Source organism: Lactuca virosa, chromosome 9 (assembly GCF_052849685.1).
Source record: "Lactuca virosa cultivar CGN04683 chromosome 9, Lactuca_virosa_CGN04683_v6, whole genome shotgun sequence".
Classification (NCBI taxonomy): Eukaryota; Viridiplantae; Streptophyta; class Magnoliopsida; order Asterales; family Asteraceae; genus Lactuca; species Lactuca virosa.
Genome location: NC_136434.1, coordinates 4780003 through 4852091, shown reverse-complemented (window position 1 = coordinate 4852091; position 72089 = coordinate 4780003). Strand labels below are relative to the sequence as shown.

Here is a 72089-nt window from a genome sequence, read left to right as displayed (position 1 = left end):
AATTTTCAAAACAAAACTTTCATTTAAAATTACTTAATCCTCGTAACACATTTTATAAAAATCTCATTAATTTAATTTACACTTTGCAAATCCACAATTATTCAGTTAAAATCCAGGATCCTCAAACACATAACTCTTCCACTGGGGTGTACAATCAAGCCGGTGTCTTCCCGTGATCCTGTGAAAAACCTGAAACACATAACACATAACACGGTAAGCACGAAGCTTAGTGAGTTCCCCAAAATACCACATACAGCATATTAGCCACTCGAGGCTATAATTCTATAATACCCTTTGGTTAATGTGTCTCAGTGGGACCCTCGAGTCCCACAACTCTGATGGACCCTCCGGTCCCAACTCTGTGGACCCTCTGGTCCTAACTCTTTGGACCCTCTGATCCTAACTCTGTAAACTCTGAATAATACATAGCAATAATCACATAGAAATAATGCAGTATATCACAGTGCACAAATAACATATAAAATACTCTATCACCCAACTCTGATTACCACTCTAGGTATGTATAGTGAGAAGACTCACCTGACAAGCAGCAAGTAAATAACCTCGCACCCGAATCTCGAGCTAGCCTCCGCCTAACATAAGGGATGAATATCTCTAATTAATACTCTTTTACACGACTCTAATAATTGAGGGCTATTCTTTCTCTCTCTAACTCTTGAATTGGGTAAAAGGCCATTTTACCCCTCCATGGTCTCCATTACTCATGTTGACCAAACCCCAGAGTCAACAGAAGTCAAACTCGAGTCAACAGTCCATGTTTGACCCGACTCGTCGAGTGCACTCATGCAACTCGTCGAGTCCACTCACATCCTCAGAAGTCTCGTGAAGGTCCAGCTCAGCTCGTCGAGTTGACCTCCAACTCCCCGAGCCATCACACGATTCATCTCTTCAGGACAAACCCTAACCAACTCGTCGAGTCGGCTCACCGACTCGGCGAGTTCATTCAGACCCAAAGCTCATTCAGACGATTTAAAACAGATCTATCACTCCAAACACTAGATCTGTCATCTCAAGGCTCAATAGTCACGTAAAGCTTCGATCTTTACGTTCATGCATGGTGTTATTGCTCCAAAAATGCTAATACATGCCCTTCATGAGTGATTAAGCCCAAATACTCTCCTATGGGTGAATAAAGCTGGGACACCTAGACTCTAAGGACCTCACAAGGTCCAGATCTGAGGTCTAGACTCTTTGATAACTCATGCTACTCAAAAACCCAAACAAAAGATGGCAAATTCTTCAAAGAGTTTATAAAGCTTCAAATTCTTAAGGTTTGAGCAAGAGGACCGCCATAGAGTTCTCTTAAGGTTAGATCAAGATTAGACTTATGACCTTGTAGCTCGTCAAATAGTTTATAAAGCTTCAAATTCTTCAAAGATTCATTACTCTGAAGACAACATGGTGGGATGACAAGTCCACCAAGAAAATTACACCCTTTGCTTGCAAATAAAACGAAATATAATGGTAAAAAGGGGTATCGATCCTCGAGGAAATGGTTGTATTCAATCACCAATGCAATCCAATAAAACTAGTGTAATAAAACTAACTAACTGCAATTAAACTAAAAGGGAGTTTTGTTATTGTTTGAAAGCTAAAAGACTTGAAGAACTAAAATACTTTCAATTAAGCAAGATGGTGAGATGCTCAAATATTGGAGAGAATTGATCAACTTAGGCAATTGAACACAATGAACATTTGTGTGTTTATCATTAGGATTCACTATGAAAGCTTGTCATTCATCCCAAATTGGTTATATCAATCATGAAGCATGATATGCCAAAATTCCTCTAAGGTAGTATGGAGGTTGGGGAAGCCCACAACACACCTTCTTTATCAAAATCAAGGACTCAGTTGAAGCAATTGAACCCAAGAAAATTGATTAACCTTAAGAATGAAGGAATTTACCATTCTTGGAGGATGTCAATGTTTACACATTCCATAAAGGAGTCATGATCCATAAGGTAGAGATGATTTCTACCATCATAAAGCTCTTATTCTAAGTATATTGATGCGTGCAAATAGCTACACCTAATTTTATATTTATAACTTAACTAACTTAACTAACTAAATTACACCTAGGCAGTGTACCTAGTCAAATTATAGAATAGTCGGGTAAGTAGGGTGTCGATCACAGGGAACGGTTTTGACTAATTAATCCATCTACTACTAAATTAACCTAATTACTAACAAAGAAATGGGATTTATCTAATTTTGCAAGTTTAGATAAACTAAATTCTTTAACACAAATTCAATCAGTAAACAAAACACTTCTGTTAGTTCGAATCCACTTTCCCTCAATGGTTTATAATTTAGCTATGACAATTACTGTTGGTTACCAATTAAGATAGTATTAGTAATTTAGTTCTAAATCTACTAACATTAATTAATTCATGTAAATCAAAGTATGTTCACACTTAAGTTAACACAGAATCAATTATTTAATGGATTGGAGCTATGTAAGATTGATTAACAAAACACAATTATATTCATAATTTGAGTTCTCTAGCACAGCCTAATTCAATAATTAATTGTTTAACTAAGATTGGTTTGATCCTATCTCTAATAATTTAATATTCACTAAATTACCAGGTATTCTAATTCATGCAAGTTAATGGTCATCAACTACACAGAGTAAGAAATCAAAGCAATCAAATACTAAATCAAACATACTAGGTTCAATCAATCTAACACGAGTCTCAACCAACAAGTAAATCAAAGCTAAAGTATTACTCCATGAGTTCCAGCTTCATCTAGCTAACAGAAGCAGCTAGATTTAGCTGGACATACTAGCTAACAAACACAAATAACTCATATTCAAAGACATGTTTAAAGTGTACCAAATTCTTAAACTAATATGAACTTCTCCTCTCCTTAGATGCTAATATCCAATTCCAGAACTTTTCTCCTTCTGAAAATCGTCTCCAGGAACCCTCAAGGCAGCCAAAAAGTCCCTTAAGTCGTAATGAGCAAGAGTATATATAGTTTCTGATTTTTCCGAACTCACGTCGTGAATAGATAAGTCTCACGACGTGAATAGTAGATTTCCGTGTTGGCTAAGGACTCTTCTTCGCGATGTCTATCTTCTGGAAGATTCATCTTGACGTCGTGAATCTATAAGCCTCACGACGTGAAGTCAGCAGATTACGTAAGCTTCTTTCTTCTTTTATTCTCCAAGCCTCCAAAGTTCCATGTTTTGTCATTTTTAGTCATTTTCTCAAAAAATGCGTCTACTTGGCTGCAAAGAACAATTTATCCTCATAAGTACCATTATTCAATGCAAATAACCAAAATATTAATAAAAATATAAGTAAATATTGCCTAAAAACATGTATAAATATGGAAATATCTAATATTCAATGACTTGTTGCTAAATAAAAGAAAGAAACCAACAATTGCTCATTCGAGTAAAAATATCATGATCAAAGTATTAAACAAACATAAGAATTATGAACCAAGGATCAATAACATGAGATAAATGACAATAAAGCATGAATCCTTAATAACCCACAAATATCCAAGGGTTTTAGCCCAAGTCAACCAAAATAAAGAGATTAGCCACTCATGGCAATAAGACAACAATCACAAAAGTATTCTAACATCAAGAAATTAGCAAGTACTAGAAGAATGAGAAGATGATAGCTCCAGATCTCCAAAAATTCCCTCAAGGTGCTCCAATGGTGGAAAAATCAAAGTATAGCTGCCAAACCTAACCTCCAAGGTAAGCGATGAGCCAAATGACAAAATATCACTAACTGTGCAGTTGTGTGGGTACCCTCGCAATCTTGCGTGGGTGAAACCCCACCCTCGCAAATGTGTAACGACCCAAATTTTCAAATAAATTTTTCATTTTTAAATGTAACACTCATAAAAATCATGCCAAATTTAAACTTTTTAAAACATTTGAAAACCCATGATTATTACAAAACTTGTTTTCAAAATAGTATAATGTCAGAGTATCCCAAAATCAAATCATAAAATCATGAAATATGAGGAGTTGTACGATCACGCCTTCGCCTTCCCGCGATCCTCAGAGGTACCTGAAACAATAATCGATAAATGTAAGCTCGAAGGCTTAGTGAGTTACCCCCAAAATACCAACGCCATAAAACATATCAATAACATATAAGCAAACAACATGCATAATGAGCCTTCAGCCTGACTGGACCGCCTCGCAGGCCTTCAGCCTATCTAGACCGCTCTCCGAGCCTTCGACACGTCTGGACCACCTCGCAGCCTATCCGGACCGCTCGTCGGGCCTTCGGTCTGACTAGCATGCCCTCCTGGGCCTGTAGTCTATCCGGACTGCCCTGGGTATGTTGCCCCAATTAAACAAACATGTGCACATAAATATCATACGCTAGCATATATAACAGTCAAACCGATCTAACAGATCACCAATCATAGCAACATCCTATAACCAGGATACAGACCTAACCGATCACTAACATAACATCATCCTACATACTAGGATACCAACCTAACCAGGTCACTAAGCATATCACCATCCTAACTACCACGATGTAAATCAATAAGAATATCATGCAATAACCCGGATACAAATCCGAAAAAGGGCCGACATTGGTGCCTTAGACCCTGTTGATATAGTGAGGAGAACTCACCTCACAAGTAGCTCGAATCGATAAAGTCAACTCAACCAAATGCAACTCTAAATCCAACACCTACATCCACCGATGACTCACTTCCATAAATTCCTAAATTACCAAAATACCCCAGAGGTCAAACTAGTCAACTGATATGGGCTTATTTAGTCATAGAAATCATTCATTATCTTATTAATTATTGTTGATTTTATATCATTTTATGGACAAAAGGTACTTAATTAGCTTAATATTTCAATTTCAGCAATAAAAGACATGCTCAGGTGAAAAAAGAAGAGGATTGAGTGATTGGAAGCTTGGAGATTGAAGACTGAAGAAAGAAGGATGTTGTTGACCCCTCGTCAGTGTTTTGGCCATATCTCATGAACCGTAATTCCGATTGACGAGATTCAAAATGTTCTGAAAACTAGACACAATTTCGGACGACTTTCGTGTTTTGAGAAAATGTTGATTCCAAGAGAACTCGAAGAGTTGACCCAAAACTCGACGAGTTGGTCAGAATGTTCCCGATTCGAAGATGCCTTGCCGTACACGCTGTATACGCGGATTATCGAAAAAACTCAACGAGTTGGTGGTGAAAACTCGTCGATTTGGCCCTGTTTTCATAATTTATATATAGAAATGCTTCTCTCTCAAACCCTAACACTTTCTGGAGGCTAGCTGCGATTATTGAAGACCAGAAGGGTTCTTGAAGCTCCAGTTTTCGAGATTGCAACATAAGAGACAATTTAGAAGAGAATCAAAGATATGAGCTAAAAGCTTTTTACTTCTGTTTGGATGAGATAATCTTATGAACATGGTTTGATTGAGTGGTTGGATTAATATTAATTTGGTTATTTATCTTGTTAAGCTTGTTAAAGATCCTCATGTATTGATGATAAATATTTTCTGTTAATAAGTGAGTTATTAAGTTGTATGAACATCTTCTTTATTACTTGATTCATATAATTTTGAGAATACAAGATTGTATGCCTAGGAATAGTGAACATGAAACTAGGGTTAACTAGAAAATTGTTAACTATATTTTGTTTGAGTGTTAATTGATTGTTTAAGTTTCTAGTCTTGCAAAACTAGAGAAACCCCCTTTTATATTGTTTTATTTAGATAATATTAGCATTTATTTTAATTGTTTACCGTTCCCTGTGTTCGATACCCTACTTACCTGAACTAAACTACTAATCGATAGGTACACTGCCTTTTGTGTGTTTGTTTTTTTTGGTTTAAGTTAGTAGGATTAAAACTAGTACGTTTCACACACATCATCAACCCTTGGTCCAAGTCAAAGTCAACGGTCAAAGTCAACTGTCCATGTTGACCCAACTCGTCGAGTGCAGCTAGCAACAAGTTGAGTTCCTTAAGAACTCAAAAAGTCATAAAACCCTCACTGACACATCGAATTTTCGACCAACTCGTCGAGTCCATGCGTGTCCAGAAGTCGGGGAAAACCCTAACTGACTTGTCGAGTCCTCTTACTGACTCGCCGAGTCCAAGCAGAAACCAAACAACGGGTAACGACTTGTTACCTTCAATGTGATGCTAAGATGGAGTAGAGTTCAGATCTACAACTTTTCCTTGTTCCAAGCTTCTTGAATTTCAAGTTCTTCTCACCAAGATCCACCTTCCAAGCTTAAAACACACAAATATGGAGAGTATACACGATTAGGGTTTATGGGCTCAAGGGGGGGGGCTGTAAGGGAGGCTAATGACCCTTTAAACAGGGTGCAAAACCCTGGAAATTAGGGTTTCATCCTCCAGCTCCAACTCGTCGAGTTGGTCACTTAAAATACGCGGCCAAATTCGTTCCTACTCGACGAGTCAGGGCATCCAACTCGTCGAGTAGACCTTCTAAAATGGAAATAAAGCTGTAAAGTTTATACCTGAGAGTCAGGGTGTTACATTAAATAACCAAAACATTTCCATAATCATAAAATCTCAGAGACAATTGTTTTCCAAAATTCATAACATCAACATTTTATTTCAAATATCAGAGTGTCCCCATATAAAATGCTGGAGAGTGCATGCCGCGCCATCAAGCCTTGCCCTTGCCCTTAGGCTCGGAAGTACCTAAAAAAATCAACAAACTGTAAGCTAATGCTTAGTGAGTTCCCCAGAGCATAGCCCACACAATCCACATAATCACATAATCCATATTAGCTATAAAAGCTACATAAACCACAATCCATGCATACAAACATATGAGGATGTCGTGGGCTCCTCCTAGGGTCTTACTCCAGGATGCAATGGGATCCTCCACATGGTCTTACACCTAGGTGTCATGGGCTCCCCCCATGGTCTTTAATCGGAAAGCCATGGGCTCCCCCACATGGTCTCACATCCAAGTGCCATGGGCTCCCCCATGGTCTTTACCTTAAAAGCCATGGGCTCCCCCACATGGTCTTACATCCAAGCGCCATGGGCTCCCCCATGGTCTTTCCTGAAAGTATCACATATATAACTAGCATACCACGTAGCATATAAGCAACTAACATACCACATATCACTACACCAACTAGTGTATCACATATCATAAAATGGGCCGGCCTTGGTGCTTTAGACCCATTGGTATGGTGAGGAGACTCACCTCTCTAGAACGCTGAACTGATAAGATATGATAAGTGTTGGATATAGTGTCTAAGTCCATAACTTTATTTGGTATGTACTTGACCCGACCCGGCATGGTCCATTTGGGTTGCATGGCATTGCAATACTTGGATAGACTAAATGAGAGAATAAGGCACTTATGATTATTAATATATTATAAGTTCTAATATATTAATAATAGTATTATTTAATTAGTATTGATCAAGTATTAATCTAGTATTAATCTAGTGATCAAAGTGAGACTAATTAAATATATAGGGTTGATTATGACAATCATCAATTCTTTTATGGTGGATTAATGATCCATGGTTTATGGGTTTGGTTATAACCATATGGAGCTCCATGGATAGTCCATGGGAGTTACAAACCCATGGGTCATGAGAAATCAAGAGTCATGACAATTAAGGGCATTCATGTGTAAACCCTAATTGTGACAACACTATAAAAGGAACCCTATGGCTAGCAAAATCGTGACCTAGTGTTACTAGAGAGGGCATAACCGATTTTGAGTGCTAGAAGTATTCTCTCAAGTTATTCCAAGTCTTGTGGTGTTGTGTGAAGCATTTGAGGCACAACATTTGGGGTGCTAGGCTCACAAAGTCTTGAAGGAATCCAAGCAACAACAAGGTATGTATTTCTACTAGTTTTATGTTCTATGTAATCCCCATGCCATGCTAGTTAGGAAATAACCTTGAAAAAGAAATTTGCATGTATATAGAGAAAACATAGATTCAAGGTTATTAGGGTTGCATGTACACTTAGGAAGTGTTAGAATGCTCAAAAACCCATCAGTGGTGTCAGAGCCTAGGATTGTTTTCTGTATACTTGATGCAAAACTGCTTAAAAATCGAAAATTCTGCACTCTGATGACTGGACTCGCCGAGTCCATGGGGAGGACTTGTCGAGTCCATGAACAAATTCATCCTACTCGACGAGTAGAATAATGCACTCGGCGAGTAGGAGCGTGCTGGGCAGTTTTTTTCGAGTTTTGTTGCTGGAAATGGATTAAGATCATTATCCCAATCTGTTTTGGACTTGTAAAATCTGTTTTTCAAAATGATAATGATTATGTTAACCCATTTTACATGACTTTTATCAATTTTCAAGTATTGTATATGTTTATATGATTTTCTTGAAATTGTTTGATATGAATATTTGTTCTTATGAGTTTTTTAGAAGATCATAGGAATTTTGTGTAACTTACATGCTTGTTTAATTCATGATCTTAATGCTAATGATGGTGTCCATAACTTGTCCTCAAGTTATGGATAACCAAAAGTCACTTCTTTTAATTATGATTAAAGAACTAAAGAGGTTTCATAAAATGAAGAGTCTTCATTTTATGAACCATTAAAACTCATAAGTTACAAATTGAAGAGACTTGGAATAGTTTCAATTCTTGCCCTCAAGTTTTGGAATTTGAAAAGCCTTACACTTTAATTCCAAATTGAACTCTTAGAATTTTTTAAAGGTAAAATTCAAGCTTTATGGACTTCATTAAATTAATTAAAGTGTTTAATTAAAAGAGTTAATAATTCCAAAAAGACATGGTTTAAGTTTAATTAAATTAAGTATAGTTTAATTAATAGATTAAACCACCAAGTATTTTAAATGTTTAAAATACACCCTTATACTATTATTATAATTTTAATTATATAGATATGTATAAGAATATGTCATTCTTACCGTTAGTAGGCCTCATTCACGAAGCCGGTCTATAAGGGGGGTATAAGGTTGTTGCCTATAAAATGGTGACTTAATGGGTGTCCACTCTCACCCACCGCTTCCTTGATCGGTGGAGGGTCGTTAGCCGAACGGGTAGGATACGACTTTAAATACTCGTTAAAAGTATAATGAATTATAAAGTAACTATACATTATAAATTCCCAATCTTAGTTACTTTAGGAAAATGTGAAATTGGTGCTAGCCCATAAAATTACACTTTGTACCTTACCAAGTCGTTAGTGGAGCGTGTGTGGTTAACCGGCACACTAACATGGACTAGTAAGAGTGGCAAAGGGTAACTTGACTTTATTATAGATCGGTGGAGCGTGTGTGGTTAACCGGCACATCGATTAGGTAATATTGTTGAGGGTACCAAGTCAATTTGTATGGTTATTCACACCTTGTTTGTGATCCTCGGCATCCCAGTCACAAACTTGAGAGGGCACAATCGAGATTTAAACATGCCATTGAAAGTTCAATGTATCTCAAAAGATCTAGGAGTTTCAAATCCAATTAAAAACTTAATTATATTTCGGTTTTATGGTAGGAAATTGGTAAATCGTCATTTACCTACCTTCAACTATTTTATAATTTGTATTACGGCATCCCTCTTCCAGTTATAAATAGGTTGTTGGGTCCTAGCCTTAATATTTCATATTGGGTGTTATATTAAGGACTTTAAATCAACTAACTTGAATTTCTCCCATTATAGATGTCTAGTTTAGACAGCTATGGTCTTCCCAAATCTTTAGGAACAAGCTTCCTCATGAAGATGATATCCCAAATGGCAACCAAGGTGAAAGATCAATCCCTTTGTTGTGCATTAGTGGGACTGAAAATCATACTTCACTTCCTCCACCTCCTCCAATAAATCTCCTTATCCCACAAGTTTCAAGACATGATAAGTTCTAAGTCACTTAATCCCTATTGGCAAACAAAGTCTATATGTGCTTAGGTCTTGGAGATTAAGTCACATATTGACAAGTCGGGAGAGTAGGGTGTCGAAGTCTCAAGGTAGCTGGCTGTTGACTTGGTCACTCCCTGATAATAGATCACGACATGACCCTTCATGATCTTACCTATTTGCTTGATGATGCTGAATCAGCAATGATTTGGAGCATTGGTAAAGCAAAATTTGATTGGAAGATCAACTTCCCAAACTTCCATGGACATTGACAACGGTAACATTGGAAGTCCAGAAAAACTTTCTCTTCCCAATTGAAAGGGATTGGCCATAGTCAACTCGGTTGACCAAATGGTAAAGAGAAAGGCTAAGTCTGTGATAGTCCCGTGTACCGTTTCCAAAGAGTCCATATGTTTCTATTGCCAAAGGAAGGGCATTGGTTGCGAAGCTGCCAAATTTACCTAAAAGTCCATAAGGATAGTAAAGTCAAATGTTTGACTCTACTTCAGGTAAAGTCCATTGTCTAACTCTATTAAGTTTCTATTCTGAGATTCTTATTGCATGATGTGACTGGGTCACATGTTGATGTTTTAAGAATCAAAGAAAAGTGAAGAAACTTAAAGGAAGTATATGCTGATTCTGATCGCGAAGAGGGATTTTGATCGCATGGTTCGGTGATCAGAATTTTGAGCTATTACTTAAGAGTTGAGACATATTGCTTAGGAATAGATAACAACGAGTTTTTCATATGGGTTGTAAGGATAAGTTTTCCGCAAAGTTTTAAAATAAAGAAAAGTTTTGATTTTATTTATTTTAAGTATCCTTACAATGGCATTTGTGAAAAATTGTTGATTATATGTTTCCATTAATAGCAATATTTGAAAATGGATTTGATTCTTTCATTTGTGGTAGTATCATAATTTACCAAATAAGGAAAGATTCTCATCGCCCAAGTTTCAGTTAGATAGAAACTTGGAATCATGCAACTTGAATTGTATGATGAATGAGAAGTTTTCGTCTTTGGGAAATTAAGACTAATTCCTTGTTCACATGTACATGTGAGTCAAGTGAAGGACTAAAAGATTGGGTACACTTGGTTGTGTGCTGGTCAGGTCGACCACAAAGATAGATAAGATTATTCGTTATGATTTACTAAAGTTTAGTAAATATGGTTATGCTTACGAGTTTAAGTGTAATTCTGAAACATTGGAAAAGTTTCAATGTATGGCAGAATGAATAAGAAGAATCAAATAAGGCAGAAAGATAAAAGTTTCTCCAATCTGAAGAGATGGGAGAGTACTTGTGTATTTTGTTTTATGATTATCTTAGTGATTATGGAACCATATCACAATTGATCCTCTAAAGACACCTTAGTGTGTCTGTTGCCTGAGGAGAGGAATCGTGAATTGTTGAAATGGTTAAATCAAAAGATAATTCATACTTCGTGCCAAAAACAAATCCTGGAGTTATACTCCAAGATTGTAACTTGAGTGACATAGTCTTTAGAAAGTTCATAACACTTGTCAAATGTAGAGTAAGATGTTTCCTATTCTTGTACATTTGATATTGGTAAGTTGTGATGTTTTGGATAAAACAAAGACCAGCTAAGACCAATAGTGAAAAGTGTTTAACTTGATAAGAATCCGCACTAGATCTTGAATATTTGTTTTGTCAAGGAATGGTTCTTGACAAAGAGAAGTCTTATATGTCAAGAGGATAGTGGGAGTCTAAATGATTCTGAAATAGTTTCAAGAACTAAATCAAGAGTTTTGTTAATCACTAGCCCACGACTTGAGGTTTGTAACCTATCGTGTTGACATATTCTTGTTTCTGTGTCTGTTCCAGTTGAAAGTTGATTATGCTTGTGAGTTCTATGAGTTCTCAATTGTTTGCATAACAACCCGGAAGCAATGGTGGGCATTGTGCTACCAGGTGGCAAGAAATTAAGATTGCACAAGTTCAGTCCCTATGAATTTGAAAGTGTCACTAACCTAGTCCTGTGATTATGGTTATGACAAATTCACATGGATAGGAACACATACACCACAAAATCTAAGTGTCATAAGGTTTCTCTTCGATTCATGAAAATGATGGTGAGGAAACGCTTCCACTAAGAAGATTTTAAGTAGATAGCGGTTGTGATATTTGCATTCTCATATAGTTAGTGGAGCGTGTGTGGTTAACCGGCACACTAACTAGTGAGAATTGCAAAAGGTCTAGACAAACATGTGAGCTATCTAAGGAAAGGTGTATGTTTTTGATAAAGTCTTATCAAAGCAATCTAGTATCAGAAATATGAACTTTGGTAAGAAAGTCAATAAGGTATTGATTTCTAGAAGTCCAGTAGATTTCTGAGTACATGTCAAAGCTAGTGGGAGCATAAAGTGTTATGCTGGTAATCATTATGCTAGTGGGAGCATGACGATTATGTTAAATATTGCAGGTTAGCAATGTTAATTATAGAAAACAAAAGTTTCAATTCGCCTTGAAAAAGTTGTTTTGCAATAATTAAGGGAGAGGATTTTATACTTCACTCCAATTCTACAAGCTTAGATTGAGAATTTAATCTACTTTAGTCAAGAATATATATGAATGTTATGTTGGAATGGTTTAACATAAGGAAATTCTATATATGTTGCGTTCTCAAAATTCGATTATGATTACGGCATTCCTCTTCATAGTTCGAATTATGAAAACATGGCAAATAAAAAATTTTATAGCATAAATCATGTCCCATATGCTTTGGGTATAGGTTTGATTACATGTGCTATAATATTCATCCATTCTAAATTTTCCAAATGCCTAGGGCATTAAGATGGAAAAAGGAATAGAACTGGAAATGACTAAAATGATTAAGCAAAGTTGTCGAGGACGATCTGAGGTTTACCAAAGATTGGTTGCTCATGGACAATTAGAAGTATAGAGTAAGGACCATATTGACATATTTTGAAAAGAGGCAACTCTTGTTCAGAAGTGATGGTCAAAATGGTAATATGGAATTGTCTCCATAGGTGGAAGTTATTCTTTGAATCTGTGTAAGATTAAAGAACTTAATGCTAAGAAGGATGTTCAAAGGAATGTACTTTGAATTTGAGACTTCATTTCCATGGAATTGTTTTCCATTGGAATACTTTGTAATTTCTGTTGCCAAGTCTTTGTGACTTCTGTGCATAGTCATTACAAGGGGATCATTGCATATAAGTTTAGAATCTAACAGATTACAGTAGATGGCAAGAGTTTGGTATTCTTTCATTTACAACGAGGATTGGAATTGTGAAATTAGCATCATTGGAATATTGTCAATTGATCTATTTCACAAAGAGAGGACCATATGTAAACATAGTATGTATACTTGGAGTATGACATAATTGTTGTTTGGAAAAACATAGTGTACATGCTTGGAGCATGGGACAACTAATGTTTTAATTCAAGCATAAAGTTGATTAATCGAAACATAAATAATGAGTAATCAATATGGTGCTTAAATAAAAGGTGTTTTTATTTACACTCAAAGTGTTGGGGCCATATAAGATTAGTATTATTCTTATGTTTCACTTTGCATGTTTTGACTTCCAAAATAATTATGTTATGGTATATATCATATTATTCAAACCATCCACAATCAGTCATATGTTGGAAGTAGATATGAATCAAGACTGTCATGAATTTGGCTTGTATGATTTGTCTAAAGTGCTTTAGACAATGCAATGGTTGCTACAACATTCATGAGTACTCATAAGGGCTGAGTATTGGATTCAACCCACGCTCACTTGCATCACTTCATGGAATTTATCTCGAGTGATCGTGAGACGGTAATATCATATAAATCTTCAAACCTAGAGATATGAGTTGTTGACTACGAGTTGGTTATTCATTGATTGTACGAAAACGCATTGGTAACTCGATGTTATAAAGCGTGCCTTTGTGAATAATTCAACAAGTAGTTAGTACAAGCATATCAGTCGAAGTTTATCTGTTCCTTCTAGAAATAGAAGCGATATCTGGGCCCCTCGATGATTTGGTTTTGACTTATGTACCGGGCCCGGTCAGAACCTAATTGATGTGTTCTATTTAGTTCTATGTCGAAACAAATCAGAGATCGAGAAACAAATGCTGGACAATAAGTAAGACCATGTTCCATGTGTTTGTCCGGCTGATATCATGAGAACAGAGGATTGTATGACCACTTATCTTAAATGGCGTATCATCATCATCTCAGTTCCGAGAGACTTTGAAAGAGCTACGATTGCTAGTCGGATTTTGAAGTCATATTTGCAAATATAGTTATTAGACTTATCCAAGTGGGAGACTGTTGGATATAGTGTCTAAGTCCATAACTTTATTTGGTATGTACTTGACCCGACCCGGCATGATCCATTTGGGTTGCATGGCATTGCAATACTTGGATAGACTAAATGAGAGAATAAGGCACTTATGATTATTAATATATTATAAGTTCTAATATATTAATAATAGTATTATTTAATTAGTATTGATCAAGTATTAATCTAGTATTAATCTAGTGATCAAAGTGAGACTAATTAAATATATAGGGTTGATTATGACAATCATCAATTCTTTTATGGTGGATTAATGATCCATGGTTTATGGGTTTGGTTATAACCATATGGAGCTCCATGGATAGTCCATGGGAGTTACAAACCCATGGGTCATGAGAAATCAAGAGTCATGACAATTAAGGGCATTCATGTGTAAACCCTAATTGTGACAACACTATAAAAGGAACCCTATGGCTAGCAAAATCGTGACCTAGTGTTACTAGAGAGGGCATAACCGATTTTGAGTGCTAGAAGTATTCTCTCAAGTTATTCCAAGTCTTGTGGTGTTGTGTGAAGCATTTGAGGCACAACATTTGGGGTGCTAGGCTCACAAAGTCTTGAAGGAATCCAAGCAACAACAAGGTATGTATTTCTACTAGTTTTATGTTCTATGTAATCCCCATGCCATGCTAGTTAGGAAATAACCTTGAAAAAGAAATTTGCATGTATATAGAGAAAACATAGATTCAAGGTTATTAGGGTTGCATGTACACTTAGGAAGTGTTAGAATGCTCAAAAACCCATCAATAAGTCCCAACACGCAACTCCAACTCAACTACCTACAATCATCATGTGGCTAGCTATGTCAAAATCCCGAAATACCAAAAATAGCCTCAAAGTCAAACTTGGTCAACCATGGTCAAAGTCAAGGTCAACAGTCCATGTTGACCCAACTCGTCGAGTGCATCTAGCAACTCGTCGAGTTCCTTCAGTGTTCAGAAAACCGGGAAAAACCCTAACCAACTCGCCGAGTCATCTTATCAACTCGTCGAGTTCTCGGTGTCGACAAAAAACGGGAAAACCCGATCCAACTCGCCTGGTTCTCAGTGTGGACCGAAAATGGGAAAATCCGATCCAACTCGCCGGGTTCTCGGTGCAGACCGAAAACAGGAAAACCCGCTCCAACTCGTCGAGTTCCCAGTGCAACTCGTCGAGTTTTCCCTTGTCTTAACATGTTCAATCCTTCCAGTCGAAACCAAAGCCCCAAACTGCAGATCCAGTCCCTTAGGACTAAAATACCACGTAAAGTTGCAAACTTTATGTGCATGCAAGGCTTCAAGAGGCTAAAACACTAAAAATAAGGCTCGTATTAGGTTTAGGACATGGAGAAGGGCCTAGACTAGATAAATGAGCAACTTTATGTCCATGTAGGCCTAGAGGTGTCCAGATCTGAAACCATATCCTCATGACAAGTTCAAATCCGAGAATGACACCATTATGCACCAAAAGTGACCATAAACTTTCTTATGATGAGATCTAAGCAAATAAAGGTCAAGGTAGCAACTTTATACCTCAAGAAGGTTGCCAAGACAGAGTAGATGTCGGATCTACTGCCTCTCTCTTTACTCCAAGCTCTTCAAGCTTCAAATTCCATCATAACCACACCAAAATCACTCTTCAAAGCTCTCTCACACACTCTAGATGGTATAAGGCTCGAACTAGGGTTTTCTCTGGCTGTAAGGACGATGAGGGAGGCTACAAATGAGCCATAAGTTCTTTAAATAGGGTACAAACCCTTGAATATTAGGGTTTTCTTTTACAGTGTCTACTCGTCGAGTTGGGGCCTTCCAACTCGTTGAGTAGACCCTAAGCCCCGTGTCCCAAAACGATCTCTACTTGTCGAGTTGGGGCTCCCCAACTCGTCGAGTCCTAGTGCAAAACCCTAAAAATATTGAAAAATAAATGCTACCTGAAACAAGCGTTACAAATCTCCCCCACTTGAACTAGACTTCGTCCTCGAAGTCTGCTGATGTAAACAAATTCAGGTAGTGGTATCGCATCTCATCTTCCATCTCCCATGTCCATTAGGAGCCTCTTCGATGCTGCCATTGCACCTTCACTAGCTTTACTTCCTTATTGTGAAGGACCTTAGTCTTCCTATCCATAACCGTAACGGGCCTCTCAATGTAGTTCATGCTCTCATCCACCTGAATGTCGTCCAAAGAAACAATCGCGGCCTCGTCTGTGACACACTTCTGAAGCTGGGACACACGGAATGTGTTTTGGATCTGGCTGAGCTCGTCCGACAGATCCAAGCAGTAAGCTACCTTGCCCACCCGGGCAGTAATCTTGAACGGACCAATATATCGGGGCCCTAACTTGCCCCTCTTCCGAAACCTAATGACACCCTTCCATGGTGACACCTTCAACAACATGAAATCTCCCACCTGGAACTCGAGATCCGATCGGCGCCGGGCAACATAGCTCTTCTGACGGCTCTGCGCAACTCACAGCCTGTCACGCACCTGCTGAATCAAATCAGTAGTCTTGAGCACCACCTCGGTGCTCCCCGTGACTCGATGCCCGACCTCACCCCATCACACAGGGGTCCTACACCTCCGACCATACAACATCTAAAACGGTGGTCAGTCGATACTAGCATGATAACTATTGTTATATGAAAACCCTGCTAGTGGGAGATATGTATCCCAACTCCCTCCAAAATTCAGCACGCATGCCCAAAGCATATCCTCGAGTGTCTGGATTGTCCTCTCACTCTGGCCATCTGTCTGGGGGTGGTAAGCAGTGCTGAAATGTAACTGAGTGCCCAGTTCCTCGTGGAACTTTCTCCAGAATCTGGATGTAAATCAGACATCCCAGTCAGAAACCACCGACACTGGCACCCTGTGCCTAGCCACCACCTCCCGCACATAAATATCCGCTAATTTATCAGCGGAGATGCTCTCGGAGATCGGAATAAAGTGGGCACTCTTAGTCAGTCTATCCACTATAACCCATATGGCATCCACACCCCTCGTCGTCCTCGGTAACTTCGTGATGAAGTCCATGGTGATCTCTTCCCATTTCCACATAGGAATGGGTAACGGTTGAAGCTTGTTGTGAGGCCTCTGATGTTCGGCCTTGACCTTCCTGCAGGTTAAGCACCGCTCCACGAACCATGCAACCTCCCGCTTCATGCAGGGACACCGGTAATTCAACCTCAGATCCCTACACATCTTCATTGCCCTCGGGTGAATAGAGAACTTGGATCTGTGTGCCTCCTCCAAGATTTTCTGCCTCACACCCCCGGTTACCGGTACCCACATCCGGCCACACTGTGTCAGAAGACCTCGACTATCCCGAACAAACAAGGGAAACTGATCCCGAATTCACTCTATCTTCCAATTCTCTTTCTTCAAGCCTTCCACCTGAGCCTCCTTGATCGTATCCAACAATGGAGATATCACTATCATCCTCAAACAAACATCCCTAATCGGAGCACTCGCCGCCTTGCATCTCAAAGCATCGACCACCACATTGTCCTTCCCTGGATAGTACAAGATCTCGCAATCATAATCTTTCAGTACATCCAACCACCTCCTCTGTCGCATGTTCAGGTTCTGCCGATCCATCAAATACTTCAAACTTTTGTGGTCAGTAAAGATGGTGCACCGAACTCCATACAAGTAATGCCTCTAGATTTTGAGGGCAAACACAACCGCCCCCAATTCCAGGTCGTGAGTGGGGTAATTCACCTCATGAGGCTTCAGGTGCCTCGAGGCGTACGCGATCACATGCCCCCTATGCATCAAAACAACGTCTAACCCCGTGATAGACGCATCACAATACACCACCAAATCCTCCAACCCATCGGGTAGTGCTAAGATCGGGGCCTCACATAACCTCTGTCTCAAGGTCTCGAATGCCAACTACTGGTCCGGACCCCACCGAAATGTCACATTCTTTTTGGTCAAACGAGTCAAAGGTACAACGATCTTGGAGAAATCCTGGATGAATCTCCGATAGTACCCCGCTAGACCCAAGAAGCTACGAATCTCAGATGCATTCTTTGGACTTCCCACCGCATCATTGCCTCAATCTTGGCTGGATCAACCAAAATACCCTCTTGATTGATGATGTGCCCCAAAAATTGCACCTATCTCAACCAGAAATCACACTTTGAGAACTTGGCATACAACCTTTCCGTCCTTAGTGTCTCTAATACTTCCCTCAGATGTTGTTCATGTTGCTCCTTGGTCTTAGAATAGACCAATATATCGCCGATAAACACGATCACTGACCGATCCAACATCGGCCTACAACCCCTGTTCATGAGATCCATGAATGCTGGTGGGGTATTGGTGAGCCCGAATGGCATCACTACAAACTCATAGTGACCGTACCGCGTCCTGAAAGTTGTCTCCGGTATATCCTCATCCCTAATCCTCATCCGATGGTACCTCGACCGAAGATCAATTTTGGAAAACCAAGATGCACCCTGCATCTGATCGAACAAATCATCGATTCTCGGGAGCGGATAACGGTTTTTCACCATTAGCTTGTTCAGCTCTCGATAGTTAATACACATCCTGTATGACCCGTCCTTCTTTTTCATGAACAGGATCGGTGCTCCCCACGGGGAACTGATCGGATGAATAAACCCTCGGTCTAGCAGCTCCTGAAGCTGCGTAGACAACTCTTGCATCTCGGGCGGAGCTAGCCGGTACGGTGCCTTAGCTATCGGAGCGGCACCCGACACAATTCAATGCGAACTCCACTTGCCTCTCCGGGGGTACTCCAGGTAACTCCTCGGGAAAGACATCCCGAAACTCCTGTACAACCGGTACACTGTCCAAATCCGTCAGATCCTCATCCCTCGTATCCGAGATATATGCCAGAAATCCCGAACAACCCTGATGAAGAAGTCTCCTAGCGCTTGTAGCTGAACAGAGGGTTGGCCCTTGCGAGGCCCTCTCTCCATGAATAACCAGTTCTCCCCCACTTGGGGTTCGAACCCTCACCAGGTGGCATTCACAATCTATCATGGCCGCATTGGCCCCCAACCAGTTCATCCCGATGATCACCTTCAGCCGTCGCAACGGTATCAGGACTAGATCAACACGGAACCTCTCCCTAAGCACATTCAGGACACAATCCCGATACACCCTCGCAGCACTCACAGTGCGGTCATCCGCAATCTCAACCTCAAACGGGGAATCCAAAGTCCCCAGTGTTGGGTTATGAGCATTCTAACACTCCTAAGTGTACATGCAACCCTAAATACCTTGGATCTATGTTTTCTCTATTATACATACAATTATGAACATCCAAGGTATTATCCTAATCTAGCATACAAAATAATAAATATAACAAGATAGAATACATACCTCTTTGATGTAGAATGTCTTCATGAAGCTTGAGTGCCTAGTGCCCCAAGTGTGACACCTCAAATGGTTCACACAACACCAAATACACTTGGAATAACTTGAGAGAAACTTGAACACTCCTTGAAATCGTCTAGCCCTCACACTCACACATTAGTGCACGATTTCTTGAGCCATGGGATTCTTTTATATGGTGGCTATTAGGGTTACACCATGTAACTCATAACTTTACCCATTCCTTATGCTCCATGGATTTTAACCTCCATGGAGTATCCATGGGTCACCCCATGGACTTAGTCCAACATAAGGAATCTTGGATCACAAGCCCACATATATAAGAATGAATGATTTACACAATCAACCCATATATTTAATTAGTCTCCTTTTGATCACTTAATTAATTCCAAATTAATTCTTGATCAATACTAATTAAATAACCTTATTAATATATTAGAACTTATAATATATTAACCAACCTTAAGTGTTATTTCTCTCATTATAGTCTATCCAAATGCATGATGCCATGCAACCCAAATGGACCATGTCGGGTCGGGTCAAGTCTTACCAATTATAGTTATGGACTTAGACATTAATCCAACAGTCTCCCACTTGGATAAGTCTAAAACTATTATTGCGTATGACTTCAGGAACCGATCAGCAATCGTAGCTCTCAAAAGCTTCTGTCGAACTCTGACCTTGTCGATGAACTTTGACCTTTGTCAATGACTTGTCCATTAGATAAGGGATCATATATTCCTCCATTCTAGATATCATATGGACTGAGACATGGATTATCAATCATTCTCTCTGTCTATTTGTTGTTTCCCGATTTCCGATTCATGATGACTGACTGATTGAACAAATCAAATCAGTCCTGGCTTGGCCAAGCACTCACATGTATCATCTTTAAATCATCGAGGGGCCCACAGATATCGCTTTTATCCCGAAGGTAAAAGGAATGGATAAACTTCGACGCATATGGCTTGTTCTACTACTTGTTGAATCATACACAAAGGCACGTTTTATAACATCGAGTTACCAATGCGTTTTCGTGCAATCAATGTATAACCAACTCATAGTAACAACTCATATCTCTAGGTTTGAAGAATATAAGATATTATCGTCTCATGATCACTCGTGATAAAATCCATGAAGTGATTCAAATGAGCGCGGGTTGAATCCAATACACAGAACTTATGAGCACTCATGAGTGTTGTAGCACCACTTTGTCCACCAACTTGGACCTCTACAAACCAACCCATGACAGTCTTGATTCATATCTACTTCCAACATATGACCGACTGTGGATGGTTTGAATAACTTAATCATTCAGGAAGAGCGACTTAGTTATTCTGGAAGTCAAAACATGCAAAGTGAAACAAAAGAATAAATGAATCAAATATGGTATCAAACCCTATGAATATAAATAAACACTTTTATTTATCACCATACTGATTACTCATTATTCATTGTTTCAGTTTTATCAACTTTATACTTGAATTTAAAACAATAGTTGTCCCATGCTCCAAGCATGTACACTATGTTTTCTAAACACTAGTCATGCCATACACCAAGTATGCATACTATGTTTGTCTATGATCTTTAATTTGTAAAATAGATCAATTGAACATCACTCCAATGATCCTCTTTTCACAGTCCCAAATCCTTACTGCAAATGCAAGAATTCCAAATTCATGCCATTTACTGAAATCTGTTAGATTCTAAACTTATATGCATTGATCCTCTTAATGATTATGCACAAAGTCAGAAAGACTTGACAGCAATCATTACAGAGCATTCCAAAGGAGATCAGCTCCTTGGAAACATCCTTCTTTCATTAAGTTTCCTAATCTTACACAGATTGAATAATTTCTAACTTTGAAACATTTCCATATTCCATTTTGACTATCACTTCTGAACAAGAGTTGCCTCCTTACAGATTATGTCAATATGGTCCTTCCAGAATTAACATTATACTTCCAACTGTCCTTGAGCAACCAATCTTTGGTAAACCTTAGATTGTCCTCGGCAATTGCTTAATCATTTTAGTCATATCCAGTTCTAGACCTTTTCCCTTCATAATGCCCCAGGCATTTGGAAAATTTTAGAAAGGATGAATATAGCACATGTAATCGATCCTATATCCGAAGCATATGGGACACGATTCATGATGTCTCACATAAAGACTAAACCAGTCTTTTGCTATAATATTTCCATTTCAATTTGCCAAGTTCTCAAAATTCAAATTATGAAAAGGGATGTCGTAATCATAATCGAATTTTAGAACGCAAATAAAGACTAAACCAGTCTTTTGCTATAATATTTCCATTTCAATTTGCCAAGTTCTCAAAATTCAGATTATGAAAAGGTATGCTGTAATCATAATCGAATTTTAGAACGCAAATAATGGACCCATATATAGAATTTCCTTATGTTGAGCCATTCCAACATGAAATTCATATATATATATCCTTGATTAAATACGATTAAAATCTCAATCTAAGCTTTTAGAATTGAAATGAGGTATAATTTCCTCTCCCTTAATTATAGCAAAACAACTTTTTCAACCCCTGCAACCTCACGAATTGAAACTTTTGTTTTCTATAATTAACATTGCTAACTTGCAACCTTTGTCATAATTATCATGCTCCCACTAACATGATGATTATTAGCATAACACTTATGCTTCCACTAGCTTTGACATGTACTCAGAAATCAGCTGACTTTCTTACCAAAGTTCAGATTTCTGATACTAGATTGTTTTGATAAAACTTTATCAAAATCATACACCTCTCTTAGATAGCTCACATGTGTGTCTAAACAATTTTAGAACTATGAAAAGGGATGCCGTAATCATAGTCTCAATTGTTTAGACCTTTGCCACTTCTCATAAGTCCATGTTAGTGTGCCGGTAAACCACACACGCTCCACTAACGACTTTGAGAATGCAAATATCACAATTGCTATCTAGCTAAAATCTACTTAGTGAAAGTGTTTCCTCACCATCATTTTCATGAATCGGAGAGAAACCTTATGACACTTAGATTTAATAGTGTATGTGTTCTTATCCATGTGAATTTGTCAAAACCATAATCACAAGACAAGGTTAGTGACAAATCCAAACTCATATTGATTAAACTTGTGCAATCTTAAATTTTTGCCATTTGGCAGCTCAGGTGCCTGCCATTGCTTCCAAGTAGTTGTGCAACCAATTGAGAACTCTCAGAACTCCTATGCAAAGCCAACTTGAATAGGCACAAAAATTTCAACACGATAGGTTATAAACCTCAAGTCGTGTGCTAGTGAAGGACTTTAGGTTTTATTCTTGATTAAGTCTTGAAACTTTCAAGAGCTTTAAGACTCCCACTGTCCTCTTGACATATAAGACTCCCTTGTCAAATATTCAAGAGATAGTGCGGATTCTTTATCAAGACTAACACTTTACACAATTGGCCTAAGTTGTTCTCTGTTTTATCCAAAACATCACAACTTACCAATTTCAAATGTACAAGAGTAGATAACCTTTTACTCTTACATTTGACTAGTGTTAACAAACCCTCTTTAAGATATGTCACTCAAGTTACAATCTTGGAGTTTGACTCTAAGAATTGTTTTGGAACGAAGTATGACTCATCTTTTTGATTTAACCATTTCAACAATTCATGACTCCTCTTCTTAGTCATAAGAGATGACTTTAGAGGACCAATTGTGATATGGTATCTTAATCATTAAGATGATCATAAACATGATACTAAAGTACTCTCCCATCTTTTCAGATTTGAGAAACTTTTATCTTTCTGCCATACTTTGATTGTTCTTATTCGTTCTGTCTCACATTGAAACTTCTCCAATGCTACAGACTTATACTTAAACTTATAAGTATAACCATATTTACTGAACTTAAGTAAATCATGACGAATAGTCTTCTTGATCTTTGTGGTGGACTTGACCAGTGCACAAGAATGTGTACTCGATCCCTTAGTCCTTTCCTTATTCACATAAGGAATTAGTCTTAATTTTCCAAGCTGAAAGTTCTCATTCATCATACTATACAACTTGCATGATTCCAAGTTTCGGTCCAATTGAACCTTGGGTGATGAGAATCTTTCCTTATTTGGTAATATTAGACACTACCACAACCGAAAGAATCAAATCCATTTTTCCAATATTGCTATCAATGGAATCTTATAAGCAACAACTTTTCACAAATGCCATTGTAAGGATACTTAAAATAAATAAAATCAAAACCTTTTTCTTTTATTTTAAAACTTTGCGGAAAAACTTATCCTTACAATCCATATGAAAACCTTGTTGTTATCTATTCCTAAGCAATATAAATATCATAACTCTTAAGTAATAGCCCAAAATTCTGATCACCGAACCATGCGATTGAAATCCATCTTCGCGATCAGAATCAGCATGTACTTAATAGAGTTAGACAATGGACTTTACCTGAAGTAGAGCCAAACTTATTGACTTTAACATCCTTAGGTAAATTTGGCAGCTTCGTAACCAATGCCCCTTCCTTTGGCAATAGTTATCTATGGACCCTTGATAATGGGACTATCTCAGACTTCGCCTCTCTCTTTACCATTGGGTCAACCGAGTTGACTATGGCCGATCCCTTTCCATTGGGAAGAGAGAGCTTTACTGGATATCCAATGTCATCATTGTCAATGTCCATAGCGTTTTAGGAAGTTGATCTTAGCAAATAGATAAGATCATTAAGGGTCTTGTCTTAGTCTGTTTCATAGGATTCCCAAAAGAACTCACTATGTGACTTAGAAAGTAGTTGAGCCACCAACTTTCTCAAGACTTTGACACCCAACTCTCTCGGCTTGTCAATATGTGACTACATCTCCAAGATGTGATCACACCTAGACCTTGTCTTGCCAATAGGGCTTGAGTGACCTTAAACTTTTTAGGAACTTGTGGGCTAGGGAGAATAATTGGAGGAGGTGAAAGAAGTATGATATCCATGGGACATCATCTTCATTTAGGAAAGCTTGTTTCAAGAGATTTGGGAAGATCATAAATGTCTAGACCAGACATCTTTTTGGGAGATATTCAAGATAGTTGATTTAAAGTCCTTAATATGACACCCAATATGAAATATTAAGGCTAGGACCCAACAAACTATTTTATAACTTAGAAGAGGGATGCCGTAATCCAAGCTATAAAATATTTGAAGGTAGGTGAATGACGATTCACCAATTTCCACCATGAAAAACGAAATAATTTATTAGGTTTTAATTGGATTTGAAAGTCCTAGATCTTTGAGATTCATTGAACTGTTCAAAGGCATGTTTCAATCTCGAGTGTGCCCTTCAGGTTTTGTGACTGGGATGCCGAGGATCACAAAACAAGGTGTGAATAACCATGCAAATATACTTGGTGCCCTTAATATTTACCCCTTAATCAGTGTGCCGGTTAACCACACACGCTCCACCGATACTATGATAAATATTAAGTTACCCTTTGCCTACCTTGTTAAGTCCAGGTTAGTGTGCCGGTTAACCACACACGCTCCACTAACGACTTAAGCAAAGTGCAAAGTGTAATTTCATGGGTTAGCACCAAATTCACATTTTCCTAAGTAACTAAGATTGGGTATTAATAAGAGTTTAGTTACTTAGTATTTATCATTAATACTTTTAATGAAAGGAGAATTATAGTCCTTGTCCTACCCGTTCGGCTAACGACCCTCCACCAGTCAAGGAAGCGGTGGGTGAGAGTGGACACCCATTAAACTGCCATTTTATAGGCAGTAACCTTATACCCCCCTTATAGACCGGCTTCATGAATGAGGCCTACTAACGGTAAGACTGACTTTACTCTTATACATATATATGAATATTATTAACTTATAATATTATAAAGTATAAGGGTTGAATTTTAACTTTTAAAATTCTAAGGGCTAACTTGGAATTAAAGTATTCATAAGTGAAAACTTTTCAAATTCCAAAACTTGAGGGCAAGTTTTGAAACTATTCAAAACTAATTAATTCCATAACTTATGAGTTTAAAGTAGTTTTAATTAAAAAAAAAACTCTTCAAGTTCCATAACTTGAGGACAAGTTATGGAAGACTTTAAACTAATTAATAAAAAAAAACTTTTTTTTATTGTAACTTATGGAACTAATTAAGGTTACACTTTTTTTTTAATTTAATGAAGAGGCTCTTGAACCTCCATAACTTGAGGACAAGTTATGGAGTCATAAAACCATTTAATTAGAACTAGACTCTTCATTTTGTAACCTTTGCCAACTTTTATGAGTTTTATGATTCTTAAATGTGACTTTTCATATAACTTGAGGACAAGTTACAAAAACACACTTTGGAATCAACTCTTAGATTAAAATGGATTGAAAACAACTATTTCACACAACTTTTCTATTAATCTAAGAACCTCATAAGAACAAGATAATTCAAATCATCAATCTTCAAGAAATTAGCATGAACATACAAACTAATACAAATCTTGAAATTATGACAATTATCTTAGAAATTGGATTAGCATGAACATTACCACATCAAAAACAAGTTTATAAGTCCAAAAACATCTTAGGGTAATGTTCATAGTCCAATTCCAGCCAAAACAATCGAATATATGCATCCAACTCGATTTTTCAGCTACTTTTGCAAGTATAACAAGAAAACAAGCCTAGGCTCTGATACCACTGTTGGGTTATGAGCATTCTAACACTCCTAAGTGTACATGCAACCCTAAATACCTTGGATCTATGTTTTATCTATTATACATACAATTATGAACATCCAAGGTATTATCCTAATCTAGCATACAAAATAATAAATATAACAAGATAGAATACATACCTCTTTGATGTCGAATGTCTTCATGAAGCTTGAGTGCCTAGTGCCCCAAGTGTGACACCTCAAATGGTTCACACAACACCAAATACACTTGGAATAACTTGAGAGAAACTTGAACACTCCTTGAAATCGTCTAGCCCTCACACTCACACATTAGTGCACGATTTCTTGAGCCATGAGATTCTTTTATATGGTGGCTATTAGGGTTACACCATGTAACTCATAACTTTACCCATTCCTTATGCTCCATGGATTTTAACCTCCATGGAGTATCCATGGGTCACCCCATGGACTTAGTCCAACATAAGGAATCTTGGATCACAAGCCCACATATATAAGAATGAATTATTTACACAATCAACCCATATATTTAATTAGTCTCCTTTTGATCACTTAATTAATTCCAAATTAATTCTTGATCAATACTAATTAAATAACCTTATTAATATATTAGAACTTATAATATATTAACCAACCTTAAGTGTTATTTCTCTCATTATAGTCTATCCAAATGCATGATGCCATGAAAACCAAATGGACCATGCCGGGTCGGGTCAAGTCTTACCAATTATAGTTATGGACTTAGACATTAATCCAACACCCAGCGCATCCCGGAACTTCTTGCTAAGCGCAAGAGATACAAACGATCGGGTAGCACCTGAATCGAATAGAACGTGAGCCGACATACCATTGACCAAAAAGGTCCCTATACATGAGCACATATATACACATAAGCAATACAAATCAATATCGAGCAGGAAAATACATACGTACTAGCCACAACGTCTGGCACTGCCCGAGCCTCCTCGGTGGTCAACTGAAACGCGCGGCTCTTCACCGCTGGAGCATCCGCCTTAGCAGGGCGGCCATCAGTGATCCTTATTGTGGCGGGCGCAGGCGCCGCCATTGCTCCTCCTCCTCCCTGCAACCTCGGACAATCGGCCCGTTTGTGGCCGGTTTGGTTGCAGTGGAAAAAAATCAAGCCCTTCTTGGGGCAATCCCTGCTCATGTGGCCCGGTTGGCCACACGCGTAACATCCCGTGCCTCCCACTCGACAAGACCCACTATGCGGTTTACCGCACTTGGCATACCGACCACGGCCCTGCTGGCCTCTACTGGAAGAATCAAAGGTCTTAGGCTTTTTATCCTGACCTACTACTGTCTGTGCCTACTCTGGCTTCTGCTTGGTGTGGAAGTCCAACTCCATCTCCCGCTCACAGGCCTTCTCCACCATCTCATTCAGGGTTTTGCACCCTGTAAAGCTCACAAACTCGCGGATATAATCCCTCAGCATGGAATGATACCCCGTCCTCCTCATGTCCTCATCAGTAGCATGCTGTGGGATCAACAGTGCTCGTTCCCGAAACATGGCGGTGATCTCCGCCACAATCTCGGTGGTCTGCTAGAGCTCCTGAAACTCCCTCACTAACCGTTACACCTCAATGGGTGGCGCAAACTCCAGATCAAAGCGTCTGAGAAACTCTGCCCATGTGATCTCAATCACACCAGCTGCCCCCACCTGACTGGTCACCTCTCCCCATCAGTCCCGGGCTCGGTCCCTCAATATACACGAAGAAAATCCCACCTTTGCCGCATTAGGGTAAGAACTCGTGTGTTGGGCGTTCTCCATGTCTGCCACCCAACGTCGGCTAACTATGGGGTCCCTGACCCCGAAGAACTCCAGCGCTCCGCACGCCTTGAATTCCCGGAACGAGGGAGTTTGGGCCCCGACCTGGCCCGCAGCAATCTCGACTCCAAATGAACTGAGGCTCTCCTCCATGATCTCCATCATCCCTTCCTTGACTATCCCAAAAATCATTGGGGTAGCATCAAGGATGTCCCTCGTAACTTCGGCTGCAATGAGCTCGCGCAACCTCTCGTCAATGGGCGATGTACCGTCGCCCGACCCCGATCCGGATCCTGACCCCCCTGCTCCAAATCGTGTCACCACCATCTTGATAAGACCGAATGATCCAGATGATCAAAAAGGGGATACTCCCACACCACTTCTCCTTAGAGCTTCCAGATCTAACATCAGTTTGGGTACATGTCCTGCGCTTCCAGTAGTACGGGCCCAATACTACCTTCCACACCTACCTGTACCTTCCCCCAAGCTCTACCTGATTACTCTAATTTGTCCCAGAAACAAACATATCTCATGGGCTACTGTATAACTCAAATCCAAGGCTATCCTAAGATTTGCTCAATCCCATCAAATCAGACCTCAATCAATCATAACAGGTTGCCTTATGCATGCACATTATACACATAACATGAGCAAATAGACTTTCGAATAATAGACTCTACCCTAGGACCACAACCAGACAAGGAACAAGAAATAAGGCCAAATCAATTATTCTAAGGCTATAAGATCCTAACCGTATATAATTTATAAAGCATACACATAGCAAAATCCATCCGACTATCATAATCCAAATATCAGTATAACATGGCTAACATATTAGGGAACTACTTACTTGAGCTCGGTCGATCACGCGTATTTCACTCTCCCCTTTTTCCATTTAAGAAGTTTTTAACTTTTGATTTTGAAAACAATTTTTACCATTTCCTTAGTTTGAGTTTTGACACACCCGAGAGTGTGCCCGAATCCCTCAAACTAAGGCTCTGATACCAACTTGTAACGACCCAAATTTTCAAAAAAAAAAATTCATTTTTAAATAACCAAAACATTTCTATAATCCTAAAATCTCATAGACAATTGTTTTCCAAAATTCATAACATCAACATTTTATTTCAAATATCAGAGTGTCCCCATATAAAATGTCAGAGAGTGCACGCCGCGCCATCAAGCCTTGCCCTTTCCTTTAGGCTCAGAATTACTTGAAACAAATCAACAAACTGTAAGCTAATGCTTAGTGAGTTCCGTATAGCATACCCCACGCAATCTACATAATCACATAATCCATATTAGCTATAAAAGCTACATAAACCACAAGCCATGAATACAAACATATGAGGATGTCGTGGGCTCCTCCCAATGTCTTACTCCAGGATGCTATGGTCTCCTCCACATGGTCTTACACCTAGGTGCCATGGGCTCCCCCATGGTCTTTAGTTGTAAAACCATGGGCTCCCCCCATGGTCTTTCCTGCAAGTATCACATACACAACTAGCATACCACATAGCATATAAGCAACTAACATACCACATATCACTACACCAACTAGTGTATCACATATCATAAAATGGGCCGGCCTTGGTGCCTTAGACCCATTGGTATGGTGAGGAGACTCACCTCTCTAGAACGCTGAACTGATAAGTCCCAACACGCAGCTCCAACTCAACTGCCTACAATCATCATGTGGGTAGCTATGTCAAAATCCCGAAATACCAAAAATACCCTCAAAGTCAAACTTGGTCAACCATGGTCAAAGTCAAGGTCAACAGTCAAGGTCAACAGTCCATGTTGACCCAACTCGTCGAGTGCATCTAGCAACTCGGCGAGTTCCTTCAGTGTTCAGAAAACCGGGAAAAACCCTATCCAACTCGCCGAGTCATCTTATCAACTCGTCGAGTTCTCGGTGTAGACCGAAAACGGGAAAACCCGATTCAACTCGTCGGGTTCTCGGTACGGACCGAAAACGGGAAAATCTGATCCAACTCGTTGGGCTCTTGGTGCAGACTGAAAACGGGAAAACCCGCTCCAACTCGTTGAGTTCTCGGTGCAAATCGTCGAGTTTTCCCTTGTCTTAACATGTGCAGTCCTTCCAGTCGAAACCAAAGCCCCAGACTGCAGATCCAGTCCCTTAGGACTAAAATACCACGTAAAGTTGCAAACTTTACGTGTATGCAAAGCCTCAAGAGGCTAAAACACTAAAACTAAGGCTCATACTAGGTTTAGGACATGGAGAAGGGCCTAGACTAGATAAAGTGAGCAACTTTATGTCTATAGAGGCCTAGAGGTGTCCAGATCTGAAACCATATCCTCATGACAAGTTCAAATCCGAGAATGACACCATTATGCACCAAAAGTGACCATAAACTTTCATAAGATGAGATCTAAGCAAATAAAGGTCAAGGTAGCAACTTTATACCTCAAGAAGGTTGCCAAGACAGAGTAGATGTCGGATCTACTGCCTCTCTCTTTACTCTAATCTCTTCAAGCTTCAAATTCCTTCACAGCCACACCAAAATCACTCTCCAAAGCTCTCTCACACATTGTAGACGGTATAAGACTCGAACTAGGGTTTTCTCTGGATGTAAGGACGATGAGGAGGGCTACAAATGAGCCGTAAGTTCTTTAAATATGGTACAAACCCCTTAAAATTAGGGTTTTCCTTTACAATGTCTACTCGTCGAGTTGGGGCCTTTGTTTGGTCAAAATATTGGTTTATACTTTGCTTTTCTAGTTGATTGTATTTTTCTGTAATGTTTTATGAGTTTATGGTCAGGTTTACGGCCAGGTGGGTGTTTACGGCATCATCCGTTTGATTGGGATTCCGCACCATCAAACGGATCTGATTGATACACAAGCAGATTGGGGACTTACAATTGGTATCAGAGCTTGGATTGTATCAGTCAATTTTTTCAGATATGGAGCTTATTTGATCTTATTTTGGAAGGATTTCTGCGTTTTTGGATAGATCTTGGCAAAATAAGGGGGGGTTTGTTCTTCGTGTTTTTGATCGAGTTTTGGAGCAAAAAGGGGTGAAAAACGTTGTTTTTGGTCGTAACCAGCGAGGGGGTGGCGGCGTGTACGGTCAGCAGCTAGGGTTTCCGAAGTTTGCGGCCGGAGTTTACGGCCTCGGAGTTTACGGTCCGAGATTACGGCCCTCAGTTTGCGGTCCGAGGTTTACGGTCAGCATCGCACGTGTACGGCTCGGAGTTCACGGCCAGCAGCAGCATTGCACGTGTACGATCGACGTTTGCGGTCCTCGCCTCGGATTCGTGGTCAGCCTCGCATAGTGTCCAAAGTTCGCACCTCGTCCTCGCTTCGCTTCGTGGAGTCCTCGCATCGCACATTTAAAAAAGGGGGCAGACGGATTTTTGGAGGTGCCAGGGATCGAACCCGGGCCTCCTCTATACTCAACGACGCGCCTTACCAGCTGATCTAGTTTGCTAGATGGAATATTCCTTCGAAATTTAATTCAAAACCACTCCCAGTCGATTCTAATTTCGCCAATTTGACATTTTTAGCCCAAAATTCAAAATTCTTTCAATTTTAAATTCTATTTTCTTCCAAAATTTTAGCTTTTAATTTTTAAATTTTTAAATTGACTTTTTACTTTTAAAATTTGACCTTTGACTTTAAACTTTGATTTTCAAATTTAGATTTTCGGTTTGATTTTGGCTTCTAGTTGTGCTTTTAATGGTTTTTGAGGTCTACGAGGGAATTGAAGACATGAAAGAGAGTCAGGATATGTTAAGACAAAAATTCAACATGTTCAACTATATCCCTGGAGAAACCCTGGAAGCTCAGTTGCAGCGATTTACTACACTTAATACTGAGATGAATATAGCTGGGATCTTCTTAACTAAATCTGAGATAAACAAAAAGCTGCTGAATTCACTTCCGAAATCGTGGGATATGAACGTGGCTGTCATCAAGAAGACAAAAGATCTCAATCTTCTTAGTCTTGCTGCTGTAACTGAAGAACTTGACGCTTTGAAGTGTGGAAAAACAATGAGTTCCGAAAACATCCAGGTCAATGAAGTTTCATGCTCTCAATCATGTGAAGCTACGATTAAACTTCTTCGTGAACATAATGATTTGCTAAAAAGGGAAGTCGAGGACCTAAAATACGAAGGATATCAACTCAGGAAAGGACAGAAACCCCTAAAGGCTGAATTAGAAGCAAAAATCAAAGACTTTAGGAAGCTTCAAGAAGATTATAGCAACAAATGTGAAAATTATGACTATGTTAAGAGACAACTTGCTGAATTAACTGCTGAGCTTGACACATTAAAAGGCAAATTTGAAACTGCAGATTTTGATTTTAGAAAATTTGATGTGTCAAGCGAAGTAGTTGCAAACATTATAGACCATTGTTTGCAATTTAAAAATAACCAAAAAAAGGGTCTAGGTTATGAGAGTGTCCCTCCCCCTTTCAATCATAACTACTCTTATACCCCTCTGACTAAGGAAGAAATTGAAAATGAAGCACATCTTCAGTATGGCCAACCCCCTGTTCCAGCTTCAGTTACGACTGAACAATCAGGGCCAACTGAGGGTGTTGAGATGAAAGATACTAATGTTTCTACTTCATGTGCAGGTAAAGTAGCAGAGGATGAGAACAAGGAGAACACCATTGAACAAACCAACATCTCCTTGAACTCTGAATCTGTTGCTTCGAACTCAGCTGCTTCTGATCAACCTGCTGTTGAGAAATACAGGCCACCAATTCCAATGAAACAGAGTGCCTGTTGTAATTGTGCTTGTGGGAAAAATAAGAGACAAGGCAAGTACACGTCACCAGGGGCAGGAAGAAACAATTTCCCAGTGAAGAAAAAGACTTGTTTTCACTGTGGAACACCTGGTCACATTGCCCGAAACTGTCCAAATCGCGCATACGTTCCCTACTATGCACAAGGCTGGCGGACGCGCCAAGAGGGAGATACTTCAAAAGAAACCCCTCAAGGTCACGTTCAGACCATGATGACTGGAACGCGCAGAAGGCCAGGAATCCAACTCCCAAGAACAAGAAGGGAATGCCAGCCAAGAAGTCCAATCCAAGAGTTGCTCCCGTGAAGCCAAAATCAAAGTCATCTCAATGGCCGACATCAAGATCAAAAGCAACTACTGAGCCACCGATCAGATCGAAAAAGAAATGGGTTAAACCCAACTACAAATGGGTTCCAAAGGCTCACTCTCCCAAATCTTCTAACGATTCTAATATTTCTTCATCTTCTGTTTGTGATCAACAGGATATGTCATGGGAGAGAGTACCGTACGTTAATGACAAAGGTCAACCCAGTTTCAAAATGGATTGGGTTCCAAAGACCAACTAATCCCGCTCTGTGTCGGGGCAGCTATGGAGGCATATCATCAGACTTCGGTTTGTTGGTAGTGGCTGTTCCAGGCACATGATAGGGGACATCTCTCAACTGTACAACATTCATAACTTTGTTTGGGAGTATGTGTCCTTTGCGGGAAGGGAAGAAAGGAAGGGATCACTCATGGGGTTAGTGCTTAACGATATGAAGAATTTTTGGATCTGTTCTGAGATTACACGTGCTGTTCTCAGACCTTCTGGATGCAAATTCAATCGGTGACTTACGGTTTGAGTTTTCTTCTCTATACTTCTGAGTTTTTCTTAAGCTGATTCGCTTTAAAGACTAACTTTTGTTTTAGGATAGTTTAAATTTGCGCATTTACTTTCGTTTCTCTCCTATGCACAAATTTAGGGGGAGAAATAAAAACAAAACAAAAATTAGAATATTTAAAAAAAATCCAAAAACATTAGAAAATCAGAAAATCCAAAAATATGGTGTTAATGAAATGTGCTTGAGGGAGATGTTTTGGGAAGTGATATGGTCATGTGATAACAGGCAATCTGAATCTGCGTAACGTACCAAAACTAAATCGTCTACGCTCTGTGATTCGATGCGCCGGTAGACACGAAAGATTCTAAATGGACTTGACTAGGCAGAGTTGAACTTTAGGAATTCAAATACTTGACAAATCTTGACCTAGTTAAATCCATTTAGCCAGACAATACGACGCTCAGATAGGTTGAGCAGGGAGATATACATGATAATCTACCCGTCACACTAAAATAATTTGTATCTAGAACTGTGGTTAAACTCTTCCTCAATGTACGGACTTTGTCCTTAATTCCGATATTGATAGGGCGACTGGGGAATTCCGATAAAGTAGGTCTGTAGGAAATTATTTTCTTGCTTTCTTTCTGTTAGTCATATGATGCCTCCTCTGTGTGATTGAAATACATCCGACCTGGACTGCAACATATGCAATTCTATTTCTCTCCATCTTCTATCTATGCAATTCTTCCTGTCTGTTAGTCATATGCTGTCTCCTTTGTGTGATTGAAATACATCCGACCTGGTACACAGCATATGCACCATTCTACTTCTCAATCCCTCTAAATCTGGTTAGTCATATGTTTCACCCTCTGCGAGATTGGAAGAGATCCGACCTGGGTGTATAGCATATGCACTCTAAATCTGACTTCTCTCATAATAATTGTCTGCTCACCTAAAGTAAAGAGTACTTTGGAAGTTCCTGATTATTGGGGTATGTCAGGAAGCGGGAAACATGTTCTAGTATATTTAAAATTGAACAATCACTAGGTTGTCTGTAGATCTCGCTGCTCAATTTAGGTGGACAACAATATCTTTGGTCGTCGTCAGCAGAATGGTCCTTAAGGAATATTATCTAGGAACTTAGGATCACATTGTCTTGTCACTTATAGTATGTCCTAATTTTGTCACAATCTCTCGTGTTTAAGCGGACCACAATACCGGCGATTGACCAGATCTATTCATGAAGGAAGAGGTACTGATAAACGGATAAAAGTTGTCTAAAAACTTTGATCCCAAATCACTCTTAAAGTTAGATATCATTTTATTTTTGTTAAATTTGTTCATAGTTTCTTCTAATTTAAATATTAGGGGAGAATTAAAAATTTTAAAAACCAAACAAAAATCAGAAAATTAAAAATCCAAAAATAGTGTTATTTCTGTTTTATTTCTTTTTCAGAAAATATGAAAAATCCAAAAAATATTGTGTGCTAAAATTTTCTTTTAGTTTTGTTTTGTCTTGAATAGTGAATTCAGGTGAAGATGAAACTCATGGAAGTTTGTGTCGAAGATTTCTGAGCCAAGGCTTCATCCGTGATCATCGAAGAATTCTCATTCGAAGGAGCAAGAAATGAAGATTATTCTTTCGACATTCAATCTTTCAACCCCAGAAGCAAGGTGAAGCTGCAATTGAAGATTATGTGACGGATTGCGTTGAAGCCTCCTCAATCAATTTGCTGCTATTCTTGTACCTGCTGAAGTGATCCAGAAGATTGTTTCTCTCTGATATTCTCTTTGAAGATTCTCAAGATGAAAGCGCTATCTTTCAAGAATCTTATCAAGAAGCCTCCTCACCCAACGTACGTTCAGAGTCAAATCTTGAAGAAATGCCCAACTGCTCAAGATGAAGTCAATTATTGAAGATTCATCATGTTCATCTTGAAGCTGTGAAGAATTTGAAGATTAATGCTGAAGCCAAGCTCCCAATGAAGATTAACAAGAAAAGTCAGCTACTTTTTAGGGGGAGCTTGTTGGGTCAATTAAGAAAAGAAAGCTATAAACCAAGGGGGAGATTGTTGGGTCAAAATATTGGTTTATACTTTGATTTTCTAGTTGATTGTATTTTTCTGTAATGTTTTATGAGTTTACGGTCAGGTTTACGGCCAGGTGGGTGTTTACGGCCGTAAACAGGTTTACGGCCGTAAACCCTGTTTACGACCGATGTTTCTCATGTATATATAGGGGTGAGGGGTGTGTGGAACAGTGTGTGAATAGAAGAGAGAGAGAGAGAGAGGAGTTTATGTGTGTGTATTCTAAGGTGTTTTCTAGCGAGAGAAAGTGAATCTTGTGTAAGGAACTTCAATCATATCATCAATACATTCAAGATTCAAGTTATTCTTCTCCTCCTTCTCTTCTATTTTGATCTGGCATCATCCGTTTGATTGGGATTCCGCACCATCAAACGGATATGATTGATACACAAGCAGAATGGGGACTTACAGCCTTCCAACTCATCGAGTAGACCCTAAGTCCCGCATCTTAAAACGATCTCTACTCGTCGAGTTGGGGCTCCCCAACTCGTCGAGTCCTAGTGCAAAACCCTAAAAATCTTGAAAAATAAATGCTACCTGAAACAAGCGTTACAAAATGGTGCTAAAACACTATTGGCTCTTTTTCTCCACTATTCCACCCCACTACTCAAGATTCCCTTGGTCCCCTCCACCCTTCGCATGATTTAAATTTAACGATTCATCTTCAAGCTTCAACATGGATAGTCCAAGCCCAATAGAAATAGTCCATAACCCATCTTCAGAAGCCCACTTCATCCAAGTCTTCAACATTTTAAGCCTAATTCTTCTTTGATGGACCCGAAAGGCCCGATAACTTTTGAAAGCCCACACGCCCATCAACAAGCTAATCCGCATCCACAATGAGACTCCAATAACCTGCAAAACATCTTATGCAAAATAGAAAGTACCCGAAACGATCCAATATAAAAAGGAATAGAATGTACTATGTAATAACAACAAACAGGTCTAAAAATGATAAAATAAAATATATAACAGAAGTAAATAAAACAAATTATCACAGGACTTGACGTTACCCCATCCCTTTCCGAGGCTATTGACGAACTTCGGATTGTACTCAAGTGGATTTCGGACAACACAATATGCCGTCATGTTGTTTACCACGATTTTGTGTCTATTTGAGACTGAGGCTACAGATTCTATAGGAGTTGTAGTGAATGTGTCAAAATCATTCACCACTGAGGTCATAAGCTTATCCTTCATGTTTTCTGAACCTTCAAACAGATCTTGAAGAGTTTCCCATATCTCCTTTACGGATTTGCACAACTTGACGTGCTCAAAGAGAGATGGTGGAACACCAAACACCATTTCAAAAAAGACGATTTGATCAACGTGGAGCTTATCGATGTTGTTAGCTGTTAGAGGTGCAAGTCTGAGCTCTTCTTGACCCATAAGTGTAACCGTAACATCTCTAACCATTTCCCTAATCGGTACATGAGGACATTCTTTCGCAGATCTCCATATTTCTTCACCTTTTTCTTTTCTAACCAAGAATCTTTCCATTCTAACTTTCCAATGATCATATTCTTCAACAACCATCAATGGGGCTTTAGAAGGGCAACCCATGCTGTTTGCGATTTGCATTGAATACATTTGTTGAGATTGATTAGGAGCAGCCATTGTAGTGTGATATTTTGAGCAAAAGTGGTATATAGAAGAACTTTTATCCTTAAATAGAAATAATTGTGAAACCAAGGTATTTTCAATCAATGATAATATGATCTTGTGGATTCAAAGGACAACCACTTTGGCTCTGATACCAACTATGAGAAAAAGGAGATATACGAAGATATATAAGGACAACGTTTGAGAATTCAAACCTTGAGATCAACACACCAATGGAGGTAAATAATCTTTCCAGTCAAGTATGGATATATCCAGTCAAGCCTTAAAGATATAGAACAACAAAGTATTCAAGTAAGTTAATAATAAAATAGAATATGAACAGTAAAGGAATTTAAGAACAAAGTGAATGATATGATACAACTGAATGATTCTTGATTGATACTTCAATGAGTAAAAAAGGTTATCGAATTACATGGAGTGGTGGTCCTATTTATACTACTCTTCGACCAATCACAGAAAGGAGACACTTGTACTAAAAGTTAACTACATATCAACCTCTTGACATATCGATGAGGTTGACCTTGTCTCCTACATGTGTTACAATCAATAAGACAAAATACAAACTGACAAAATAGTACTAATCTCAGATCACTCAGTCTTCACTTCATCTCGGAATCTTCAACAACTCGAATCACTTCATCATTCATTACTTCGGAATAAGAACTATCTTGGAACTATGGTAACTCGGATTACCAAAGGACCATTTCTCTTGAACCAACACTCTTACCATAGTCTTACACATCACATATCTCATAACAATTTATCTCATCTCTTCACCAAGAGATCTTATACTACCACTCTAGTGCTTAACTCATTAAGTACTTAATCTACATCTTTATCTACTACATATGGGTATTCACACAATACCCTTGACATCTAACCACACCTATATACTCTATCTTCATCTAATATATGATGGTTGTCTAACAAAATACCATCAATATCTGACCAGACTTATATAGTCTATTCTTTACCACACATACATACTCGATATTCCATCCCACATACATACTATATTCTCAACCACACATGCATACTCTATCTTCCATCCCGTATACATACTCTATTCTCAACCACACATACATACACTAAGCATACCTACATATTCATTTACATGATTATAACATATAATCATAATACATCTCTATTTAACTTCTTGTAGGTATTTAACATAATACCTTCTACATCTAATCATACCATTCACATTCTACCTACATTTAGTATACCTTTGGTATTTAACTCAATACCACTAACATCTACTTATACATACATAATCATCTATAAGGTTATAGTTCACATAAGCATACTGTATCCTCTTCTTTTCATATATAGGTATTAAACATAATACCTTTAACATCTAATCATGCATACTTAATCGATTAAAAGATTACAACTTATGTAATCACATTCTATCTTTACCTGCTATCTTATTGGTATTTGACACAATACCATATGCATATAAACATGTATACACAATAACTTAAACAAACATAAACATGCATACATAATCTATAGAGAGAGATGGAGAGAGAGAAAGAGAGAGCTATAACTCACCTTATTAGTTAGTGAAGACTAACTATCCTTTGCTTCCGTTATTGAATTGATACATCTTGCTCCATATTCTTTACTCAATGTAACATCCCAAAAACTCAAATAAAATTTTCCGTTTTTCAACCCATCAAAACCATATAAACATTTGTTCAAAATCAATCGTAATAAAAAGGCATCTCTCAATCATCAGAGTATAATAACAATCAATGCAAAAAAAGCAATCAGGGGTGATGTGCAGTCAATGCGTGCTCTTCCTTTTAGAACTGTAAGTACCTGAAAATATTTAAACCACAAAATCGTAAGCATGAAGCTTAATGAGTTCCCCAGATACCACTTACCATACATAATAGTGGGCCCAACCCTACGTGAATGTTATGATCCAACCATAGTCTTATAGTCACTCCTAGATTACAGCCCAACCGTAACCTTTCTGCCATGATCCAACCATGGTCTTCCATGCAAGTCATAAAGACAAACAAGTGTTGTGATCCAACCACATTCTTTCATACAAGTGTCGTGATCAAACCACAATCTTTAATATAGGTGTTGTGATCCAACCACAGTCTTCATATAGATGCTGTGATCCAACCAGAGTCTTTCATGCAAGAGTCACAGAGAAAATCTAGCAACCTACATAGTATAGTGAGAAGACTCACCTTCCTCACGAATTCAGACAAATCCATAACTCAATACCACGAAACGGGTGCTATAACTCACATATCAAATCAAAAAAGGTCCACCCTTAGTTTATACTCCAGAACTAGCAATTTGACCAAAAGTCAACACAGGTCAACAAGTCAACGATCAAGGTCAGAGTCAACGGTCAGCATCACCATCAGCTGATCCTCATGTCGTGACAAACCCATGGTCAAATCATGAGAAAATGAACTCAGCCTGATCCTAAACTCGTTCATGATCCAACTCAGTCTCGTTCAAATCTATTGTCACGTCGTGATGGCCATGCCACCACGTCGTGATGGCGTCCATCCAAAATAATCGATGAATCAGGCTCGTCACGTCGTGACACCTATATGATCACGCATAAGAATCGTACTAGGGTAGATTAATGCATTAAGCCCCTTATCCATTAAGCCATCCATCCAAACTTCTCAGAGGGCTTTCTAACGTCCAATACCACCTAAAGATCGACGCTTTTCAGCCACACATTCCTATTGTGAGTCTAAAGCTTAAAATAGGTAAAAAATGGATAACTATCACCAAGGATCTCATGCAGGGGTTCAATACACTAGAAAACTCCAGATCTAAAGCATATAATCTACAAAGGACCTCAAGGATCCATAATGTTGCAAACTTTATGGAATCCCACCATTTCAACTTGCTCAAACTTGAAGACAAAGGGACAAAAGCTTAGATCTAGCAACCTATAACAATAAAGTTTGCATCTTGAACACTTACAAAGGTCCATAGGTGCCCAAATGAGTCGCAAAACTTGCTAAGATGCTCACAACGCTACCAAAGTCTTCTTCTTCCTTCAAAAGGAACCAAAAACACCAATATGAGCTCAAAAATGGAGATTGGGGTATTAGGGTTTGCTTCAAGGTTCTAGAGGGTGATATAGGATGGAAATGATGCCTTAAACATGAGGTTAGAGGTTTAAATACGAGGGAAATCCTAAAAGATCATGGGCTTGGGCTGCAGCTATCGTCACATCGTGACCATACCCTTGTCACGTCGTGACATCCATCCGGAAACGCGTTTACACATTTGGTATGTCATGTTGTGACAGCCTTCTTGTCACGTCGTGATGTATGGTTTTTCTCAAAAACCATGCCTTTGAATCCTTTATTCCATACATTGATCCATTCTGGGAGATGGGTGTTACACTCAAGACCTAATCATACACATATCAAGTCTTTAGAACTTGTCTTAGCCTATTAAGAGCTTAATCCCTCTCTATGTAAAATGATCACTTTGATCATATTTCTCAGATTTCATCTTCTACCTCTAAATCTATTCCAACCATTGAATTAACATCCCATACTACCTAATTCATTATACTATAATCTATAATGCATCAACTCACTAATCACACTAGTTAGGGTTTCAAACCCTAACTTCACATATATGGATTTCACCATGGAAATCACATATAAAGCTTATTCAAATCTTCTAAACAGTTTCAATAACATCATAATTGAGTTATAATCCTAACAACTCAAACAATATACCTAATTTAGCAATCTCACCATTAAATCTCAAAGCTTAATAAATTGGAGAAATCTTTACCTTAATGGAGAGAGGATGATAATCCTAGCAATCCACATTCTTTATCTTTTCTTGGCACAGTTTTTGCGTCAAAATCGCAATCTTTAAGCTCTCCAATCGATTTCCCAAAGAAATGATCATACATAAGCTTTTAATATGTCACACCCCCAAACCGGAACGACGGAAACGTTCGGGGGCGGAAGACGTCATGTACAATATCATAACAATGAATAATAGTAATCAAAGTAACAACAACAATTGTATTAATAATAAAGTGTTTACATTGTATTCGAATCACAACTTGATTGACTCCAAAAGTAAATAGCAAAACAAAGACTTTAAGCTACTATGCTCCATCTTCTCGGACCCTGTGTGTACCTGTCTACTATTTTCCTGAGAATACAAGTAGTTTTGAAAAAGTGTCAACATTTACGTTGGTGAGTTCATAAGCATTTGGTATATAAAAGTATGTTATTTGTTCCTTGAAAACGTAAGTGAGTTTATCCAAAAAATCCTATATTTTCTATAAAACTAAACTGTGAACTGTTTGTTTGTAAATAATTGTGTTTATCCAGGAAAATCCTATATTTTCCATAAAACTGAACTATGAGTTGTTTGTTTGTAAAGTAATTATGTTTATCTAGAAAAATCCTATATTTTCCATAAAACTGAACTATGAGTTGATTGTTTGTAAAGTAATTATGTTTATCTAGGAAAATCCTATATTTTTCCATAAAATTGAGCTGTGAACTGTGAACTGTAAAATGAACTGTGAACTGTTTGCTTGTAAAGTATTTATGTTTATCCCGGAAAATCCTATATTTTCCATAAGTTGAGTTGTAGTCTAATATGATCCAAGACTGAAAAGTACAAGTATTATTAATACTTAAAAGAGTTATAAATAGTTTTATTTGTAAATAAAACCATTTGAAGAGATGTGTTTTTACGTAAAAATCCACGTATAGTCGTTTATCATGTGAGTTTTCATAACCGTACTATTAATGAATTGCCTGCCTCGACGTTCTTCAAGTGTCGAAAGATATGACATTTGTCACCCATAATCTGCCGGTCGTGATGTAGCTAACAGTCAGGGTGCGGGATCATCAGTCCCGTATAGATCTATACGCAAGTATTACACTCTCCGGGAGGAGACTCGGGTTATAAAACAGGACTTCCATGGATACCTAGGTAGGTACGACGAAGACAAGGTCTCACAAATTTCCAACGAGTTACGTGTTTTTGTAATGACTGTAAAACCCTTTTTATTGTAAAGGTAAGTATTATCCTTTCGTTATGTTTATAAAATATAAAAATAACTTATTTTATATAATCGTTTCTTGGTTCCGAAAAAGGTAAGATAATGTAAATGTTTCCCAAACTATACCTACTAAAGTTTAAAGTATATGTTTTGATGAAATAAAAATCGTTGCGTTTTAACGTAATTTACATGTAAATATTTGCACTGTTTGGTGGTGGCGTTGTTTTGCATATTAGAAATCTTTACGTAAATTGCATATAAAAGGTAAGAAAAACGTAATTAATAGTTTGTATATTTACACAAGTTTCCTCGTGTTTTACTTGTGTTCCCCCCCCCCTAAAACATAGGAAAATTATTGAAAAGCGTAGGGGTATGAACTCACCTTATGTGTAGTCGTGGTTTGATAACGAGACAAAAACGGTGACTTCAGGCTAGAATACGGGAAGGATGTCGTAATCCTAATGGTTTTAAACACACAATAGTGTGTGAATAATATGTCTTAATAACACAAGTATTCCATAAACACTAAATAATATGAAAGGACTTACCAAATTATAACTAGTTTGAAGATATCCTGGAGCTTAATTTGCACTTAAGATGAAAGGAATGGGTTTGCTTATTTGAGAGAGAACTGTTGAAAATTGTTTACTGGTAGTGTATCAAATGGATCCTAAATCGTGTATTATATAGGGTGAATGTGATAAGGTTTGTATTGGTAAGTGTATCTTATCTTCCTAGGAAAGTAATCTTCAAGTCAAGTGGTTAAAATATCTAGATATTATAAGGGGTTTTCGGATGAATTATATATATTTAAAAAGGGGTTTTCGGACTTAACATGTTCTAGGAATGAGTTTTCGGTCCTAGCATCTTAAAAGTAGTAGTTTTCGGACATAGGTGAAAACACAAAAGGGTTTTCGGCCAAGCATTATTCCAAGGAAGGGTTTTCGGATCTATGTATTCCAAAAGCAAGTGTTTTTATCCATTGCACTCCAAAAGCAGGAGATTTCGGTCATTGTGGGTTTTAAGAGGTCGATTTCGGTTCTATAGTGTTCCTAGTTTCTAAAAGTCGAAATCCTTAAAGTAATATACAATAACATGCATATAGACTTAATGTTTGGACTTGTGTTGACTCCTTTGAGTCCTTATGGCTTTGATGACTTCATTTGTCTTTCAAATATTCATTACAACTTAGGATTTCAAAGTGTATATACCTATGAACTTGTATAAATATGTTCTCTTGACTTTCAAAGTTCCATTGCATCAGGTTATGTTGTGAATTCACTTATGCTTGGTTAGGGTTTAGACCTTGTTGGTTCCAAAATTTCCCAGTTGTGACATAATAGGTTATAACCTGTATTATGTCCTCGAAACCGAGCCGCAATCTCCCTATTGCCGAGTTGCAATGCATTTCTCACATAGCAACCTACTTTGTCCACTGCACCGCGGTACCCATATACCACACCGTGGTGTAAAGTACGTTGTCTTCCACTAAGACAAGGACTTCGTCTAAATTACTACTTCCTCTCACCGCGTCGGGGCAATCTCTTCACCATGACACGATGGCTGCTTATTGGCAGCTCCCTTAGCTGATTCCATTCCAACTTGGGACAACTTTCTTCCAATCTTCTAAAACTCATATCTTCTTCGTTCTAAACCTATTTCTATGATATTTATATCCATGAGAATGTGGGGATGAGTTCTACACATCCATCAAGTCACTTCGCACAGACTTATTACGAGTCTTAATCTATTAAGTCACAAACTTGACCCAAATAACATAAAATTCCCATTTTACCCTTTTGGCCTACAATGCATCATCTCTTGCATTTATTCTCTTGAACTTACTTAGTTCATCTTATAATCGTGACTTAGACTTATCTTGACTAATTTCATGAAGTCATAGCTTCTTAATTCTGTTGGGGTCGAAAGTGATTGTGAGATGTCGAAAATGTCTAGGGCATTCAGTGTGTCGAAAGTCAGTTTGTAAAGTTTATTATAAGGGCATTTACATTTCGAAATTGTAATTTCGAGTCCCTTATATTTTTTTTGTATGCTTTGTTTATCCCTATAAATATGGGATGGATACATGTTTAGAGTGGAGCGTGAATACTTGCATTGTACTCTCATATTCTCTTGTATTCTCTGAAAGCATAAATTTGAGCCAACCAAATTATATTTAGATCTTGTGTTCTAAATCATTTCTTAACTCTGATCTCGTATTGCAAACTCGATTCAATCTACACTACATTTGGTATCAGAGCAGGTTTCATTCTGCGTTGATCTGATTTTCTCTTATTTCAAAAGTATTTTGAGTCTCGTTCTAGATTCAAAAGTTTCCGCACTTTTGATTTAGAAAATCCTATGAGATCTTCAGTAGTGATTCGATTCTGTGATTAGATTGTTTAATCGAGTGTTCGATTTCTGTTTTCTGGTTGATTCATCCATTAATTTTCAAAAACCTAAAGCTTTTCTCAAAAACCTTCCGTACATCAATGGCAAACTTTAACATGAACACCATGACCTCCTTTTCTCATCTTCTAGGATCATCTACAAAGATTCTTATGTTAATTCCTGAGTACTACGATCAATGGGTTGATCGTATGGAGGACTACTTAAATGGAATTGATGAGGAACTCTGGAAATGCATCACTGATGATATTCATCCTTCTCCTGCTGTTCGAAGTGTTGGAACTTCTGCTACAAATCCAAATGTTAATGAACAAACTGAAAGATTGCTGAAAAATGAAAAGAGATGTATGCGAGAACTCAGTGGTGCTCTTCCACCTGTCGTATACAATTATGTTCGTAGCTGCAAAACTTCAAAGGAGATCTGAAATACTTTGAAGGAAAAGTATCAGGTCAGTGAGAAAACAAAAATCAGTTCAGTCAAACAATGTATGTTGGAGTTAAGAGAGTTTAAGCAGAAAGAAGGATAATCCATTGAATTGTACTATGATCGTCTGAATGAACTCATATAGAAGTGCAATAGATATCAGATCACAAGATCAACAATGGAGTTCAATTTCACATTCATTATTTCCATTAAATAACTAAATTGCCCTTTTTGGCCAATATTTGACTCAAAGTCAAATCTATCTAAAGTTTGGGTTCTTATAGTTCATCATCAACATTCTTTTGTGTATGTCCTTCTTCAAACACTTCATTGTCCAAGTATTCCAAGCATAACTTCTTACTACATGAACTTTTACCCTTAAGTTGATTATCCTTTCTGAATTTGCTAAACTCCGAGACCCTTCTTTTGACACACTATCACATAATATCAAGTCAATGTAAGAACCCACAAATACTTTTGCAATACCAAAAGCTTCTTCAGGATTATCTCTTGGAGTTGCATGAGCAAGGGTTGCCTCACCACTATTTTGTATTGGATTTCCATGACCAATGTTTGCCTCATTGTCAATCTCCTCAATTGTAATACGTATACCACGATTTGGCGACATGTAATAGGTCATCGAGTTTGTTGACCAATGATCAGTGTACACCTTAATCATCTTTTTGTCCTTAATATATTATGCTGAATTGAGGACATCATCATCATTCCACAAAACCCTCAATCCAAATTCCAGTCTACTATGGAGAATTCTGAAATGATAGTAAATGACCAGGGGGGACAATGCAATCTAGTTCAAGCATTATCGAGTCCATATCATGAGCAGAAAATTCTTTTATGTCCAATAGGTCTACATACCAAATTTTTCCGTGTATGTATCTAATTCCTGGAAATTTTGTAAACTTCCTACCATGGTGAAGTTGCATAAAAAAGCATATTGGGATTACTTTCTGCTCATAGGAAAAAAATAAAGAAGAAAAATCAAGTTAGTTTCTTTCAATAATCTGGTTCATTTGCTTGTAATGAAAAGGATATCAGTAAATGAGACTTAAGAACTTACCATATATGCCTCTTGTGTCGAATTGTTAGTTCAATGGACAGATTGTCCACATTTGATACACCATCTCCTCTCAATAGTCGTTCTGATGGTGAAGGATCGTCGCAAGGTTTAGGTTTTTTTTTGGGGATTACACAACAAAATGAAAGAGAAGGAATGCGTAGGATCTACGAATGATATTACATCTTGTGTATTTCATAATGACGGTAAGGAGCCTGCAAAATGAAATGATGTTGTTACCCTCACGTGGGTCTCACATGGGGGTGTTAACAGATGGATACTAACGGGCCTTAAACAGAGGGGGCAATTCCACATTAAAAAGTGGACAAAAGGACCATAACCACAAAAATGAAAGTCAATAGACCATAATGAACTTGTTGGAAGTGTTCACATATGACCATTATGACCTGTTGTAGCAGGTTACACTCGATCATAATGGTCATATGCGAACACTTTCATCAAGTTCGTTACCTAGACGTGTACAAAAAAAGTTACCTAAATATGAAAGAAAACGAAAAGGTAATTACCCTGATAAGTCAATTTCTTTTTTTTTACCTTCTAATTTTGATTTTGTATAAAATTTAACCTAAATGATAAATATTTTAAGAACCACGCCATTTTGGTAAAATATCTTATTAAAATACACTACTTGTTAAAAAAACCTCTAGATTTGACAGAGGGAAAAAACACACCGTCCTTTTATAGAATTTTATTGTTTAAGATATTAAATACAAAAATTAAAATTTACTAGAGACTAAAAGTACCAAAGATGGAGACCAATAACATGAAGAAGAACATCATCTTCAATGAAGTTTACTCTATGTATTATAGGAATTTAAAATACAAAAAATAGAAGTAGCTTTTATCTACATAGATAGCATTGCTCTTGTCCTTTATATATATATATATATATATATATATATATATATATATATATATATGAATATGAATGTTATAATAGAACAATAACATAAAAATAAATATATGAAAATTTATATGTAAAATTCACATTATAATTATTATTATACTATACATATTAAATTCACAGCATAATAATAACATAAAAGTAGTGTTTTCACGTTTTCACGTTCTCACGTTATTTGTTGTTCTTATTTGAGATTAACCCTATATATATATATATATATATATATATATATATATATATATATATATATATATATAGGCTTAGGTTATTCTATTCTAACTAATTATTGTGCGGATATCGTATGCTATGAGAATGATAAAGAAAATATGTTGTTTGATAATATAAATACGTTCAATCTTACATAACTATTGTCATTAACACACATTCTCACTAATTAAATCGTCTATAAGGTTATTATACACTTATTATTATTATTCTCATTTCTGTTAGAATGTTTGTCAGAATGTTTATTGGGTCGTATTCTGTCAGAATGAAAATGAGTGAAAAACGATGTGTGAGAACAAAAATAAATAATAATTAGCGAGAATGCATGAAAATGACGATATTTTTGTAAGGTTGAACGTATTCGCATTGCTAAACAACTTATTCTCTTAGTAATTCTCATAGCATACGATATCCGCACAGTAATTAGTTAGAATACTTGAACCTAAGATCAGGTGATGACTATTTTAAAGTGAGGACTCGTGAGGAAACCTTAAAAAAATTGAAAAAAATACAAATCATAAAATCGAACATAGTACTACATCGAAGAGAAAAAAATTGGAGAAAAAAATTTGGATCATTAAAATTGAAGCATTGATCATTTTTATGATCCATGATTCAATTTTAATGATGCAAACTTTTTTTTCCAATATTTTTCCTCCCGGATATAGTATTATGCTCGATTTTATGATTTGTATTTTTTTAAGATTTTTTTTTTCAATTTTTTAAGGTGTCCTCACGACTTATCACTTTAAAAAGAGTCCTCACCGGAGCCAATATATATATATATATATATATATATATATATATATATATATATATATATATAATGCTATAAAAAACAGCTCCAACAGGTCGTGACCAATTTAAATACTCATAAATGGTCATAAATATTGTTTTAAGAAAATTTAATTGAATCTATTAATATTGCAAAAATTATGATCGACTACTTTAATAAAAACGAAAATTGACTTGTTAGAGTAATTGTCTTTTCGTTTTGTTTAAATTTGGATAATTTTTTTTGTGCACATTTAGGTAACGAACTTATTGAAAATGTTCACATATGATAATTATGACCGGTTGTTGTTAGAGTAATTATCTTTTCGTTTTGTTGTTAGGTAACGAACTTATTGACTTGTTAGAGTAATTATCTTTTCGTTTTGTTTATATATATTTGATAATTATGTTATAAAAAACAGCTCCAACATGTCGTGACCAATTTAAATACTCATAAATGGTCATAAATATTGTGTTTCTATATTTGAATATTTTTTTTACATATTTAGGTAACGAATTTGTTGAAAGTGTTTACATATGACCATTATGACCGGATGTAACATGCTACGATATCTTCATAGAAGGGGTAAACTCTATACAATGTTTTTGTGTAATTGATACATTATACTTTTATAATTTTATACTAGGTAGACCATGGATCCAAAATTCTCATAGGATCCTCAATACCTGAACAAATCGAACAAGATCTAATGAAGTTCCGCAAAGCTAGAAGCAAGAAGTTTGCATGGAAGCACAAGGACATGACAAGTATAGACAAATGATCATATGTGAACACTTCCAACAAGTTTGTTACCTAGATGTGTAAAAAAAAATTACTCAAATATAAAAAAACCGAAAAATTAATTACATTCATAAGTTATATTCCTTTCTGTCTTATGTAAACTTATTTGAAAGCCAAACAAAAAAAGAAAATTTAGGTGTGAGCCAATGAAATAACCGGGGGGTCAAACGTGTCACCGGCGTGCCATAGAATCTTAAAAAACTTCCAACGCAACAACCGTGTTCCGCCGATCCCATTTCCAACAAATATTTCACCAACAAAATCACCACCTAAAAATATCTTTCCATTTTTATTTTTGTATTAATCTTAATATTTCAAGACCCCTCTTTTTTTTGTGGTTTTCGGCTAACCATTTTCATTATCCTCTTCCCCTCTACTCTTGTTGTTGTGTTGTTCTTCTTTCACACTTTCGTTTTAATCGAAGCTATTCATATAACCCTACTTTTATCTTACTACCGGAGTATGATCGACGAGCATCTACGGAAAAGCCTTATACGAATCTTTTGATTGACAGCGGCAGTTGAACTCTGGTCATTCCGCGGCTTCATATCCATACCATCGATTTAATCAGTTTAATTGAGTGAATTTCGAGTGGTTTGATGTTCTGTTTCTTCTCTGCCATTATGCCTAGCTTGATTCAATGAGGCTGCTGTTAGGTTCCGATGCTTCTCATTAGATATGGCTTCTGCTCCAAATTTTTCAGGTACTTATATATTGCTTATAGGTTTTGTGTCTGTGAATTTTAATTAAGGTTTGCCTAATTGAATCTTAATTATCTGAGATTTGTCAGTGTCTGTAGAATGTGTGAGTATATGTAAGTATCCGAAAGGGGATGGGAGTGGAAGATATGATTGTAGTCCGATTCCATGTGCGTGGAAGGCTCCAAGGGCCTTGACTGGCTTGCTAGCTAGCACTGCTAATTCCTCGGCTTTGCATGTACAGAGTGGAAGAAAAATTCGTCGTGGCCATGTAATACTCACTTGCCCTATACTTACAATTATTCTTTCCCCTTTTCTTTTAAATGTGGTGTGGTATAAGCTGATGCTAGTTCTCACTTTACCTTTACTGATATTACCATGTTTTGACAGCTTCTGTCGTTTCAGTGTTCTAGATAGTTATAATTCTGAGTTGCTGTTGAACACTTCCCCTAGGATATTGGAAATCCATAGAATAGAACTTCGTAAACTTTATCCTGAACATAATCTAAGGGTAATGCTATCTGCTTGTGTAAACAATATTGCAATTTCTATATCGATGTAAAAAAATAGTAACTCTGGTACAATGGGCTCATGGATACGCTGATATGCATGTTAAAATCATGTAAAAAGTTCTTAATATTGTAGTGCTCATTGAAACTAAGGCTACATCATGTCAAGTATCTGGAGTTAAAAATCTAATGATCCTGTCTATGAGTCTATCTAATACCCATCAAACATAGTGCATAGCTGTGAAAGACTGTATGTTGGCTTTTGGTTTCTTATTCTCTCTTGTTTTTTTTTTGATGGATTTGAATATGTTAGTCGCTTAAATGGAAGGATGCCACTACCACTAGCATTTTTCTCTCACGAGGACCTGTCTTGATTATATGTAACTAAATTGCAGTTGAAGAGAAGTTTAGGAACAACTTCAAGACAAAGATTTGTTTCCTTTGATTTCACAGTCTAAACAACACAAAGTAGCACATAAGTTCCCAACACTTCATTTACGAACAGTATAGACTATAGAATGGTTAATTACTAGGAGATTTAAGTTGTAGTGCATGAGAAACTGTTGTTTGTCTTGACTCTAAAAATTTGCACCAATACTTAATGCAATTCCTATCCTTCTCGTCTCAGTTCCTTGTTGAATTGAATTATTTTTGCACTATCAGATAGCTTGTATCAAGGAGTTATACATTTTATAAGTGCAAGCTTCTTATTGATTTTCTGTGTTTGGATATTGATTGATACATATGCCAGAGATGTGAGGCTGCTGACATGAGAGCCAGGTTATCTTTTGAAGCTTTGGATGACTTTCCTCCACGAAGACTTGTAAGGTCAAATTTGCTTCATCTTGCCTGTAGGAAATGGGCAGTGAGTTGTTCTTCATCGTTTCCTTCAGGATATGATGAGGTTTCTCCTGAACGTTTGTGGAAGGTATGTGGATTTATTGCCAAGCTGTTAGTTCTTTTATGCTGAACCCCTTAGTATCTCCAACCTTGTTGGCTTTGAAAATGTGTTTAGATGCTATAAGAGATAAGATGTGTATAATTTAATCAGTATTTTGCATACCACGCAAGAAAGATTATGCTTATGATCTGAGCTGTTAACTAAGGGCTACTAATGTCCTTCTGTTTTGATATCCCCAGGATCTTCAACCTGCTATTGCATACCTTACATCCGATGAGTTAAAATTAGTGCGCGCTGCTCTAAATGTAGGGATTTACAGTCGTTATATATGATTATTATCTATTAATGGAGTGATTATCATTTTAAGTTGTTGTATTTGACTTCTGATTTCAATTGCTTTAATCCTAGTTTCTGTTGATGATAGTTTTCTACTTTTTTTTTTTGGTGGTGTAGCTGGCCTTTGAGGCACATGATGGGCAAAAAAGACGAAGTGGAGAACCCTTTATCATTCACCCTGTTGAAGTTGCAAGAATTCTGGGAGAACTTGTGAGTTGCACAATATTATGAATGGTTCTTATGGAAATAAGTCGTTAGATATCCCATCAGCAATTGGTGGGGACCTGACCTTTTTAAGTTTATTAAATTCCTTTGGTTCAATTGCTTTTGTATAATGGTGTTATTAAAAAAAAATCACTTAGCTGACTAATAATTAACAAACATTTCTTAAGGAATTGGACTGGGAGTCAATTGCTGCTGGTTTATTACATGACACAGTTGAAGATACAAATCATGTTACTTTTGAAAAAATAGAGAAGGAATTTGGTGCAACTGTTCGTCACATTGTTGAAGGAGAAACTAAGGTGTTGTATTTTGCATACTGTACATTTTTTTTGCAGTTGTGATTTTAAAAAAAATCTGTCAGACTTGATTCTAGTCTAATTCAGGTGTCAAAACTCGGCAAGCTCAAGTATAAAAATGAAAGTCATTCAGTACAAGATGTGAAAGCACATGATCTTCGACAAATGTTTCTAGCCATGACTGAGGAGGTAACACACACATTCACTGATTATTGCAAGTTCTTAATTTTACTTCCATTTCAATTGCTGCTGAATTTACTGCTTTTTCCAGGTCCGAGTGATAATTGTCAAATTAGCAGACAGATTACATAATATGCGGACTCTTTCACATATGCCTTCACATAAGCAGGTGAAGTCAGATTTTTTGATCAAATATCAGCACAGTTTTATATGATTCAAGGTTCTCATTGTTTTCATAAATTTTGACCATCTACAGTCCAGCATTGCAATGGAGACACTACAAGTTTTTGCTCCTCTTGCAAAGCTCCTTGGAATGTACCAAATTAAGGTAGATTTTAGATTATACAAAAGAGATCCTTTTATTTTTATTGGTATATCTTCTTTGTGAACATAATTTTCTTTGCAGTCTGAGCTTGAGAATTTGTCCTTCATGTACACAAACCCTCAAGATTATGCTAAAGTCAAGAGACGAGTTGCAGAACTCTGTAAAGAACAGGAGAAAGAAATTGAAGAGGTACTTTCCTGCAATAAAATCAAAGCATTGTCATCTGTCAAATTAAATTTGTTAATGTCTGTTATCGTTACATGATCCGTCATTCACTTCACCATTTCATTTTTCCTGGCTGATTGTTTTCTTCCTCTGTTAGGCAAATAAAATTTTGATTAAGAAGATTGAAGACGATCAGTTCTTAGACCTTATGACTGTGAAAACTGAAGTGCGTTCTGTCTGTAAGGAACCTTACAGGTAAGGTGATGGATCCCCCTCTTTTAAAGTTGCATCTGCATCTTGTTGATTTTGGACTCTTTGTATTTGCAGCATCCATAAATCTGTACTCAAATCCAAAGGTTCAATCAATGAAGTCAATCAAATTGCACAGGTAGTTAATCAGTTGCCCAATAACTTGGTTGCTTTTAATTTTATTCTTCTGACATGCTTTTTGTATTTGGTTTAACAGCTGAGGATCATAATCAAACCCAAGCCTTGTGTTGGTGTAGGGCCTTTATGTAATGCACAACAGGTAATAAAGTTTACATTTGCCAAATACTTGGTGCTGCACAGATTTTAGAAGAACATTATTCCTTATATAAATGCTATTCGTTGCAGATTTGCTACCATGTCCTTGGGCTGGTACATGGGATATGGACCCCCATACCTCGAGCTGTGTGTATCTTGACCATTTTGCCCTTGATTCTAATTGGTTTTCAGCTCCTTCTCTTATTAATATACACCTACACCTTTTTTCACAGATGAAAGACTACATTGCAACCCCAAAACCCAATGGTTATCAGAGCCTTCATACTACTGTAATTCCATTTCTTTATGAGAGCATGTTTCGTCTAGAAGTTCAGGTACCGAAATTATTTTCACTGGGCTTTGGTTTGGTTGATTAGTCTTGTTCTTGTATTTTTCTTCAACTACTTTAGAACAAGTGAAGAAGCAAGCAATGTTTATACTTTATATTTTATTATGTGTGCAAGTGCAGATTAGAACTGAAGAGATGGACTTGATAGCAGAAAGAGGTATTGCTGCTCACTACAGTGGGAAAGTTGTTAATGGCTTAGTCAGACATACAGTGGCTAACGACAGATACTTGAGAGGGAAACCAGTCTGCCTTAACAACGCAAATGTGGCCCTTAGGGTATGCTATCTGTTACTTAATACTTACTCATCATCATCATCATAAATCATAGTAATAGATTATTCATTTCACAACTGATTTCTTCAGATTGGGTGGCTGAATGCGATTAGAGAATGGCAAGAGGAGTTTGTTGGAAACATGAGCTCTAGAGAGTTTGTAGATACAATCACTAAGGATCTTCTAGGTAGTCGTGTCTTTGTATTTACGCCAAGGGGAGAGGTAAAATGCTGCTGACATTGCTTGCATATTTTATGTCCCATTCTCTCTAAAATCTAAATTGTTTGTTTGCTTTCTTGTTCACTTTATTCTTTACCCATTACAGATTAAGAATTTACCCAAGGGAGCAACTGTCATCGACTATGCTTATATGATACACACTGATATCGGCAACAGTATGGTAGCTGCAAAGGCAAGTCCATTCTGTAACTGTTTGATGAGAGTATTTTTAACCTAAAGGGTCTCAAGAGTTGAGTCTAATAATCACATCATCATCTCTTATCAGGTCAATGGCAATATTGTTCCTCCCTTGCATGTGCTTGCAAATGCAGAAGTTGTGGAGATAGTGACATATAACGTTAGTTAATCTCAACCATCATCAGCTATTATTATTATTATTCAAAAATAATTAATTAAATAAAATATTGTAGGCCCTCTCGAGCAAATCCGCTTTCCAGAGGCACAAGCAATGGTTGCAACATGCAAAAACACGAAGTGCAAGACACAAGATTATGAAAGTAGGTTAGCTTAATGTGATGATTGTATGTTTCTGAAATGAATTCTGATGTAATGTATTGTGTTCAGTTTTTGAAGGAGCAGGCGTCTCAATCTGCAAGTCAGCTAACAGCGGACTCGGTGAGGGAGTTTGTTGCTGATTCGGGTGACGATAGTGAAGCGGAAGAGGTAGTAACAGACTACTCTAAAGGGATCCAGCACACGTGGGAGAAGATCGTCATGAATGTCATGGAAATGTCATCCATGAAAATGATGGGTGCAGATCTTTTCCAGTTAAAGAACAACAGTAGTATTAAGGTCCCCAAAGTTAACGGAAATCATAACAAACAAGTGAGTGTTAGTTTGAAGGGCAAGGGAGTGTATGAGGGGAATGGTTTTGCTAATGCTAAGATGATGATCCATAAGGAAGCGGTGTTACCTGGTCTTGAAAGCTGGCGTGATGGGAAAATTTCATCCTGGACTGATTTTGAAGGACATTCTATCCAATGGATGTGCGTTGTTTGTATTGATAGAAGAGGTACACTTTTCACTTTTCGTTCCATCAACTATCATTATCATCTATCTGTATATATACGTAGAGCCTAGAGGGTGATGTAACAGTAAATAAGTGTTGACAGGGATGCTTGCTGATATCTCAAAGGCATTGGGTGATGTTGGTGTCACAATTTGCTCATGTGCGGTGAGTGTGATTGTTTCTTGTTTTCATCTGTGTTAGTTGGTTAGTTATACTCTTATATGGTTGATGATGAGTGTGTAAATGGACAGGCTGAGGTTGCTAGGGGAAAAGGAATGGCAGTTATTCTGTTCCATGTTGAAGCAAGGTATGAGAACATGGTGAGTGCGTGTTCACAGGTTGATTTGGTCCTTGGAGTTTTGGGATGGTCCACTGGCTGCAGCTGGCCTGGAGTAAACAACACCCACCAATTACGAGAATGTTGATAGCAAGTTTTGTTCCACTTAAGATTCTTTATACGCTCTTTTTGGTGTATATAGTTTGTCATATTTATATATTTATATATATTATGATCCAAATAAATAGAGACAGGGGGACTGTATATATGAAGGAAGAGAGAAGGAATTATACATGTAAAAATACTTCCAATGATAATGGAGGTTTACAAATTACACGCACTGTTTCTTGATAGGCAACCAAGAAACAACCTACCAGTCGTTTACTTGTATCAAAAATTAGGTAACTCACATGAAGCGTGTTCGTGTAAACAAGAAATAGATTGAGTATGTAAATATCTTATTGATTCATGTCTTACAAGGAGAAGGTATAGTACTATATAATACTGTATATATAGAGCATGAATCGTACTATCCTAGACATAGGAAACCCTATGAGGCTATGAGCCCATGGCTTAACTGGGCCGAAGATAATAAATGTAATATTTACATTAAAACACTTCTCCTGAAAAGATTCTCAAACCGGGTAAAGTTTTGGTGAAGGTATCACCTAATTGATATCTACAAATACCAAAGATTCTCAAATCAAGTAAAGTTTTGATGAAGATATCAACTAATTGACTTGTTCAAATATGAGGAGTAAATATGGCTGACTTCCTATTTGACACGAGTGAAATGGCAATCTCCTGTGATATGTCTAGTCCTTTTATGCAAAAATGATATTGTTTGCAATATGGAATAACTGCCTCGTTATCACAATGCGAGTTCATTGATTTTGATTGAGCATATCCAGTTTCACCCTATATATATATATATATATATATATATATATATATATATATATATATATATATATATATATATATATATATATATTACAAACGACATTCTCTTTCTTACTTTCCACAAAACTAGATTTCCTTCAACAAACACAAATATCATATAGTCGACTGCCTATTTGTAGGGTCCCTATTGTATTGGCATATGTGAACCCTTCGAGGACACGATGACCATGATCACCCTTCAGATACTTCACAATAACTAACAATATCCCAAATGAAACAAACTGACTTACAACACCCACCAAGGAAAGCAATGCTTGAACGTGTAACTGTGAGGTTGTTAAGTTTTCCTACAATTCTTCTGTATTTTTTTGGATTCTCAAGTAAATCTTCATCACCTGCTTTCAATTTTATATTTGAAATTATTGGGGCCTCACAACATAATTGTTTCAATCATCCCAGAATCCTTCAAAATATCCAAACAATATTTACATTGGGATAAACATACCATTTTCGAGTACAAGAGACCTCAATTCTATGTAGGTCCTTTTTTTTTTTTTTTTTTTTTTTTCAATTTGAGACATAAGAAAATCTCTCAACTTCTTGGTCCTAATTTCATCACTCCCAATAATCACAATGTCATCAACATACACCACTAGCAAAATGCATATGAAAAACGTTCAAGTCAAGAACACATAATGATCATAAGAGCTTCTTTGTAAGCCAAATTCTGTCACCACAACAATAAACCGACCAAACCAAGCCCGAGTGGATTGATTTAAACCATATAGTGATTTATGCAATCTACAAACTTTGCCACACTCCCCATGAGCAACAAACCTAGATGATTGCTCAATATAATTTTTTTTTTCATGTAAATGACCATACATGAAGGCATTCTTCACGTCCAGTTGGTGAAGAGCCTGATCACAAGTAATATCTGGTTAGATTAAGAAGCAGATGTATGATACCTTAGCCACATGAGAGAATGTCTCAAAGTAGTATACACCATAAGTTTGAACATATCCTTTAGCAACCAACCATGCCTTCAGACGAGCGACTTATCCGTTTGGACAAACTTTTATTGTGAACACCCATTTGCATCTAATCGCCTTTTTACTCGTAGGTATGTCTAGCAAACCCCATGTATGATTATGATCAAGAGCATTAATCTCATCAATCATAACATCCCACTATCCAGAATAGTTCAAAGCTTCACCAACCGTTTTTATAACAAATATAGGGTCAAGTTAGAGATCACAGAGCGTGAAGCTGAAGACAATTTGGCATAGAATACAAAAGAGGGTATATGGTAAGTACAAGAACGCTTACCTTTCCTTAGAGCAATGGGTACATGAAGGTCAGGATTTTGTGTATCGGAAGGAGTTAGATCATTCATGGAAAGATGAATATCATATGCAAAACTGCTGACAAAGATGGTATCATATGAAGATCTGATGCAAGTTGTGGCAGTCTACTATATACATGAAAAACCGACGGTTTAATAGGCTGTGATGTTATTTGGAGTTGCATGGTTAAGGAGACTCGAGAACATGTATGTTATATAACAACATCACACGTCACCAAAGACTGCCATGTCGCGACATCACGTCACGTCACCGAATAATATCATGCCAACTTGTCAGGTAGCAGGTAACTAACATTGCAAAAGTTAGAAAACTTAGTGAATAAAATGTAACAAAAAAATAACTTAATGTCAAAATAGAACATTTATGATAACATAGTTACTTTTATGCAATTTACTATTACAAAAATTATGATTTTGGTTAATATCCTTTCTATAAATTCATTAGCGAAATGCAAAAATACAGACAATACGGCCCAAATGATGTTATTTTTACACGGCATCTAACATTTGATTATAGCTCATGCCTATATATAGAACTCGCATAACATGCCAACTTAACAATTACACATTACATCGAAAAACAACGCATCACCAACGAGAAGTCTATTCTTCTCAGAAGAAATTGTTATTCATTACGATTAATTGGTTTTCAGATAGATAGTAGCAAAAATAGCATAATATCATCTTCTTTGTGTTTTCTTTGTGTTTTTGTTTTGTAGCTAGTTGGTTTGGTTTATAAAATGTGGCCGTTCAAAGAAAAAAAACAGAACACCTACCAAATTAAACTGCTAGTGTACATGGAAAGAGCACCTAAAATTACAAAACCCCTCAACCTCGCTGAGCGCACATCCTCCCTAATAAATGTAATAAATGAATATCAATTTTAAGAAATATCAATCTCTTATCAATTTTGATATTTGTCATTTTGTGATATTTTTTAAATAAATATCTTCCACATGTCAATTTATAGGTAGGGTTTTTTTTTTCAAATTTTAAAATAAAAAAGTCACATAATACTTTTACTTATATATATAAACTATTAAATGTAATAAATATGATAGTAAATTGTAATTAATATGTTTGTTTATTCATTTTTCAAAATTTTATTTAAAAAAAAATACTTATTATTTAAAATTTTAATATTTAATTTTTTAATCGATCCGTATAATATAACCCGTATAATATTTACGCCTAGTATGATATATATACTAAGAAAACGACCCATCAACACGACTAGGAGAAAAATACAAATCAATCAAACAAAAACTTGGAAAAGAAAATAACCTATTAACCCCTAAATATTTTTTGAACACCCTCAGAAGTCACTATAAAAGACTTTACCCAATGAAAAGATTCTTATCACATTCATCGAGCTTTAAAGATTGACATGAAGATCAGGACACTAGATCTTTTTTTCGAAAAAGAGTACACTAGATCTTGGTACCTCTGAACTTTAAACTTAACATTCCAATATTATTACGATAAGAACGAGAAAAAGAGCAATCAGCAAACCTTTTACCTCCTAATTTACATATCCATACAGTCCATTATAAGAAATGGAGTGAAACCAACAACCCAAAACAAACTATGAGCAATACATTATATATACTCCGGTCACTACCATCGACCTAGCTAATTAAGCGGCCGAGGGCGCGCAGACGGGTACTTTAGGGTCGGAGATCAGTGCCGACGATAAAACCATCTCACCCTTAATATTATTGCTGCTGGCTGCCAAAATCGGTTTTTTATTGCAATCTAGAGACTTGTCGTTATAAATATCCCACCATTTCTTCACAAACATCTTTATGTCCTCCCTCTGCATGTTCTCTTCTTCTCCAGTATACCTCCATGGCTTTGATCCAGCAGCACAGTAATGAACTACTTTCACTTCATCAACATCTACATTTTCTGGATGCCGCCACAACATCGCAAGAACAAGATTGTACACCAGAGGGATTGGCTTGTAGATATCCTTGAAGTACATGTTCAGAAAATCCTGCAAGACGAATTTTGTTAATTAGTTAATCACAATCACCGGAAGCATATATATATATGTTATGAAGATTTGTTGCCAAATGCCAACGACTGTTAATTAGCGTACCTGTTCAGCGAAAGGGGTGGGAGGGGTCACCCTGAGGGTCTTTAGCAGATCATCATAGGTGCTGATACTTGGTTCAAAAACAAACATGCCGGCGTTGAAGAAGAGAGACGGTTTCGGACCCATGTCGGCCGGCCACTGGACCTTCTCCGGTGACTGCTGGCAATACCCAATCTGGTATTGCGGCGAATGGCTCCACGTCTTCTCGCAAAAACAGTCCATCACGGCGTAAAAGTGGCCGTCCGGCAGGTCAAACAGATGGTCAATGTTATCAAACACCTGGATATCTCCATCCAAGTATATCATCTTCCCGTACTCCACAAACTGCAACATAAAACTAAAAGATTCAATCCACGTGTGAAATCATATTAATGCCACGTATGAAATGTAAAAGAGACACGTGTAACCCATACCTTCCAGATGCGGAGCTTGGAGTAGTTGATGACGTAATACGCCATGGCGAATTGAGTCTGACTTTCCGGTGGGTAAACTGGTTCGATTTCTTTAACGATGCAACCTTGAGACTCCAGGATACGACGGTGCTCCTCAGGAACATCGGGAAGAACCACCACGACAAGAGGATACGCGGAGTTAACCTTCCTTAACCCTTTGGCCAATCCGACGACACCCTTTATGTAGTCGCCATTTCCTGCCAAGAACGTTACGTACGCCCTCTTCTTGGAATTCGAAGCCGTTGGTATTATATCAAGATTCACGGCTGCCGGAGCCATTCTTGAACAACTGAGAAACAAGGGAAGCAAGGATTCAAGAAATTAAGAGAAGTGAAAAGCAGGTAGAAGACTGATTTAAGGTTGTGGAGGAAGGAGGTAGTTATATAAGTGGCAATACAGGTTCAGTTTACTCAACCGGAATCCTGTAATCGGTTTACACGTAGCAATGGTTGTGATCGGACGGTGTAGAGATGATTACCGAGAAGTTTCCCGTGAAAGAGATAACGGGAGAACTCAGTAGTGGTGTAGAGTACTTTGGAACAGGCTAGAAGGTCTGGGATCATATATGTTTGACTTGTGTGGGTGCACCGTGTATCCTCGTTTCCTGGGTTTGATTATATTTAGTATTTAAAATTAGGGAAATCTCCGGAAAAATCCTAAATTTTTATCATAATTTACGAAAAAGTCCCAAACTAAAATTTGTTTACGAAAAAGCATGAATTACCGGTAAAAATGACGATTTGACCCATTTTTTCCAGTTTCCCAAAATAAAATTTACTGATGATTTGACCATTTTCTTCATATAACATACATTTTATCGGTTCCATTGCTGACTTAGACACCTAGTAATAAAATTAGCTGATAAAATGAATACGATGGGTTATATAATGTCACATTGACTGTAAAATTTGATATCCATCTCATCGGTTCATTTGTGACTATATATCTACGTCAGCAATGAAACCAATAAAATGTGTGTTTCCAAGAAAAAAAGGCAGAAAATGAGTTGATGTCTGATGAGATGGATATATTGGGTTACATAAGATTAGATAGACAATTTGATATTTCTTAGAAACGTAAAAAATAACGCAGTTGTTCTTAGTTTATGTAATTATTGTAGTCTTCGTTGGATGCATTTTATGTTCCAAAAAGATATACAATACATCAGGATATCAAGTTTTATGCTAAACACAACATTATATAACTCAACATATCCATCTCATCATCTCATTTAATGACTAGGCGTCCGGGTCAGCAATGAAACCGGTAAAATGTATGTTACATAAGGCAAAGGGCCAAATCATTAGTAAATTTTATTTTGGGACTTATTCACAAATTAGGGTAAAATAATAGAACTTTAGTGAAACAGGTAAGTAATAAAATCGGTAAACCGGGAAAAAAGGGTCAAATCGCCATTTTTACAAGTAATTCATGCTTATTCGTAAACAAAATTTAGTTTGGGACTTTTTCGTAAATTAGGGTAAAATTTTAGGACTTTTCTGGAGATTTCCCTTAAAATTATGAATAACTTTTGTAACAAAATTAAATATGTCGATCAGGTTCGCAAATAAAATAATATAAGGTTTTTAAAATGGATGATCGAAAATAAAAAAAAAATATATAGTGGAACTAAGGTGTTTTTTGTTTTTTTAAGCAAAAAATCATGAAGTCTGCGGATCATCTCTTTAATAAAAAATATGTTTGTTTTTTAACATCTGCAAGCTGTTGTAGATATTAAAAAATTAAAATAAACTGAAATTGTAAACCGAAAATAGTTTTTCAATACCAAAAATCTAATAATTTCATACAACTAAATTAGTCTTACAATAACAGTTTGAAATAAAATTTATACAACCAAACTTTAATAATTCTCATTCCATATTTTGCATAATTGCTCGACAATTTCATATCGTAATTGGGTCATATATATTCACGGTCCGCTGTAGTACCATGTGTTGGAATCTCATCTTCATCATCATTAACGACCACATTGTTATTTCGAACCACGACATTTGGTTCATTATATCGTGCAAAATGTTCATCACGTAGTCCCTCTCTTATAAAATTGTGAAGCGCGAAACATGCAAGGGTAATGTTTCTTTGTGTAACCAACGAGAATGTTGTCATCCTCTTCAACATAGGGAATCGTGCTTTCAAGACACCAAAAGCATGCTCAATGACATTCCAAAGTTTTGCATGTGCCTGGTTAAATTTTTTTTTATTGGTTAATGCACGTCTTTGACGAAAATCTCCAAGCCAGTACCTCACATTACGATACGGTGCCATAAAACCTCGAATGTGTGCATAGGCGGCATCTCAAAGATAATATTTATCTGTAAAAATGCAAAAAAAAAAAATCATTTAGTTTTGGTAACAATCACATTTTCCCCTACTTCTATATAAATCTCGTTTGCTTGCAGGGACAACATGTATCAAAGTGCCATCAAGTGCACCAACTGTATAACTCCCGTAGATCCGGGCTAGTCAATTTAGAGATAATAGGGGTCGAAAACGACTTTTTGACAAAAGATTATTTAGAATAAATAATCTTAACCAAGTTGTAGAATACGTCTCAAGGGTTCCGTACATATAAAGAACGTTGAAATCCGAGTTATAACGAAGAAGTTATGGTCCGTCGAAGTTTTACAGCAAAACCGGCACGACACCGGGAGACGTAAATAGTGAATTTACGATGGAGGACTTTTTAGCCTTAGAAATCTAAACAAAAGTTGTAATATACGTTAAACCGAGAACATACAAAAAACGAACGCCCAAATCTGACTTCGTATGAGGAAGTTATGAATTTTCTAAGATTTGGCTTAACAGTGCACAGTCCGAAACTCGAATTTTAGATCGAGCGGTTTTTGGCCTACGCGACCTAAATGAGAATTGAAGATATCATTAATAGGAACTCAACGGTAAAAATACAGACGAAAACAGAGTCCGTATGTAGAAGTTATGAATTTTACGCGGACATTTAACAGTATAATCTCTTCTCGTACTGTTAAATTTAAGATCGGTCGAGAATTAGCCGACGGAGGCAAAATGAAAGTTGTAGATCTTATTTTTACCTATGTGTGGATATAAAGAACGTCAAAAACGGAGGTCGTATGTGCAAGTTACGGATTTTAGAAGTCGGAAGTGTGCTGTGCGAAAATGGGTGATGTTGCACAATCTTGGCCATTGCTTTCTCCCCAAGTCTTGCCACTAGATGGTGACATGTGGCACCAAGTTCAGCCATTTTTCACCCTATAAATAGAACCTCTCCCACCCTTATTTTCTTCACACCTTTCTCATTCTTTCTTCTCTTTACTCTCTCTCTAGAACCTCTCTCTAGCCCCGAAACCTCCCGAAAAGCCTAGGGAACCTCCCTAGCACGAGGCGGAAGCCCCAGAGTGCTCGACGGCTCCGAGAAGAAGAGATTTTCGGCTCGGGAATGCTGCTCCAAGCAAAGCCCGGTTTTCTATAAAACCCGTTGTAAGTGAGCTACACCTACGCTATTTTTAATATAGCTTTTATTTAATTATAGTAACGTTATTAGGAACTTATAATAAGTACTTGGGCTATTATTATGGGTTATATAAGTATTTTTTAACGCTTATATAATAGTAATAATAGCTAGACTATTAATTAGTCTCGGCGAATAATATACTAAACTCTAGTGGTAATAATACTAGGTTTCGTCGAAGGAAATTATTTTTAAGAAGCGAAGCGCTGTCTGAGTTCGGAATCACCACCTTTTCAAGTGAGTGCATGGTCCCTTTCATCTTACACATAGATATGAAGTATTTAATATAAATTACGTGCTATGTGTGCATATTGTCTGAATACTTGTTGTCTATGCTGGGTGAAATATTTTTATACACGTTTTAAATGATTAAAATTGTATATGTATTTTACATCTACAAAACGTGTTGGGTAAAACATGGGTAGATGTAATAGTTGCTGTGTGACCAAATAAAATAATGAGAGGCCTCGATATAGATGTTATTGATGATCCAGTCATCTAGCGGAGTATAGATGACGACCACGGACTATTCTAGACAGCCCAGTGGAACGCTAGCAGGCTCGCAACCTGTAGGTGTTTATTTGAACTGTGTGCTCACCAGCAGTACTCCATCCCCCACATGGTTGCCTTATTTGACATGAATTGCTGAGGAACCCCTGAAGCATGTGTTGTCACCCCGATGAAAGTCCCTTAGACTAGGTCCCTTGTGTTAGATGTTTTAGGGATGTAAAGTGAGGATAACGGGAACGAGTAATCGGGTTTGTTTGGTTTGATAAAGTTAATAAACTTATTTATTGTGGGTTGAAAACCCTATGTACTCACCAGGTTTCCCAACCTGATCCACTCAGTTTATTTATATCACAGGTGTTGATATGAAGTCACATTACACTGAGAGATTAAGGAGATATAAATCACTAGTGATAATGAATGTAAGTTCTGTTTATGCTTATGTTTCTGTATTGACGATGACATACCAAATGTTTTAAAACGATATAAAAATACTTTTCTTCGGAAATGCTTTGATAACGTATTTATCATGTTTTACTAGGAACAAATTCCCCAACATTTTTATTAAAAGAGGTACTCTGATTTTTATAAAGCATAAACAAAATCAGTCTTTTCTGGCCGTGAAAATAGGGATGTCACAGTTGGTATCAGAGCATTAGTTTAAGCGAACTAGGAATATGGATTTATTTCTAGACTTAAACTTAGAATGCTAAGCAAAGATTGTGAGGAATGTGTCTAATAAAATTTAGGTAAAGCACCTGAATAGACACAAGCACTAGCTAATTTAGGGAAAATGCCTAACATGCTTTTATGTGCTAAATGATTTATGATATGCATTGTATGATCGGATCTATGGTCTGTTGCCGACCGGATCTAGAAACTTTATGTGTTCAGATTTCTAAACGTTTAATTACGGTATTAGAACTGACATATAACTTTTCGGAGAAATAGGGAGAATTACACGTCGATCGTAAATAAAATCTTTCTTATCTTAATTCTCGTCATTGCACACCGAACGTCTGATTTGGTATATAGATCGAAATGGCAAGAACCCATAGTGGAGCCGGGAATGCAAATGGGAACAGGAATCAACCACCAGTGATTGAACAAATACCTGTTGTAGCAGATGCTCCTGAGCCAATTACAATGGCCGGAGTACAAGCCATGATACGGGCTATGTTGGCTGAACAACGGGAAGAGATGAGGCAAATGTTGCATGAAAATAGGGACGAACCTACAATGCCAGTTGAACAGCCCAAATTGAACGATGGGCAGTCAGAAGGAGGGAACTACAGTGGGACCGTTGGTCAAGCCAACCCACCAATAGTTCGACAAAACAACCAGTATGACGGAGTCGAGAGGAATGGATGCAAGTACAATGATTTTCTGACTTGCAATCCATCGACTTTCACTGGAAAGGAAGATCCGATCGGAGTCATGGATTGGATCTCGGAGATGGAGTTAGCTTTCATGACGTGTGGATGCAGATGCAAGTTACAGACCACCTTTGCAGTACGTCAATTCCGAGGAGGTGCTGTGCGCTGGTGGAATACCCTGGGGAAGACTCTGAGCCCCAATGAGCCCCTGCAACTGACATGGGCAGAGTTTTTGGTGCAGTTCAAACGCAAGTACTGCTCAGCCCAAAACCTGCTCGAGCTAGAGAACCAGTTCCTGACCTTGAAGAAAGGAAGCATGTCAATTGATGAATACACCAACAACTTCACAGAGAAGATGGAGTTCGCCTTGCGTCTTGTTCCGAATGAGCTGATGAAAATCGACAAGTACGCAAAGGGACTTCCATGGGAGTACGCGGTGCCAGTGCGTCAGGCACCTACTCTGGAGGCAGCTATCTGGGCTGCCAAGTCTGTGGAGGATATGATTAAGGGAAGAGCTGCCAACAAGATTGAGGTTGGCGAAAAGAGGAAGTTTGAGGGGTCTACGAGGCCCAATAAGAAGATCAAGTCTGGTTCAAAGGAGTTTAGCGGAGGAGGAAACAAAGTGAAATGGTGCGAGAAGTGTAAGAAGAAGCACTTCGGGAAATGTAGCGAGGAAGTGACTTGCTACAAGTGTGGGAAGACCGGACATTACGCCAACGAGTGCACCGCCAGCAAAAGGGTGTGTTATGAATGCCGTGAAGAAGGGCACGTTGCTAAGGATTGCCCGAAGAAGAAAGAGGCGGCAAGACCAAACATTCCACCGAAACCGAAGGCAAAAGCATTCCATATGATCCTTGACGAAGAAGATGGAAATGAAAGGGATCAGGAATGAGGATCTATGAAGTAGTCGTGTAAATAGTACCACGTGGTGTAGCCTATTAGAGGCATAGTATAGGTTGAACTTGAACACCTATGTAATCGTTTCAAGGAATAATATAAAACCTTCGTTTTGTTATCTAATGTGTCAAGTTGTTATGTGATTTTCTTGTATGGTGACTTGGGTGAATTGCAAGACAGTACTTGGGACGAGTATGAGTAGGTGTGAAAGGTAGTAGAGGCCTATACTACCGGAAGCAAAGGACTCACGCTTGGATCAAGGAAAGTCACAAGGTTACCAAGAAGCTAGTAATTGATACCGTTTTATTCAAATATGTCGTTACCATCGTTTCGGTAATGACTAAGAGGATGATTGTTATTCCGACCCTAGTGGTCATATCGAATTGAGTCCGACTACGATAAGTATGTTACGTGGTTCAGAGAACCAAGTTTGATGTAGCATCTGACTTAAGTCGGAAGATTGAAATAAAAGATAATCAAAGCGATCGGTGGAGGTATCGCGATAGTTGCTTGTAGCTAGAAATGCTACCTTTTAAGATGTGATTAGAACATGAAGAAATGTATAGTCTGTTCTGGAAGACTCTAAGAGACCTGAGTCTAAGCGTGGGAACATATGATGATAAGTCATTAGAATATGACACATCGGTCCATTTTAGTAATAAAATAACTTATCTTAAGTTTGTTAAGAAGAAGAAGCAGTCTCCAGTAAGGATCGAGATTGTGACTTGAAGGTCATAATTTGGAGTCTAATGTGAGATAGGGAGCAAGTGCAAGATCGAGCACCGCCTGCAATAAGGAAGTCTTAGAGTTAGATATTCGTTCGAAGAAACATCAAAGTTACGATTATTACTTAGGATGAAGAGATAACGTATGGAGTCATCATGTGAGCCCTATTTCGTTGATGATTCCGGGACGTAATCATCCTAAGAGGGAGATAATTGTAACGCCCGTAGATCCGGGCTAGTCAATTTAGAGATAATAGGGGTCGAAAACGACTTTTTGACAGAAGATTATTTAGAATAAATAATCTTAACCAAGTTGTAGAATACGTCTCAAGGGTTCCGTACATATAAAGAACGTTGAAATCCGAGTTATAACGAAGAAGTTATGGTTCGTCGAAGTTTTACAGCAAAACCGGCACGACACCGGGAGACGTAAATAGTGAATTTACGATGGAGGACTTTTTAGCCTTAGAAATCTAAACAAAAGTTGTAGTATACGTTAAACCGAGAACATACAAAAAACGAACGCCCAAATCTGACTTCGTATGAGGAAGTTATGAATTTTCTAAGATTTGGCTTAACAGTGCACATCCCGAAACTCGAATTTTAGATCGAGCGGTTTTTGGCCTACGCGACCTAAATGAGAATTGAAGATATCATTAATAGGAACTCAACGGTAAAAATACAGGCGAAAACAGAGTCCGTATGTAGAAGTTATGAATTTTACGCGGACATTTAACAATATAATCTCTACTCGTACTGTTAAATTTAAGATCGGTCGAGAATTAGCCGACGGAGGCAAAATGAAAGTTGTAGATCTTATTTTTACCTATGTGTGGATATAAAGAACGTCAAAAACGGAGGTCGTATGTGCAAGTTACGGATTTTAGAAGTCGGAAGTGTGCTGTGCGAAAATGGGTGATGTTGCACAATCTTGGCCATTGCTTTCTCCCCAAGTCTTGCCACTAGATGGTGACATGTGGCACCAAGTTCAGCCATTTTTCACCCTATAAATAGAACCTCTCCCACCCTCATTTTCTTCACACCTTTCTCATTCTTTCTTCTCTTTACTCTCTCTCTAGAACCTCTCTCTAGCCCCGAAACCTCCCGAAAAGCCTAGGGAACCTCCCTAGCACGAGGCGGAAGCCCCAGAGTGCTCGACGGCTCCGAGAAGAAGAGATTTTCGGCTCGGGAATGCTGCTCCAAGCAAAGCCCGATTTTCTATAAAACCCGCTGTAAGTGAGCTACACCTACGCTATTTTTAATATAGCTTTTATTTAATTATAGTAACGTTATTAGGAACTTATAATAAGTACTTGGGCTATTATTATGGGTTATATAAGTATTTTTTAACGCTTATATAATAGTAATAATAGCTAGACTATTAATTAGTCTCGGCGAATAATATACTAAACTCTAGTGGTAATAATACTAGGTTTCGTCGAAGGAAATTATTTTTAAGAAGCGAAGCGCTGTCTGAGTTCGGAATCACCACCTTTTCAAGTGAGTGCATGGTCCCTTTCATCTTACACATAGATATGAAGTATTTAATATAAATTACGTGCTATGTGTGCATATTGTCTGAATACTTGCTGTCTATGCTGGGTGAAATATTTTTATACACGTTTTAAATGATTAAAATTGTATATGTATTTTACATCTACAAAACGTGTTGGGTAAAACATGGGTAGATGTAATAGTTGCTGTGTAACCAAATAAAATAATGAGAGGCCTCGATATAGATGTTATTGATGATCCAGTCATCTAGCGGAGTATAGATGACGACCACGGACTATTCTAGACAGCCCAGTGGAACGCTAGCAGGCTCGCAACCTGTAGGTGTTTATTTGAACTGTGTGCTCACCAGCAGTACTCCATCCCCCACATGGTTGCCTTATTTGACATGAATTGCTGAGGAACCCCCGAAGCATGTGTTGTCACCCCGATGAAAGTCCCTTAGACTAGGTCCCTTGTGTTAGATGTTTTAGGGATGTAAAGTGAGGATAACGGGAACGAGTAATCGGGTTTGTTTGGTTTGATAAAGTTAATAAAATTATTTATTGTGGGTTGAAAACCCTATGTACTCACCAGGTTTCCCAACCTGACCCACTCAGTTTATTTATATCACAGGTGTTGATATGAAGTCACATTACACTGAGAGATTAAGGAGATATAAATCACTAGTGATAATGAATGTAAGTTCTGTTTATGCTTATGTTTCTGTATTGACGATGACATCCCAAATGTTTTAAAAGGAATAAAAATACTTTTCTTCGGAAATGCTTTGATAACGTATTTATCATGTATTACTGGGAACAAATTCCGCAACATTTTTATTAAAAGAGGTACTCTGATTTTTATAAAGCATAAACAAAATCGGTCTTTTCTGGCCGTGAAAATGGGGATGTCACAAACTGCTCCTTTGAAAACCCGTCATAGCCTCCTATTATGTCCCAGAATGTATGGATTCGGATTAAAATAAGGTGGTACTATAATGTCGTGTGCGAAAAACAACATTTTGTCCAACACTTCATGAAAAAATTTAGGAATTGTTTGCTTCGAGTGTTGAAATCTTCGCTTGATCATCACGTAACGTTGATTATGACTGATCATCATAAAAAACATAGTCATCTTTTCCTCATCCGATACATGTTTGCTATCCTTTAACCTGTAATTTACTCTAAAATGAGCACATAGTCGCACAAAAGATTCACGGGACATGCGTAGTACATCAACAAATTGTAGAGGATTATGGTGAAGTAGCTCTAACGTAAATTCATGTTCCGTCATTTTCGAATCGTTGTCCTGCACTCGTTTCACACCCCTCTTCTAAAAATAGCGGACGTACAAGTACATTAGAATTATGAGAAGTATTTTCTTGTTGTGATCCATTAGGAACCTATTAATCAACACAAGTACCAAATAACATAAAATTCAAGTACCAAATAACATAACATAAAATTCAAGTACCAAATAACATAACATAAAACTCAAACACCAAATAACATAAAATTCAAGTACCAAATAACCAAATTACAATAGCAAAAAACATAACCACATAGTTCCAACACATGCAATTAAAACCTAAAAAACACAAATATGTAAACCTAATGGACAATCGTTCCATCCTTTAAAACTCCTAAACTTGTAGCAGTCATCTCGATCCATCCTCTTAATATCTGTGGATCATTGGGAAAATTTACCTACATCTCTCTCATACTCATGGTCCCTTCAAAAATATGATAAACAACAAATCGTAGAGGGTCTATTGCACCTAACTCAAGCAACTCTAACTCTATAAGCATTGAGGAATTGTTGTCCTTAAGTCAAATTTCGTAGAGCTTTTTGCATCTCTAGTGCTAAATAGTCAACAATAATAGAAGCTTTAGGTGAGACACTAGAAGGTGGATCAGGTGAGGCACTAGGAGCTCGAGGTCTAGGATTTGAGGGCTTAGCCCTTTTGATGGGGTTACCAAAAGGTGAAGCAACAGAAGGTGAAGCAGCAGAAGGCTCACTAGTATGATGGGAAAAGTAATCATCTTCATATATGTTAATAGACGGGGTGTTCATAAGTTGTAGTGGTGAGACATGAAAAGAAGATGATTCATGTCCCGATGGTGTTTGGGATGTTGCATAATTGAGATTACCAGAGGTGGATCAGGTAAGGCACTAGGAACTCGAGTCTAGCAGTTGAGGGCTTAGCCCTTTTGATGGAGTTACCAGAAGGTGAAGCAACAGAAGGTGAAGCAGCAGAAGGTGAAGCAACAGAAGAGTCACTAGTATGATGTGAAAAGTAATCATCTTCATCTATGTTAATAGACGGGGTGTCCATAAGATGTAGTGTCGAGACATGGAAAGAAGATGATCCCTGTCCCGATGGTGTTTGGGATATTGCATAACTGAGATTACCAAAGGCACATTTTCCATCAAAGAGGTCTGCACAAAGCTCTGGAAACAACAATGGGACGGTTATCAAGGAAGCGGCCTTCAGATGTCTCTAAACCCAATCAATGAGTAGTATAAGAATATTTGCCAACTATATTAACAAAATACATATATATATATATATATATATATATATATATATATATATATATATATATATACCTTTTTAAAGTCCCCCACTCCTCATTTGTTAAGTTAAAAGTGTTTGTTTATGGATTGTAAAGGTTGCCAATTTTGTTTTTCAAGTATAACCATCCTGTATATTTGGCTTTAAGATTGTCATAGGCGTTTTTCAATTGTCTTTGATTCAAATCCACACCATACTTTTCCTTAATGTCTGTTCCTAACTTGTTCCATGAATTTTTGTGCAAACTTAAACCTTCTCTACCCATAATGTTTACTTCTTCAATACAAGTGTGCAATAAGAATTTTATCTGCTCATTGGTCCATGTATGTTTATCTGTCATTGCTAATAACAAAAAAACCATTGAATTCAACAATAATCTATCACATTTCAGTATAACAACAACTTCTATTGATTAAACTAATGCATTTCAATAAAGATTATTCACATTTCAGCATAACAAGAACCTCAATTGATGAATTTCAGCAATAATCTATGACATTTCAACAACAATTTATCATATTTATGATGGGTTTTATACAAAAGAACATCCTATGTGCTCATACAAACCCTAATGCTTGGATCTAGGTTTCTCTATTGTACATGCAATTCATCCAAGACTCAAGAACTCTGGATCTAGCATATGTATATCGAAATTAACATGTAAGAACAGATCTAGATGAATACCTCTTATAGAATGACTTGAATCTCGTATCCTTGGAGCTTAAAGTCACAAATGTCACTCCTCTAATGGTTTACAAACACCAAGAGAAAGAGGATGACTTATGAGAAGGATAAGGAGCACCAAAAACGTCCTAGGGTTCTTCCAAAAGAGTTCACCACGTTTTTAGGGCCATAAGGGTCTTTATATAGTAAGGCTGTTAGGGTTATCAAACAAGGAAACCTTAATTT

The 72089-nt window shown here is 37.4% G+C and overlaps 2 protein-coding genes across 3 annotated transcripts; one reads left to right on the top strand and one right to left on the bottom strand.

Annotated features, from left to right (window-relative positions):
* Positions 1-49300: 49300 nt before the first annotated feature.
* On the top strand, positions 49301-55619 carry RSH1 (RELA/SPOT homolog 1). 2 transcript variants are annotated; one of them, XM_079070829.1, is made up of 23 exons: positions 49301-49674; positions 49771-49940; positions 50930-51106; positions 51319-51384; positions 51533-51625; positions 51808-51939; positions 52024-52125; positions 52208-52285; positions 52373-52444; positions 52523-52630; positions 52764-52861; positions 52934-52994; positions 53073-53135; positions 53222-53278; positions 53365-53466; positions 53601-53756; positions 53844-53975; positions 54079-54165; positions 54259-54330; positions 54404-54490; positions 54558-55005; positions 55106-55167; positions 55254-55619. In XM_079070829.1, exons 1-23 carry the CDS (start codon positions 49650-49652, stop codon positions 55425-55427), a joined length of 2622 nt encoding a protein of 873 aa, XP_078926955.1. In that variant the 5' UTR covers positions 49301-49649; the 3' UTR covers positions 55428-55619. The 2 variants fall into 2 exon arrangements, with proteins under 2 accessions (XP_078926955.1, XP_078926954.1); XM_079070828.1 differs by having other exon boundaries at positions 49762-49940.
* Positions 55620-59000: 3381 nt separating this feature from the next.
* On the bottom strand, positions 59001-60471 carry LOC145136646 (galactinol synthase 2-like). Its single transcript, XM_079070763.1, has 3 exons — positions 60060-60471; positions 59650-59970; positions 59001-59544 (listed from the first exon to the last, which is right to left on the bottom strand). The coding sequence occupies exons 1-3, from the start codon at positions 60375-60377 to the stop codon at positions 59185-59187; spliced, it is 999 nt and encodes a 332-aa protein (XP_078926889.1). The 5' UTR covers positions 60378-60471; the 3' UTR covers positions 59001-59184.
* Positions 60472-72089: the final 11618 nt, after the last annotated feature.

Bases quoted from the DNA above. Each gene is read 5' to 3' on its own strand.
- RSH1 (XM_079070828.1), top strand. From the start codon at position 49,650: ATGGCTTCTGCTCCAAATTTTTCAG. The intron at 54,331-54,403 runs GTTAGTTAATCT...AAAATATTGTAG, and splicing joins TGGAGATAGTGACATATAAC to GCCCTCTCGAGCAAATCCGC. The intron at 54,491-54,557 runs GTAGGTTAGCTT...TATTGTGTTCAG, and splicing joins CAAGACACAAGATTATGAAA to TTTTTGAAGGAGCAGGCGTC.
- LOC145136646 (XM_079070763.1), bottom strand. From the start codon at position 60,377: ATGGCTCCGGCAGCCGTGAATCTTGATATAATACCAACGGCTTCGAAT. The intron at 59,971-60,059 runs GTATGGGTTACA...TTTATGTTGCAG, and splicing joins CCAAGCTCCGCATCTGGAAG to TTTGTGGAGTACGGGAAGAT. The intron at 59,545-59,649 runs GTACGCTAATTA...TTCGTCTTGCAG, and splicing joins CCACCCCTTTCGCTGAACAG to GATTTTCTGAACATGTACTT.